The sequence below is a fragment of the Sturnus vulgaris genome, chromosome 29 (assembly GCF_052056855.1).
Source record: "Sturnus vulgaris isolate bStuVul1 chromosome 29, bStuVul1.hap1, whole genome shotgun sequence".
Classification (NCBI taxonomy): Eukaryota; Metazoa; Chordata; class Aves; order Passeriformes; family Sturnidae; genus Sturnus; species Sturnus vulgaris.
The window spans coordinates 4,018,445-4,076,316 of NC_142271.1; the positions used below are offsets into that span (position 1 = coordinate 4,018,445).

The window sequence follows — 57,872 nt, forward strand, 5'->3', positions numbered from 1 at the left end:
GCTCGGTTCGGGTCTGTTCGGCCTCACTCGGCGGCGCTCGGCCCGGCTCAGTTCGGCTCCTCGGCTCAGTTCACCTCAGTTCGGCCCCGCTCGGCTCGGTTCGGCTGCGCTCGGTTCCTCTCCTCGGCTCAGTTCGGCTCTACTCGGCTCTGCTCGCCCTGGCTCGGTTCGGTTGGTCTCCTCGGCTCGTCTGGGCGCAGTCTGGCCCGGTTGGGCTCGGCTCGGCCCGGCTCGGCCCCGTGCCGAGGGAGGGCAGCAGCAGCGCCCGCCCGGCCCGGCGCGGCCCGTTCCGCTGCCCTCGCTCCGCTCCGCCGGCCCCGGGCACGCCGGGAGCTGCAGTCCGCGCCTGCCGGGACTTGTAGTCCCCGCCCGGCCACGGCAGGAGTTGGGGCTTGGTGCTTTCCTTCCCTCAAATGGGGCGACTTCCTCCCCATTTTTATTTAAATTTTTTTTCCTTCGCTAAAGTGGGTGTTTTCAGCCCAAAAACGGCTCGGGAGAGGAGGGATGGGGTGGGAGGTGAAGGCAGCGCTGTGTTCGGGGTGTGCAGTGCTGTGAACCAGGATCGGGTTTCGTTTTTCACCGGGAATACAGGGGGATCATAGAGCTCGTTGCACCAGGATCCTGCATCCCCTTGGACCGGGATCACACGGGAATCCTGCATCCCTTTGGACCAGGATCCTGCATCCCTTTGGACTGGGATCACATGGGGGTCCTGCATCCCTTTGGACTGGGATCCTATAGGGATCCTGCATCCCTTTGGATTGGGATCACACGGGGATCCTGCAGCTCCTTGCACCAAGGTTTTAGCCCTCCTTGCACCAGGATCCTGGTTGTATCCATGGAGGGGGAGTAATGAACTTGAGGCATGGGGGGCTTTTTCCCCTTCCTACGGGACCCTTGGGGTCCAGGCTGTGCCAGGAGATTTGGGGTGAGATGAATTTGGCACAGGGGGCTGCAGCAGGAGGGGTCGGTGGGGACCCTTCCCAGCTGCAGCCAGGGCACCCCATGGCACCTCGAGTCCCCAGGTGACCCTGGCACCTCCCTGCCCGTGGCCACAGGATGGGGTTTCAGTGGCCACGAGCATCCTGCTGGCAGGTTTGGCTGGGAACAGCAGATTTTTGGGGTGGTCACGTGCCACAGGCAATGTCCTGCATCTCCCGAGCATCACCCACGCTGGACCTCAAGGACAGGCTCAGGTCATCCCTGGGCACCCTGCACCATCCCAATCCACCTGACCCTGCATCCAGCAGCTCCTCTTGGGGCCATCCACACATCCCAAACCTCAAACAACTCAAATCCCTCCTCCCTGCCCTCCTTGGAGGCTGCAGCCACCCCTGGAGAACAAACCCTGGGTGCTTTCCTCGGCCTGAGTATCTTTGCATGACGCTTCAATCCCTGATTTAATCCTTCATTTATTTGCAAATACACGTGGGCAAGTGGGGAAAAAAATCCCAAAAAAACCCCAAAAAAACCCCAGGGAACCTGGAGCTGTTCACACACAGCTCCTCCTGCTCCAAACTGGTTCCCAAAGCCTCCAGCCAGGGCTCAGCCTGAAATTCTCCCACTCATCCCAATCTCTCCAGCAGGGATTTGGATCCCATGAAAAAGAATTTTAAAAGACCACACAATTGGCATTGCTGCAATCCAAAAGCTCAGGAAGTGCCTGGAAACCTCGAGCTGGATCCACAGTCCTTCATTCACAGCTCATCACCACACCCGGATCCAAGGGAGGAGAAGGAAATTCCAGGGATGAAATCCCCCACGGATGGTGCTCAGCATCCCTAGGATGCCGTGGCAAAGCAGGTCAAAAATGGAATAACACTCCCGAGGATCCAGAGGGGCTGGCCACTGGCAGAGGACACGTCGGTGCTCTCCACCCCCACGGTGCAAATCCCATCAATCTGGGGGAAAAAAAACCCAATTCCAGCACAGTTCCCAAAGCAATTCCCTCCCCACGGCCACAGGCAGGCAGCAGAAGCTCTGGGAAAGGTTTGGAATTTGGGGCTTTGGAATATAGTAAATATTAGAATATAAATTTATATCATTTATAGAAGTAAATTTTGAATATAGTAAATAGAAGAGTGAAAAGGTTTGGAATTTGGGATTTTAGAATACAGTAAATATTAGAATAGAAATTTTTATCATTTATATAAGCGAATTTAGAATATAATAAATAGAAGAGTGCAAAGGTTTGAAATTTGGGGTTTTAGAATATAGTAAATATTAGAATATAAATTTCTATCATTTATATAAATAAATTTAGAACAGAGTAAATAGAAGAGTGCAAAGGTTTGGAATTTGGGGTTTTGGAATATAGTAAGTATGGGACAAAATGAAAGTTCTTAAATTGTCTCTTTTTTCCTTCTTGTTCCTTCTTCTTCGTTTTAAGTAGTAGTTTTTAGTTTGATAAAAGGCCACAGGTGTTTGGTTACTGGGTCAAAAGTATAAATAATATAAATGTTAGCTTTTAATTGGACTGTTTGCCTTTAAAAGACAAACAAGATCCAGCTCCGTTTTCTTGCTTTTAGCTTGTTGGCTAAAACTAAAAAGCACTAAAAGTGCTGTAAAACTCTCTGTACTATAAATAAGAATTAATAAACAACTGAGTCCGAACACAAAAATCCATCTCTTGTGCTTCTATCCTGATTCTGAGTGAAAACAGGAGAAAAAAGAAACCAGCCACTAATATGTGGTGCCACCAATACTCTTCCCCATCACTGATGGGTAAACTCATCGTTTTGTCCCCTCACCCTTTTAATTCCACAGAAATTTCCACAAACCCAGAAGTTTTGCCTCTTAAATCAGTTTAAAATCACGTTTTTGCTGCATGCAAATCTCACACAGAAAATTCCTGGAACGACAAAGCTCAGAGGGACGCAAAACAAATCCTTATGGCCAAAGATAAATTCCCTTATCCCAGAGGACTGGGAATGTTTGCAGATCCCAACCTGGGAGTGAATACACGCTGGCACACCTTAAATTAATCGGGAGCCAATCCCCAGAATCAAAAGATATTTTCAGTGGGGTTTTTAACCCAATTTGATTTGTTTTTCCCCGATGAGCCCACTGCCCAGCCCCTCCGGGGTCACTCAGTGTCACAGTGTCACATCCCAACACCACGGACACGTCCCCAGACCCGTAGCTCAGGGTGTAGGTGACATCAGTGCCCAGGAAGGTGGAGGACAGGCTGAGGTTGAACCTGGCGTGATCCCCTGCAGGGACAGGAGGTGACAGCCCCCAGGTCACGGCCCTGTCCCCACGGACACAGGAGTCACAGGGAATGGGGCACAAAATCAGTCCCACCGGTCTGGTGGCCCCAAACCGCCGTGGGTGGCACTGGTGTCCCTGTCACAGTGTCCCCCAGGGGTGCTCACTGCAGGCTGGGCTCTGGCAGGAGCTGGAGGGCACCCACAGGTTGGCAGAGCCGGTGCCAAAGATCACCCCAGACCCCTCATCCTCATCCTCATCCTCACCCCAAACTCCTCCCCTTCACCTCCACCTGCCCCTAGACCGCTCACCCCAGACCCCTCATCCTCAGCCTCATCCTCACCCCAGCCTGCCGAAAGACCCCTTACCCCCAGAATCCTCACCCTCATCCCCAGACCCCTCATCCTCATCCTCACCCCACACCCCTCATCCTCACCACCATCCTCAACAGACCCTTCATCCTCACCCCCACCTGCCCCCAAATCCCTCACCCTGCACCCCGACCCCTCATCTCACCCCCAGACCCTTCATCTCACCCCCATCCTCACCCCAAAACCACCTGAGCATCCCGTCCCCGAGCGGGACCAGCGCCACTCCCCACATGTCCCCGGCGGTGGCTCGGTGGCAGCTCCGGGGCCGGCACGGGCTGGCAATGCCCAGATCCGTGCCCAGATCCGTGCCCAGATCCGTGCCCAGCTCCTTCCTCCTGCCCCCAATCCCCTCGCCCACCCTCGGCTTTGTCACATCCTCCCCGATTTCCCTCCTCACCCCGCTCAGCGCCTGATACCGAGACCAAATATGGGACATCTGATAAAAAGCAAAATGCTGTCGCTATCACCGAGTTTTTTTTTTTTTTTTCCTCCCGCCTTCAGCCCCAGCTCCAACTTTCGGGAAAACAAAGGTAAAACCACACACACCCTTTCCAGCAAGGGGAAATTCCTGCTGCTGGGCTGCTGGGAATGGGCAGGAGCAGCCGCGTTTCAGGTGCTGCAGACCTGCTGGCTGCTGCCATCCCAATTTCTGGGCATGGAATGATGCTTGGAATGCTCAGAAGCTCGGGAAACCAAACCTCCCCCCGCTTCCCCCCAAATTTCCATCTCTTCTCCATCGCATCCTGATGGATCTGCCCTGGCCTGGGCAGGTCCTGCGGGGAGCAAAGGTGACAGCAAAGGCCAGCAGGGACCTGGTCAGCCTTTGATTGTCCCCTCCTGCCACCACCACTCTGTTTACAGCAGAAAATTCCCATTCCTGAAGAGAAGGAGGAGGAGGAGGAGGAATGCCCTTCCCCTCTTAATCTTCGGTTTTAGCACACTCAGCCTGTGTCAATATTTTGACACAAAGCTCGGGGCACTTTGTGTCCTTCCCCCAGGAAGTGACAGAGATGTGAACATCTGACAACAGCTCCGATGATAAAGAACTCCTAAAAAAAAACCACTCTGGATCCTGGCAAAGAGCGAAATCACCCAACCTCCCCCCGCCCGGGGTGTGCCCCATCCCCTTCGGCCACACCTCCCTCCAATTCCCGATATTCCCAGGGCGGCTTTCCCAGGCTGAACAGCCCCAGTTCAGGGCTCAGGGGTCATTTGGGTGTCGTGACTCAGCTCTGGTGACAAAGAACTTCTAAGAAACTCTGGGAAAGAGCGAGGTCACCCAACCTTCCCCACCTAGGGTGTCCCCAATTCCCGATATTCCCAGTGCAGTTTTCCCAGGTTGAACAGCCCCACTTCGGGGTTTGGGTGTCGTGACTCACCTCACAGCCTCAGATTCCCGCTTGGATTAACCACAGAGCTCTGGCAAACCTTTTCCAGCTGCAGGGAAGGTCAGGGGCTTCCCCCCTGAGGTTTCCCGAAGGTTGCAAGTGAGGCTTATGCATCCCTGGAGCTTTATCCCAGGGTCTGAAGTTTTATCCCAGGGTCTGAAGCTTTATCCCAGAGCCTGGAGCTTTATCCCAGGGTCTGGAGCTTTATCCCAGGGCCTGAAGCTTTATCCCAGGGCCTGGAGCTTTATCCCAGGGTCTGGAGCTTTATCCCAGGGTCTGGAGTTTATCCCAGGGTCTGGAGTTTATCCCAGGGTCTGGAGTTTATCCCAGGGTCTGGAGTTTATCCCAGCACTTACCTTGCTGGAGAAAGGGATTGTGAGGCACAGAACCGCTCAGGCTGCTCCTGACAAACCCAGGAGCTCAGAGACCGTTTGGGATGTGAGGTTTTATTTTTTACAGGACACAGCGACACAGAAATCCCGAGGGATGGGGACAGAAAGGAGCAGAGATGTCCCTGGGAATGCTGTGGCACTCCATGGGCAGGGAGAGGGGCTGGAATTTCCTTCCTCTAGGCTGACAGGGCGAAGCCCACACGGTTGTTGGCCATGTCGAAGATGGTGTAATATTCCTTCAGGAAAACATCCCCCAGGATCCAGAGGGGCTGCCCGTCCTGGGAGGGCAGGTAGGTGGCCTCGATGGCCAGGGTGCAGTAGCCATTGCTCTGCAGGAGGGGAGAGCTGGGCTCAGCACCTCCAACAGGCACAGGGCCAGCGTGGCTGCTGGACAGGCAGCCCCGGGCTCCTCCCCGGGAATTCATCCTGGAATCCCCACATGGAATCCCCACATGGATCACACATGGATTCCCTCATGGATCTCACACTGATCCCATATGGATCACACATGGAACTCCCAACATGAGTCCCACATTGATCCCTCATAGATCCCACATGGATCTCACATGGATCCTACATTAATCCCATATGAATCTCACATGAATCCCATATGGATCCCACTTGGATCCCACATTGATCCCGCATGGATCCCACATGAATTCCCCATAGATCCCATATGGGATCTCACATAGATCCCATATGGGATCTCACATGGATCCCACATGGATCCCACACTGGTCCCACATGGATCCCACATGAATCTCACATGGATCCCATAGGGATCCCACATGGATCCCCCATGAATTCCCCATGGATCCCACACTAATCCCACATGAATTCCCTATGAATCCCCCATGGATCTCACATGAATTCCCCACGGATCCCACATGTTTCCCACATGAATTCCCCATGGATCCCATACTGATCCCACATGAATTCCCTATGAATCCCCCATGGATCTCACATGAATTCCCCATGGATCTCACATGTTTCCCACGTGAATTCCCCATGGATCCCACACTGATCCCACATGAATTCCCTATGAATTCCCCATGGATCCCACACTGATCCCACATGAATTCCCCATGGATCCCACACTAATCCCACATGAATTCCCCATGGATCCCACACTGATCCCACATGAATTCCCCATGGATCCCACATGAATTCCCTATGAATCCCCCATGGATCCCCCATGAATTCCCCATGGATCTCACATGTTTCCCACATGAATTCCCCATGGATCCCCCATGAATTCCCCACGGATCCCCCATGGATCCCCCACGGACTCCCTCACGTACGTTGAGCACGTAGGCAGAGGGGGAGAGCAGGAGCCGAGCGCCGCCGATGCCGAAGGCGATGGGGGGCAGGCTCTGGGTGTCACTGCAGTCCACTGCATACTGGGGGGACACGGACACAGGGGGTGGTGGCACGTGTCACAGTACAGCTGGCTTGTCACCGGGCGATTGATTTGGCCCTGAATGGCAGAAGCAGCCTGCTCGGACAGACAGGCCTCTAGGGAATAACGGGACTCCAAACCAGACGGGGATTTTACCCAGTGAGTTCCAGCCTAAGATGCAGAAGGTGTTGGTGGGAGAGCTGAGCAGCCTAAACTTTCAGCCAATCATAAATCAATATTAAGATGGGTATTTAAGGTGAAGTTGGGAAAATAAAGTGCTTTTTGTCACATGAATCATCTCTGTCTCAGACTTGGCAGCAGTCGATGTTACAATAGGTGCTAAAACCTTGGAGGATCATTGTAAAATTAATAAAAGGTAAAATCCGTGTCTGGTTTTCAATCCTGTCATTGTTCCCTAGGTGCCTGCTGCCCTAGAGGCTGCTTCTCCCCCCTATGGCTGAATCAATTGCCCAGCAACAAGCCAGCTTGTACTGTGACAGGCAGGGAGGGGACAGAGGCCACGGCGTGCCAGGGTGACAAACACTCCATCCCCTGGCACTGCCACACCCTGGAATCATGGAATGGCTGAGGTGGGAAGATCACCCAGTGTCACTCCTGTCACCTTCCACCATCCCAGGCTGCTCCAAACTGGCTTTGGACCCAGCTGCTCTGGGAAATCCATTCCCCACCCTCACAGGGAGGAATTCCTTTCCTGTATCCAACCTAAATTTCCTCTCTTTCAAGCTGAACCCATCCTCCCTTGTCCTGTCACTCCAGGCCCTTGTCCCAAGTCCCCCTCTGGCCTCCCTGTAGATCCTGGAATGGGCTGTGAGGTTTCCACTCAATGTTCTCTTCTCCACGCTGATCATCCCCACTTTTCTCAGCCTGATGTCCCCTCATCCTCCTGTCACACCTGCAGTCCCTTGTCCTCAGTTTTGTGGATCTGGTCGAGCCCAGGGCTCTGACTGCCCTGCAGGCTCCCCGCTGCTCCAGACCCCCCAAAATCCCCACACTCACCCCATAGCTGGTCTCCTGGGCTCCCAGGGCCTCCAGGATGCTCTCTATGTACTCCTGGGGCACGGTGAGCAGGAATGTCCCCGTGTCCACGATGGCCTGGCAGCCCTGGCTGCACCAGCTGCTCACTGACTGCCCGACGGCAAAGCTGGGAGGAGAACGGGGACAAGGACGTGGCTTTGGGCACCTGCTGGCCCCAAAACCCAAAGCACTGAGCCCCGAGCCCTGCAAAGCAGCAGCTGAACCAGGGGGTGATGGCCAGAGGGACAAACACCACTCACTCCTCAAGTGCCACCTGCCAGTAAAGCTTCTGTGTCACCGGTGCCCAGGTGATGTCCCCCTGGAAGAGCTGAGGGTCGATGCCCCCGAGGATGAGCTCGCCCCCATACTCGTAGGTGGGCTGGCTGCAAAAAAAAAAAAAAACAAGTCACAGCAGCAGAGATCAGGAAATCTGTGTGGTAAACGTGGGCTAGAGAGGGATAATCCCCAAGGAACCCTGGTGGGGACAGGCAGGGCACACCAGGATGCACAGAGTGCCCTGAATGGTTTTTACCGTGAGAAGTAGAAGCTGAAGACGGGCTCAGAGAGCTGATCCTGGTCCAGCATCCCCTCCAGAGCTGTGGCCATCCCTCCCACTGCCAGAGAGGGATAGGCCATGCCCAGGATCCCATCAAAATCCGCAAAGTAGAAAGGCTGGGTGGGCTCCTCCTGGCTGAGCCCAAACTCCTGCTGTGTGACAGTGACGCTCTGGATCTGCAGGGGGAGGGAAAGCAGGCAAAGCTGAGGGGTGGCTGCTGCTCTGAAAGAGCTGCAGGGTCACAGCTGGTGCCAACAGCACCAGGCAGAGGGGAAAATTGGGGAAAAAACAGGAATTGGGTTAAAATCCCAAGAATTAGGTTAAAACGCACCCAAAGACCAGCTGAGGTGACTGAGGGTGGCAGTAAATGCTTTCTGTTTTATCAGTTTATATCAAATATATCAGTTTATATCAGCTCTGCCCAGGGTTTATCCAAGTCCAGCTCAGGACATGGGATTGGCCCTTAGGCTGGTCCTGGGCTCATTCCATGGGGACACAGCTCATTCCAGCCAGGACACAGCAGGGGGAGGGCAGGGGTGGCACAGGTAGCACTCACCTGAGTGCTTCACTCACCCTGAGTGTGTCACAGGGCAGGGGTGGCACAGACAGCACTCACCTGAGTGCCTCACTCACCCTGAGTGTGTCGTAGCCCATCATGATGGTGACAGAGCCGCTGCCATAGGACACGGTGTGGGACTGGCCACTGGGGGTGAAGGTGGCCGAGTCACTGGGCTGGAACTTGGCGTGGTTGACTGGGGGAGAGAGAAGAGGGAAAAGCTCTGGGCATGGGCTGCAGTGGGATTTCACTGCTGGATATTCCATTGGGATAATTCCCAAGGAGCAGGTCCTGTGCTGCAGTGGGGTTTCAGTGCTGGATATTCCATTGGGATAATTCCCAAGGAGCAGGTGCTGAGGATGGGCACAGGCTGCTCCTCTGCCCCGTGGTTCTCTCTCAGCTGGTGGGGTTTCCATCCCAACTTTGCCTGGATCCCTCTCCAGGTGATCCCTTAGGATTTTAGCTTTTCTGTTTTTCATATATTTGTAATCCTGCAATTCTCCCCATAAAGTGTCAGCTGCTCTTTATCCAAACCTGTCTTCCCCTTTTCTTCACAGGGGTCACAAGCACAGGGGAAAATCCCTCACAGCCAAATCCCCACCACTGTCCCACCATGCTGGGAGTGGGACATCACTTCCCCAATTCCCAGTTTTCCTCTTCCCTCTGCCCGGCTGCAGATGGCCAGGGAGCACCCCTGGGATTCCTGGCATGGCTCTGGGGATTTGGCCATCTCCCTTAGGCTCTGAGCTGGCCAGGGAAGGCAAAGCTCTCCCAGATCAGCATCAGGGATCATTTTTGGCATCCTGATGTCCCCAACATGACAGGGGAAGGACGGAACAGGGACAAGGACGTGGCTTTGGGCACCCACTGGCACCTAAACCCATCTTGGCTTGGTCAGTCTGGGTCGAGCCTCCAGCCCTGCAGTGCTGGGATAGTTGGTACTAATTAGGGAGCCCTAATTACTCCTAGGAGCAGTAATAGCTCTGCTCACAGCATCCCGGGGTACTCACAGCAAGCAGGACTCTTGCAGTTCATGGAGGGCACCCAGAGGTTGGAGGAGCCAGTGTCGAAGAGCACCAAAAACTTTTGGGGGGGTTCCCCAATGCTGATCTCCCCAAAATAGGAGGACTGGAAAAAACAGGGAATCTCCATTGGCCACGGGCTCAGGGACACACCAGGATTCCCCCTGGCAGCCTCCATCCAGGCAGGAGCAGACTGAGCTCTCATCCTGCTTTTACACCCCCAGAAAATGAAATATTAAATAATTATTATGGGTTTGTTCCATACAGAAAAGCCTCGCTCTTTGTGGCTGGGGGTAAACTTCCTTGAGGTTTACAACAGAAGCTTAAAAAAGTGGGGGGGGGGAAAGCAATTTGTCACTCCTGGAGGCTCAGGGGTGTCCTGTGGCAGCTGAGGATGAGGAGGGACAGGCAGGGAGGGGAGCTGGGCCACTCACATCCAGGTGGTTGGTTATGGGCTCCCTCACCACGGAGCTCTGGCTGGACTGGTATTTCTTCACTGGATCGTATTTAATGTGCTTCAGGAAATCATCCAGCACCCCAGCTGCCCTCATCTTGTCCCGGATGGACAGGCCTTTCTTCAGGCTGATCCTGCACAGAGAGGGGCAAAACACAACACAACACTGCAGGAAACTGTAGCCCTGGAAAGGGGTTTGAACCCAGAAATAAGATGCACAGCTCCATGGTCGTTTTTTATAATAGAAAAGAAAGAGCCAAGTTTATTCAGGAACATATTTGGTTTTATAGCAGGACTGCAACTCCCAGATTAGAGAAAAGGTGATTGGTTCAGAGAGAAGACACTCCATTGCCAGGGCCTGGGCACACACCACAACAGGGGTTCTGTTTGTTATTAATTCCTTTTTATTGTGACCAAATTATCACTCTGGGAGAAATTCTCCCTGGCCTTGAGCTGGACCAGCTCATGGGCTGGGAGCAGAGCTGAGAAGCTCCAGCCTGGAATATTTCTCAGGCTGTAATTTTCTTGCTTTTTCAATATATGTCCCTACAGGAAATAAGAAGATTTGGGCATTCTCAAAGGCTCCTTTGAGCCATGACAGCTGCTCTCCTTGCCCCAAGAGCCCTCCAGATCCCAAAAGCTGCTCTCCACATCCCAGGATTTACTCTCCTTGTCTGCAGGAGCTGCTCTGCACATCCCAGAAGCTTTCCATGCCCCAGGAGCTGCTCTCCAGATCCCAAGAGCTCTCCATGCCCCAGGAGCCCTCCAGGTCCCCAAAAGCTGTCCTCCATGGTCAGGAGCTCTCTTTGTCCCAGGAGATGCTCCCCAAGGCCCAGGATCTGCTCTCCACATCCCAGGATCTGCTCTCCTTGTCCCTGGAACTGCTCCCCATGTCCCAGGAGCTGCTCCCCATGTCCCAGGAGCTGCTCTCCATCCCCAGGAGCAGCTCTCCATGCCCCAGCAGCTCTCCAGGTCCCCGGAAGCTGTTCTCTTTGTCCCTGGACCTGTTCTCCATGCCCCAGGATCTCCCCAGGTGCCCCGGAGCTGCTCTGGGCTGTGACCACGCCGTGGTGGCCGCGGTCCCAGCCGGCGGCTCCGCATCCTCGCTCTCCATCCTCCGCCCTGTCCGCGCTCCTCCCGCACCTCACCGCCCCCTCCGCCAGCTGCAGGCACGCCAGGACCACCGGGAGCCACTTCATGGTGCCGAGAAATCCGCGCTGAGCCCTCGGGAGGCGGCAGCAGCCAGGCAGGGCTCCCGCTTTTATCCCGGCTCTTTCTTATCTGCCGACCTCCGCTTTCCATTAGCGCCTCTCGCAGCACCTCAAGGGCCGCTTTGTGCTTCGGGCCACGAGGATTCCGCGGAATCGGCGCCCTCGGGGGCGAGATCAAAGGGGAACGATGCGATAAAGGGGCAGCGCTTATCGGGGACGGGGCACCCGACGTCACCGCGCTGGTCCCGGCTGAGCTCGCCAAAACCTGCGCCAACCTTGCCCCAGGACAAAGGGACTCGCGGCTCTTGGCGAGGAAGGGAAAGGTTTTTGTCTGCGCTCCTTCCGCCGCTGGAGAGAGCGGAGAGGCTGTCCCGGGACACCGGGCGAGGACATGGACACCATCAGGTTCCTTCTCTCGGTTTTTCCAGGATGGTCCCAGGTTCCTTCTCTCTTTTCCTCCAAGGTGATTCTCAGGTTCCTTCTCTCTTATCCTCCAGGTTCCTTCTCTTGGCTTTTCCAGGATTGTCCCAGGTTCCTTCTTTCATTTCCTCCAAGTGATTCTCAGGTTCCTTCTCTCTTATCCTTCAGGTTCCTTCTCTTGGCTTTTCCAGGATGGTCCCCAGGTTCCTTTTCTCTTTTCCTCCAAGGTGATTCCCAGGTTCCTTCTCTCAGTTTTTCCAGGATTGTCCCCAGGTTCCTTCTCTTGTTTTTTCCAGGATGGTCCCCACATTCCTTCTTTCATTCCCTCCAAGATCGTCACCAGGTTCCTTCTCTCAGTTTTTCCAGGGTGGTCCCCAGGTTCCTCCTCTGGTTTTCTCTGAGGTGGTTCCCAGTGCTGTCTTTCCTTCTCCTCTCCATCAGCACCCAGACCTTCACTCCAGGGCGTGAGCTCCTTTCCATGTCCTACCTGCTGCTGCTTTCACTCTTTGGACAGAAATCACCCATTTTCCCATTCATTTGTTTATTTTGTGGTGCACACCATTCCCTCCCCATCCCATATCCAGAGGCAGGTGCTGTAACCCCCAGGGAGGTGCAGCCCACCCGAGGGGTTTAACCCACACTCCACATCCTCCCACCAGCCCAGAAAGCCAGAAAATCCCTTGTTTTCTTCTTTTTTTTCGGTGGAAACAAAAATACACACACACACGCTTCCCAAATCACCATCAAGCACCCAAATCAACCAAAATATTCTGGATTATAACCCAAATATCTCTAGAAAATGGACCAGAATGTGTTTGGTCACGATCTAAATATTTTCTAGCAAACAAACCAAAGATTTTTGGTCATAACCAAAATATTTTCTGGCAAAGGGGCTGTTACCCAGAGGCTTTCCAGAGCTCCTCCAGGCCTGCTTGCATCCCAAACCCTCTTGGAAAAACACCTTCTCCATCCCCTGGCACTGCTGTGCCAGCCTCCACACGGATTCCATTCCCTCAGCTCTGTGTCCTGCACTGGGCATCGAGGCTGGCACACAGCAGTTGTGGTGTTTGCCAGCAGCATTGATAGAAAGATCAATTCTTGATCTTCATGCAGCCCTGGAAAGGGGTTTTAACCCTTTAAAGGCTGCAGAAATAAGATGCACAGCTACGTGGTGGTCTTTTATAATAGAAAAGAAAGAGCCAAGTTTATTCAGAAACACACTTGGTTTTATAGCAGGACTGCAACTCCCAGAGCAGAGAAAAGGTGATTGGTTCAGAGAGAAGACACCCCATGGCCAGGGCCTGGGCACACACCACAACAGGGGTTCTATCTTGGTATTAATTCCTTTTTATTTTGACCAAATTATCACCCTGGGAGAAATTCTCCCTGGCCTTGAGCTGGCCCAGCTCATGGGCTGGGAACAGAGCTGAGAAGCTCCAGCCTGGAATATTTTTCAGGCTGTAATTTTCTTACTTTCTCAGTATGTGTCCCACATCTTGAGATTGGATAAAAGCTCGGATTCTGGCCCGGGGGAGAAGGTGCCCTCTGCAGCTCTCATTCCAATTTTTGGGCACTTCCTGAGCCAAAGTGGGGCAGCACCGAGGGAATTGCTCCAGCAGGAATTGTGGATTTAGAGTTTCCAAGAGCAGGGATGCTGTGATCCCGCACAGAGCAGGGATCACACAGCCAGGATTCCCCTGGGGACCCGGCTCTGGCCATTCCCTCTGCTCTGCTTTCAGTTTCTCTTCTGTGTTGGTTTGGTGGCCCAGCTCCAGCTCGGGCAATTCCATCTCTCCACTGCCTTTCCCGGGATTCTGCAGTGGGTGAGCCCAGCACTCAAGAGGAGCCAGGAGAACCTGGAGCAGGGGAGGATCTGTGGAGACCTCACAGCCCCTTCCAGCACCTGGAGGGGCTACCAGGAGCTGGAGAGGGGCTACCAGGAGCTGGAGAGGGGTGTGGGACACATCTTAAGAAAGTAAGAAAATTGCAGCCTGAAAAATATTTCAGGCTGGAGCTTCTCAGCTCTGTTCCCAGCCCATGAGCTGGTCCAGCTCAAGGCCAGGGAGAATTTCTCCCAGGATGATAATTTGGTCAAAATAAAAAGGAATTAATAACAAACAGAACCCCTGTTGTGGTGTGTGACCAGGCCCTGGCCATGGGGTGTCTTCTCTCTGAACCAATCACCTTTTCTCTGCTCTGGGAGTTGCAGTTCTGCTATAAAACCAAGTGTGTTTGTGAATAAACTTGGCTCTTTCTTTTCTATTATAAAAGACGACCATGTAGCTGTGCATCTTATTTCTGCTGCACTTAAAGGGTTAAAACCCCTTTCCAGGGCTACAGAGGGGCTACCAGGAGCTGGAGAGGGGCTACCAGGAGCTGGAGAGGGGCTACCAGGAGCTGGAGAGGGGCTGCTCATCAGGAACTGCAGTGAGGGACAAGGGGGGAAAGGGTTCAGGCTGAAAGTGAGGAAATTTAGGTTGGATATTGGGAAGGAATTCTCCTCTGGGAGGGTAGGGAGGGGATGGGATGGAATTCCCAGAGAAGCTGCCTCACCCCTGGAAGTGTCCCAGGCCAGGTTGGATGGGGCTGGGAGCAATCTGGGATACTGGGGAGGTGTCCCTGCCCATGGCAGGGGTGGAATGAGATTTTTAAATTCCTTCCACCCCAAACCAGTCTGGGATTCCACGGTTCTCTGCCCCCAGAGCAGCTGTGTTTATGAAGCCATGACCTGCTTTTGGTGTTTTATTTCCAAAACAGAGGTCACAGTACACAGGAACAGCTTCCATCCCATCAAAATAAAGATTTCCTCTTTTTCCTATGAGCAAAATAAACTGTAAATAAATGGTGGGGCTCCGGGTCAGGAATTTAAATTCCCAAACCAGGTGAGGATCAGCCACTTCTTGATGATCAAAACCTAAAAGGGCTCTAAGGGAGCTGGAGAGGGATTTTGGACAAGGGGATGGAGAGACAGGACGAAGGAAATGGCTTCAAACTGACCCAAAGAGGGAAAGCAGCACCAGGAATTGTCTTGTAAAGGTGTCCCCATGGGTCACCAGCCAGGACAAAAATCCCATTCCATTTATTCTGCTCAGTTCCACACTTCAAGGCAAACCAGGAGCCGTTCCCAGGTCACAGAGCTGCTCTTCAGAGAGGCCCTGCCTGCATTTCTGTGGGAATATCCCAAGGGAACAATTGCACAGCAACCTCTGCCTCACAGCAGTGAGTCCCCAGAGCATTTTTGCTTCTCTGCCACATCAGAAATGTTCAGTGTCCAAGGTGACAAGGACAGAGGAGTGGCACAGGAGGAGCTTGAGGTGACACTGAGGCATCTGGACCATTCAGCTGGAAAAATCCCACTCACTTCGGGAAGGAAAACAAGTCAGATCCCATCTTTACAATGAGCCTTTTCCATCCCCCGGCCTGTAATTGCCAACTTCAAAGCTGCCAGGGTTCTCACTAATGAATTTGCCTCCAACAGGAACCCAAACCCGTTCTGCTGCCTGGGAGCAGCATTTCCAGACCAGCCGAGTTTGGGGAAAAGACAAAATTCCCAGAAAGACTGAGGACAGCTCTCCCAGAGGCTGGAATTAGGAAACGGGTTAATTAACGATCATCTGTTAATGATCCTCCACCTGGGAGGGCCGAGCAGCATCACGCAGAGAGACAATGAGAAAACAGGGAGCTGGAAATGCCAGCCCTGGTTTGGTTTCTCTCCTCAGTAAACAGCACAGCTGAGGTAATAAAACCGAGAATTCCTCAGAAATAACAAACACATCGGAGCGTCTCTGCAGAAATACCGATCCTTTCACCTTCACCACCTCCCCTTTCCCCTCCCTGTAAGGCAGGCACAGCTCACAGGGATCCCTGAGGGAAAAGCAGGCACCTGAAATGGGTTAAAAGAGAAAAAAAACCCCTCCCACAAAAGACAACGGAGCAGTGGGAGAAGTTCTGCTCCTATCAGTGGGGTTTGGGGAAGGGGAAGATCCATCTGTGCATTCACCAGGGAGGAAGCACCAGGGGAAGAAATCTGATGGATGGACTCAGACTCCAACAAGAACCACTTAGAAAGGTCAAGGCAGTGATATTCCCCCTGCTCAGCCCCTGAGACATCCCAAAATTACAATTCCAAGTGGAGGAAGGAGCCCAGCGAGGACAGGTCAGTCCCCAGTGGGGCCACACAGACCCAGGAACCTCCAGCCCAGCTCCCACCCCCAGGGCTCAGCCACCACCCAAATTCCCCTCATTTTGCTGCCTGAGCCCTCTTCTGAGAGCCAAAAATCTCAGCAAATGTCACTGAAGCAGCTTCTTCCTGAATTTCCCAGTTCCCAAAACACCGAGCAGAACCATCTGAGCTTGGGACAGAGAGGAGGAGAGGACAGAGCATCCCCTCAGCTCCAGGACAAACTCCAGAGCAGGTTTGGGATGGTTTTACCTTCCCAGCTGCACCAGATGGATGCACAGAGCCTGGGATGGATCCCGAAAATCCAAAGGCAGATTTATGGATGTATCCACCAGAGGTGAGGTTATTCCATGGAAGGATCACTGGGGATCCCAATCCAGTTTCTCATCCAAGCCAGCAGCACCTGCAGCTGTGAATCCATGGGGAAAGCCCAGCAGAAAGTGTCAGACCCAAAGGAAAATTAAAAAAAAAAAAAATCCATAAAAATCCACCTTTACGAGGTTCCATAAAGGATACAGCAGATTGGGGAATCACTCCCAACCCAAACAAAACAGCCACAGCAAAAAAAAAAAACAAAAAGACCCCAAATCACAGAACCAAACACGGGCTCGAATTCTCTCAATTCCCAACCCAAACCTGGATCCTCCTCTGGAACCTTTTCCCCCACGGCCACTAGAGGAAGCTGCGACACTGAGCCAGGAGAATCCCAAAATTGTCACCTGAGCTCCGGGGACAGCGAGGTCACCCCACACCTGGCGGAACCCCGAGAGTTTTAAACTTCCTGTGCTTTCTGACACCGACCCTCAAAGGATCTCTGCTTTGGGCAGATTTTTTTTTTTTAAGGAGTTCCAGAGGGAATTCTCTGATCCCAGGAGCTCTTCCAGACCCTTCCACCCCACCCTCAGGGACACGTGGTGGCCCAAGGACAGCCCCAGCCCTGAGCTGCTGCCACCCGAGGCACAAAGATCCCACCCCAGCACCTTCCCTGGAATTTCACCCACCTGGAAAGGGCCCTCACCTCCTCCTGCACGGAAAGGGAAAAACATTTCATCCTCTTTTTCCTTTCTGGGGAAAAAGGGAAAAGGGATTTTGCATTTCTCAGCTCCAGCAGGTTCCTGCAGAGGCTCCCGAGGGAGTTGTGTTGTCCCAAAGGGTGACACTGACAGCTTAGAAACTCTTTATTTAAATACTTTATTTAAAGCTTAACGCAGTTAACTTTTATATATATATATAGATAGATAGATATAAACAATTTCTTCTCTCACTTCCCTAAATGAAAGCTGGATTTAGGGGGATACATTACTTGGGGTGGGGGTTGTTGTTGTGGTTTTTTTTCCCCTTCAAATAAAGTCATTTGTTATACATATAAAAATATATTACTTGGGTTTCCTTTCAGTTACAGGTGACACAAGGGACAGGGCGGACAAAAAAAAAACAAAAACGGAAGACGAGCACAAGGACTTCCAAAATGAAAAGAAAAACCAGGGGATTGAAGCATGTGGCACACTTGGAATTTGTAGTGCAACAGCAAGCCAAGAACTCCACGTTCTGCGACACAAACATGGCACCACTCAGACTTGGGACACGTGGCCTTGCTCCCAACAGGCTCAACAGGACACGACAGCACCAAAAACCAAAAAAAAAAAAAAAAAAAGGAACTTCCAAAATCTGGAAGTCGAGCTCCTGGCCCTCAGAAGGAGCTGGAGATGGGGGATTGGGGATGGGGGATTGGGGATGGGGGATTGGGGATGGGGGATTGGGGCTCTTCCCTCTCCCAGGGACGTCAACAGCGAGAAACACCAAAGGACAAAGGGGGGGGACACGAGGATTGGCACTGGATCCAGCTCCTGTCCCGGGAGGAACAGGGACACAGCCGGCAGGGAGGTGGGGCTCCAGAGCACCCCAGGGCATGCCAGGGCATCCCAGAGCACTCCAGAGCATCCCAGAGCATCCCAGAGCACTCCAGAGCATCCCAGAGTTCCCCAGAACATCCCAGGGCACCCCAGAGAATCCAAGGACATCCCACAGCTGCCCAGAACATCCCGGGGCACTCCAGGCCATCCTAGGGCATCCTAAGGCATCCCAGAACATCCCAGGGCATCCCAGAGCACTCCAGAACATCCCAGAGCATCCCAGGGCACTCCAGGCCATCCCAGAGCACTCCAGAACATCCCAGAGCATCCCAGAGCACCCCATGGCATCCAAGAGCATCCAGGGGCACCCCACAGCAGCCCAGAGCATCCCAGAACACCCCAGGGCACGGCTCTCCATCGGAACAGGCACAGAGAAATCCAGGGAAAGGCCACGGGGAGGGGCGAGGGGACATCCCGGAGCAGCTCAGCGCAACCCCGGCACGGAGACAAAAAATCCACAGCAAAAGGCCACAAATTTACCCGGAATTTCAGCCCTTCCAGGTCTGCAGTTGAGGGAACAAACTGCACATTCACTCCTGACACGGAGCAGAGGCTGCTCCCAGCCCCAGCCAGGCACGTGGGTGTTGGCAGCGACTTTGATGCCACTCCAAGCCCGGCTGCCCGGCGGCTCCGCTCCCACTCCCACGTCTCCCATTCCATTTCCCACCCACCCCGTGTTCCACCAGCCCCAAGTGCACAAATTCTCATTCCCAGCTGCTCCTCTCCACAGTGTTTTCCCCCTCGGTTGGTGGCTCAGCAAAGCCACCAAGCTCTTTTGGGACCCCCCCCCCCCCCCCAAGGCAGGAGCGAGCCCCAGTTTGGCAACGAACTGGGATGCAAAGGAGCAGCTCATAAATAAATAAGTAAACAAATAAATAAACCCACGGCACTTCTCAGCAGCTGCCAGAAAGAACCCTCATTAAAAATAAAAAGTAAAAATAAAAAAAGCAGGGTATGGCACAAGTGAAGTTCTCTAGACCAAACTTCCAATCTCCCTCATGGTTGTGGCCTTTCCCTCCTCTTCTAAAGCAGGGAAGGGAATTTAAGGATTTAGGCAATCAGGTTTCTGTAATCACAGTGTGTGCCCATGGCTCTGTGTCCTCCTCGTTGAATTGCAGCTGCCCAATTGAAATTGAATCTGAGACAGGGACAGAAGGAGAAAAAGCTTCAGGAACAAACAGTGAGCTGAGGGGGGAAAGGCCACGGCGTGAGCTCCCTCGTGTCCAGGCACATCTGGAACCACAAGGAAAACCCCAGCTCTGGAGTGGCCTCACTGCAGAGCCCTCCTGGAGGTGTCAAATCCACGGGGAAGGGGCTGGATCTGCTCAGAGCTCCCGAAGCAGCAACTTTTGGGAGCACTCCCCCATGGCACTGCCCAGCTCTGGCTCTGCCCACGCCACTGCTCCCGGAATTCAACCCTCAGAGTCACCAAACATCCCACAAGGCTTTAAAAAACGAGCGACACAGAGAGGAAGAGGACGGACAGACAGACAAGACAGACGAGCCTCAACAGCAGGAGCTGCAGGAGCCACGCCGGGCCCCCAAGGAATGGGCGAGCAGGGAAGGCAACGGCGAGTGGGAGCCACACGGGGCAGGACACAGCACAGGGAAGGGCAGGGACAAAGCCACGACACGGGGCTGGCACTTGGGGCCCTCACAGGGGCAGGTCAGTGCTGTTGTGCCGCGTTTTCCTCGAGGTGCCATCGTCCCTGGGCAGGGCCCGCTGCAGGCTGGACATGGCCGCCGTCTTCTTGAGGTCGATCACGGCGTACGAGTCGGTGCGGCGGGCACCGGGGCTGGCAGGAGGTGCCACCACCCGCGGGTCCTGGTGGCCCTTGCAGGGCTCAGGCTCCAGCTCCACCTGGATGTAGTTGAGCTGCCGTGGAGGCTCCGGGCAGGGCCGGGGGAAGTCGAAGCTGAAGACGTTGGGCAGGCGGCTGCGCCGGGCTCGGGGCAGGAACGGCCGGCGAGGCTGCAGGGCCGAGCTCTCCGAGCCCATGGAATTCTGCAGGGGCTCCTCCTCTCCGGCTTCAGAGAAACCATTGGGGGATGGCGTGGGGGCCGTGGCAGCATCCTCATCCCTGTGCCGGGCCGGCTGCAGCTCCCACACCGGCGGCAGCGCCGGCAGGTTCTCGTAGTGCAGCAGCGCCGAGCGCCGATGCGAGCAGCTCCCGTCCTCCTGGCACACCTTGGAGCGGCCAGCCCGGCACAGGGACGAGCCGCTGGGGGCCACCAGCCCGTTGAGGTTCTCATAGACACACTGTGGGGACGGACACCCCTCCCGACACTCGTTGTTGTTGTTGTTGGGGGGACAGAGGTGAGGCCGGCATTCCCGCGGGTGCCGGCACAGCCGGCGGTAGCCGGAGCTGGGAGCCAGCACGAATTTCACCTCCCCTGGCTGCAGGAAGACCTGGGGGTTTCGGTCTTCCAGGGAGCAGCTGTGGTTCCTAGGGGGGAAAGGAGGGTGGGCTTCAGGCAAGGAGTGCATACAGTGCCGGCCCCTCGGCTCCGGCTCGCCGGTGTTCACGTAGGTGTGGGACTGCAAGGAGAGAAGCAGAGGGACAGTGAAAGGAGGAGACAGCACAGAACCAGAGCAAAGCAGCTGAGAAACCAGCAGGAGAGAGGAATTTGTCAGTGGCTGATGAGGAAAAACAAAAAATATTTTGGAAGTTGGGAAGGTTTTGGGAGGGAAAATGTAAAAGTTTGGTTTTGTGGGCTGGGAGAGACAAAAAGACTTCAACTGCAGATACACGCTGCGTGTCCACATGGATGGAGATCTGCAGGAATTTCCTCGTGGAAAGGGTGCTCAGGCTCTGGAAGGGGCTGCCCAGGGAGGTTTGGAGTCCCCAGCCCTGGAGGTGTCACCTGGACGTGGCACTGAGTGCTCTGGGATCGGGCACAGGTTGGATGGAATCTTTTCCAACCTCAGTGATTCTGGGGTTCTGTGTCATGCTCCATGCACATCTGTCTCCTCGAGTGGCTCACAGGTGAGCCCACAACCCTCACACCTGCCCAGGCCTCCCAGGGAGTGGCTCAGACCAGCTGGGTTTTGTAGGAAAAGAATCTTAAAATTCTACAACTGCGAGCAAAGAGCTGAACCTCAAAAACAAAAATAAAAAGGGTCAGAATTTAGGGGTTGTGTGGCAGCTGGCAGGCAACTGCCACCCAAATACCAGTGGGGTGAGGACACAACTCAGATTTTTGTGACAGAGCATCAGTTCTAGTGAAGTATCAAAGAGCAGGAGCCTCCAGGAGCAAAATGAAAGAGAATAGAAAGAGTGACAGGGTGTGAGCATCCCCTGAGCTTTGAGTGAGGGAAACCCAGAACTGCACCCAGCAGAGTTTAGGGTGGCTTTACCTGCTCCTCAGGCCCCAGGAGGGGGTGGGTGGAATCTTCCCCCACAGAGGAATGTCTCAGGCTGCTCACTGAGGGGTGCCGGGCTGCAGGGTAGGACAGGGATTCTCCAGGGAAGCTGTGAAATCCATTGGGAAGTCCAGTGTAGCCCAGACCTGTGAGGGAATCAAGGCAGAGAAGCATTAAATTGGTACAGAATAGAATTATTACACTTTTAGAGTGAGCTGGGCTCTTCTGGACACCCTGGAAGGTAAAACCAGCCTGTCCAGGGGCTGGAGCACACACACAAGGGCCAGGCCCTCCTTTAAATCTAAGGATCTAAAGGATTTAAATCTAAGGAATTTAAACCTAAGGAGCCATTCCAGATGTGGCTTCCTGCAGAAACCACCTGACCCTCACAAGTGCTGCTCAGGAGAGGCCGCTTGGCAGTGGTGGGGTGTCACCCAGCCGAGGAGTGACAGCTCCGACTGCCTGCAAGGGCTTTGTGTGTCCCTGTCTCACACAGGGACCTTGAAACAGGAGCACACAGGGCAGGGAGCCAGGGGCAGTTTGGTGGGGGCACTGCAGATGTGGTCACTGCACTGAAAAGAGAGAGAAAGGACAGCAGCACACACGGACTTTTTCGGGGAAAAAAGGCCAATTTATTGTACAGCCAGCCCGGATTTAAAGTGTGTCAGTGCAGCCAGGACAGGACAGGAGCTCATTGGACAATTGGGAAAAACATCCTCGGGACAGCACCTCAGGATGTGTCCCACGGGAAAGACACCAGGGGTTAATGTTGGTGATGAATTCCACTCTGTTTGTCACCGTGTTCTCACCCTGGGAGACTCCTCCCTAACTGAAGCTGCAGTCAGCTTGTCAGCCTGGGAATGGAGCTGAGAGTCAGGAGAAATCCAGGCCTGGGAAGAATTTCCAAGCTGGAATTCCCCAGCTCTGTGAATGTGCGTGTCCACATGCAGATGTCACCCCCAGCCCTGTGTCCCCTGTCCTGTCCCCAAATCCAGGCTCTTACTGCTGGGGCCCTGGGGGCTCCTGGCCAGCTCCCTGTCCGAGGGGTGGCTGTTCCTGGTGATCACCACGGGCTCCTCCACCACGTTGATGCTGTTGCACTGCATCAGGTCCTGCAGCAGGTTGAAGATTTCCTCTGCTCGGGAGCACTTGAAGGCAAAAATCCCTGCCAGGGGTAGAGAGGAGGGTTAGAACAGCGAGGAAGTGATCCTGCTTTAAAAATATGTGTTATTGCCACTTCTAAATGAATTCTGATTTCTTCTGCTGTTGTATTAACACTGACAGGAAAGCAACCAACAGCCCTGTGGATTATTCAGGAAGTAACACCAGAAATCACGGAATACAGAATCACAGAATAACCAGGTTGGAAAACATCTCCAAAATCATCCAAAAGTCCAATCCATGCCCTAACACCTCAACTAGACCATGGCACCAAGTGCCACAATACAGAATGGTTTGGAAGAGAGCTGAAAGATCACCCAGCTCCACTCCCAAGCTGCCACAAGCTCCATCCAGGCTGGCTTTGTGGAATGTCACAGCACACAGGTGTGGAGGGCCAGGTGAGCTGCTCACCTCTCCTGTATGACCTCCCCTGGCACCCAGCCCGTCCTTTCCCAGGGGAAAATCCAGAGGAAAATCCAGGCAGTGACTCCTCAAAGCTGGACTGGGCCCTGTGCATGGGAAGGTCACGTTTTTTAAAATCTCTGGGATTGAAGAATCTCTCCCCAAAGGAGCCAATCCCAGGCTGGCACACGCACACACCAAAGCCATGGCAACAGGAACACCCTGGCAACAAGGGCTGCTCCCAAAGATCCACGTTTTCCACGTTCTGCCCCCAAAAAACCTGCTGGATGTGCCTGGCATCAGGTGGGGAGCAGCATCAGCAAGGAGGGCTCCAGGTGAAATGAATAAACAGGATAAAATGCTACAAGGAAGGGAGAAAAATCAACCAAACACATCATCCCTCTCATTTCTGATGAAAGACAAAAATTCTGCAGGATGTGAGAGCTCTGCTTCACCCCCTCTGCCTGGACCTGAACAGAACCAAACCACACAGAGGGCAGAATTTTCATCCCTGGATTAACTTTTCACCCTGCAAAAGGCAAAACAGAAACCAAAGGACAAAGTCCCTGATAGGAGAGGAAAACCCCACTGCAATGAATATTAAAGAGCAGCAGATGCCACTGTGGATTCACAGACCCTGAGCACTCACGGGAATCCTTCTGGAGTTTACAAACACATTAACAGAATGAGAAAACAACTTTTTTTTTTTTTTTTTTTCTGTCTCAGGGGATGCAGATTCCAAGGAAATGTTCAGCTCTTTTTAAAAGCAGCAGAGACAGGCTGGTGAAGGAAGCAAGAGGCACCACAGTAAAACTGTAATTCCTCTATTCCCAGACTATTCCCAGTGCTGCTGGTGACTTGGCATCAGCTCCTGGGTGAGTCACTTCCCTGTCCATGCTCACAACATCAGGGAAACGTGGAATTCCTTTTTCTCTGTCACAAAGTGCTGCCAGACCCAAAATCAGAGCTCTGAGTAGAACCAGCACTGACCAATGCACTGAGGAAAACAAAACTCAAAACAAAACTCCAACAAAAACTGCTCTATGGAATAAATAATCCTAAGGGGGACCTGGGAAAAGTCCAGATGTTGCTGCCCCCGAGGCACTGCCCCTGCCCCCAGGAGTCCCCAAGACACCTCCAGGTATTGTCCCTGTCCCCAAGGAGTCCCCAGGCATTGTCCCTGTCCCAGCCCTGTCCCCAGCACTGTCCCTGTCCCAACTCTGACCCTGTCCCCAAGGAGTCCCCAGGCACTGTCCCTGTCCCCAGCACTGTCCTTGTCCCAGCACTGTCCCTGTCCCCAGCACTGTCCCAGAACTGTCCTTATCCCTGTCCCCAGCACTGTCCCCGTCCCCAGGATCCCCCAGCACTGTCCCAGTCCCAGCACTGTCCCTGTCCCAGCCCTGTCCCTGTCCCTCTCCCAGCCCTGTCCCAGTCCCTGTCCCTGTCCCAGCCTTGTCCCTGTCCCTGTCCCAGCCCTGTCCCTGTCCCAGCCCTGTCCCTGTCCCTGTCGCAGCACTGACCCTGTCCCATCCCTGTCCCAGCCCTGTCCCTGTCGCAGCACTGACCCTGTCCCATCGCTGTCCCAGCCCTGTCCCAGCCCTGTCCCTGTCGCAGCCCTGTCCCTGTCCCTGTCCCTGTCGCAGCACTGACCCTGGCCGGTGTGGCAGCGCCGGCCGCTCTCGAAGGAGAACAGGTTGGAGTCGAAGCCGTAGCGCCTCAGGCTCAGGTAGGGCCACCTGACGGCGTCGCGCTTGTGCGTGTGCAGGATGAGCTCCCTCTGCGTCAGCTCCATCACCCCCGAGCCCAGCTCGTGCCCCTCATCGTCCACGTTCGTCACCTGCAGGGGACACAGCGGGAAGGGCAGAGCTGAGGGTGGAAAAGAGCTCCGGGATCAGCGACTTCGAAATTTCTGCTTCCATGGCCGGGGTGGGAACTCCCCGCCCTGACCATGAGGAAATTCCTGCTGATTTCCAGCCTAAACCTCCCCCGGTGCAGCTTGAGGCTGATTCCTCATCTTGTCCCTTAAGGCTGATTCCTCAAAGGACTCGTCCTGGCTGTCCCCTCCTGTCAGGCACAGCCACAAGGTCCCCCCTGAGCCTCCTTTTCTCCAGGCTGAGCCCCTTCCCCTTAGGATTCTCCAAACCCTTCCCCTTCCCCTCAGGACTCTCCAGACCCTTCCCCATCTCCCTCAGGACTTTCCAGATCCTTCTCCAGGTGCTCCAGCTCCATTCCCCTCCCTGGACATGCTCCAGTCCCTCAGTGTCTCCCTTGCTTGGACCCTTCAGGTGTCCCTGAGCAGCTCCCCAGCCCACCCAGCACTGCAATTCCATGGATTCCCCTCCATTTCCTGCTGCTTTTTCCCAGCTGAGAGCAGGGATCCATGGCTGGCAGGAGCTTGGCAGCTCAGCTGCTGTGGCTGAGCCCAGGCTCTGGAACACAGCCCTGAGCAATAAAAGGTTTTTCTCTCCAGTCCCCCATTTCCTTGAATTTCCCAAGCAGAGGCAATTTAGCAGCAAATACAAACACATTTGCAGCAGGAGTTTCTTAAGGAAAGAAGGAAAAAAAAAAACAAAACAAAACCAGAAGTGATGAATTTGCAAATCCTCTGGAGGGATATTTGTGTTCAGGAGCAGAAATTTGTTCTCCCTCATGCAGTCAGAGCTGTCCCAGAGCCTCTGGTGGGGTTGGAAGGGCAACAATTTACCTTGAATTTGGTGGGATGGTTGTCTGGGATGCTGTCTGTGCACAGACAGCTGCAGCAGCTCCCCATGACGCCAGGCAGAGAGGCAATCCCTGGGGACAGGACACAAACTGTGGCACAATCACATTCCCAGTCCAGCTCTCCCAGCATCTCCAGCCGTGCCCTCCCCCATCCCAGTGGATCTGCAGCTCCAACTCTTTGCTCTGCTCCTCAATTAACGAGCCCTGTAAGTCTAACATTAATTAAACCAAACAGGTTTCTTACCATTAGGCAGTTGTTGGATTTGTTGTGGAGGAGTGAGAAGGAATTCCCACTGCAGTCCCTCTATCTCCCTCGGGACTTCATGGCAAGCAGGTTTCACCTAAAACATGAGGGGAACACTCCCATCTTCCACCTGGCAAGGAGAACACAATTAAACAATGATAAAAGCAGAGAAAATTAAAAAGCAAGGGGTGGGAGAGTGATTGAACTTCCCTTCAGACATCCCAAGGAAAGCGTGTGCATTTTGTGTTTAATTCATTCCATTTATATCAATACAGAAAACTCTGCACAACAATGAAAAACACACAGCTAAAAATAATTTTTAAAAACGAACCAAGAGATATTTTATTTCCTGGCTTTGGGATCCTACAGGGGAGTGGGGTTTACCAGGGTGGAGAAAATAAAACTGAGCAGCCAGGGGTGGTGAGGCAGCTGCTGCTGAGGAATGTGAAGGTGCCTTCACTGCAGGGAAGGTCCTTCAGGGTCAGAGAACCAGCAGCTGCTCTGCTCTGGAGCAGGAGAAGCAAAAAAAAAGGCCAGAAAACACAAAAACTCTGATATCTGACCCAGAAAACACAAAAATTCTGCTTTCTGACCCAGTCAATGCCAGGATCTGACCCAGGAGCAGGCAGGCAGGAGTTGCACACAGTAGGAGTGAGAAACACTCCTGGGTACACCAGAAACACTCCTGTTTTTTTTAACTGTAGTGAGAAATGTGGAATTCTGCTATCCCTGATGGAAACTCGGGCAGGTGACAGGGGAGGATGCCAGGAGTGCCCTGAGAGCAGCTCAGTGCCTCCACCTGATCCACCAGGACCCCCAGCCCAACACCAGGGCAGCAAATGGCAATTTGGGAGCCTCTTCCCATTGGGAATTATTTATTTTAGGAATCTCTTTCCTTCGAGAATTCTTTCCTTTGGGACTCACTTTCCACTGGGAATTCTTTCTTTTAGGAGCCTCTTTCCTTTGGGAGCCTCTTCCCATTAGGACCCTTTTTCCATTGGGAATTCTTTCCTTTGGGACCCTCCTTCCTTCGGGAACCTCTTTCCATTGAAACCCTTTTTCCACTGGAAACCTCTTTCCTTTGGGAATTCTTTCCTTTGGGACCCTCCTTCCTTTGGGAATTCTTTCCTTTGGGACCCTCCTTCCATTGAAAGCCTTTTTCCACTGGAACCCCCTTTCCATTTGGAGCCTCTCCCTCTGCCATGCCAGAATCTGCCTCCCCCCTCCTCCAAAGCAGCCCCAGGGATCGTGGAGTGGCAGAGCTGCCCTGGGCCCCTTTCCAGCGTGGAGGGAGGGGGAAGAGCCACACTTGAGCTGCCCGAGGGTCCCATTCCATTTTTACATCAAAAATCCCCTCCCACTGCTCCTCTGTGCCTCCACTTTGGCCCTTGGAGAATTCCCCAGCCCTGCCAAGTGCCCAGAAGAGGAAAGTTCCCTTCTGTGCAAGCTGAGAACAAACAGAGCCGGTGCCAGCTGCCCTCCTGCACACACCTGCCAGCCCTGCAGCACCACCACACCTTCCTGTGCCACCCCACGCCCTGCCCCTGCCCCTGCCAGCCTCTTTGTTTTCCTAGGCTCCCCATGGATTTATTCCTCTCATTACTGGTCAGTGATTTAGCACAGATCCTGCTCCATCTGATCTGGGCATTGGGGGCTGTGTCCCCTCTGGCTGTGCTCTCCCACTCCCACCTCAGGAAATCCCTCAGGAATAACAGCTGGGAGGAAACATTCTGCCTCTGCCTCCTCTTTCTTTTCTCCTCTTCCTCCAGCCCCATCTTCGGGGGTCAGCCCGAAGTGCTGTGGTTTATCAGGGACAGCTTTTACAGTGAGAACTGAATAAAAAACTTAAAAAACCACCACGAGCTCCCTGAACCCTCCCTCGCTGCTTCCCACTGCTCCTCGCTGGTGAATTTTTCAGCAGCATCCCCTTTTCACACAGAGATTCCCGGGTGTCCAAGCTCCTGCTCTGCACTCCCAGCTCACCTTCCCACACCTGAGTGCCAGTTCAGAGCCCAGCCAGTCACTAAAAACACCCCGAGAGCCCAGCACGGCTCCCCACAGCAGGACTGGGTCCCTCCTGAGGCCACCAGCCCCATCCAGGCTCCCAGAATCCCAACCTAAATCCTGCCTGGACCAGGCTCTCCCGAATTCCCATCCTCCCAAACCCCCAGCCTGCAGAAGCCCCCGGTGCCTTCACCCTCCTGCCAGCTCTTCTCTTAACCCCAGAGCTGGAGAAGCAGATCCCCCTCATCCCAAAGGATTGGGGCAGCCCCAGCCCTGCCTCGTGTGGAAAAGCACCAGGTCCCACATCAAGCCCTCCAGGACACGCAGGGACAGACCCAGGAATTCCTCCCAGGAAAAGGAGGGAGCAGCTCTGGGGGCAGGAAGGGCAAGGAGAAGGGGCTGGAGGAAAGAGGAAAGGGATGGGGGGGTTGAGGAGGGGGATGCAGGGAGGAAAAAGGGAATGGAGAGAGGAGGAAAGGGATGGAGGGATGGGGAAGGGGATGCAGGGATGGGGAAGGGAAGAGGATGGAGGAAGGCAGCAGGGGCTGCAGGGACATGGAAGAGGATGGGGGGATGAGGAAGAGGATGGGGGGATGAGGAAGGGGATGGAGGGAGGAGGACAGGGATGCAGGGACATGGAAGGGGATGAAGGGATGAGGAAGGCGATGGAGGGAGAAGGAAGGAGATGGCAAGAGGAGGACGGGCCCGCAGAGCCCGTGAGAACGAGGGGCCTGAGGAAGGGGCGAGTCCCGGGGGTACCGAGGGGCGGCCGGGGGAGCCCGGGGAGGCCCGAGGGGACGGGGACGGGGGCGATGCCGCGGCCCCGCTCCAGGTACCTGAGGCGCTCCCGGCTCCGCCGTCCGGGAGCTGCGGCCCAGGGCCCCCCGGCCCGGCCCTTCCCGGGGCCCGGAGCGTGTCGGGGCCCCCGGCCCGGCCCTGGCCCTGCCCGGCCCGGCGGGTCCGGGGGTCCCCGGTGGGGCCCGGAGCGATCGGGGCCGGGCCGGGCCCGCCGGAGCAGCCGCACCGCCAGCAACGCGCGGCCGCCAGGGGGCGCCAGGGGGGGGCGCGGCGGAGCACGGGGGCGGGGCTTGGGGGCGGGGCTTGGGTGGGCGGGGCTGGGTGGGCGTGGTCTGGGGTAAGAGGGGAACGGGAGGGTTTGGGAGGGGGGTCAGTGAGGGGATTTTGGGGGTTTGAGGGAGGAGAGGATGCTGGGGGGGTCAGCGCAGGGGGATTTGGGGTTGGGGGATGCCCGAGGGGGATCAGTAGAGGGGTTTTGGGGGGGGTCAGTGAGGGGATTTTGGGGGTTTGAGGGAGGAGAGGATGCTGGGGGGGTCAGCGCAGGGGGATTTGAGGGTCTGGGTTCGGGGGATGCTCGAGAGGGATCAGTGGAGGGGATTTGGGGAGGGATCTGGGGAAAGAGAGGGCTTGGGGGTCAGTGGAGGGGATTTGGGGAGGAGTTTGGGGAAGGAGAGGGGCTGGCGGATCAGCAAAGGGGAATCTGGGGTTGGGGGATGCTCGGGGGGATGACTGGAGAGGATTTGGGTCTGGGGAAGGAGAGGGGCTGGGGGTCAGTGAAAAGGGATATGGGGTTGGGGGATGCTCGAGGGGGATCCGTGGAGGGGACTTGGGGAGGGGTCTGGGGAAGGAGAGGGGCTGGGGTTCGGTGCAGGGGGATTTGGGGGTCTGGGCTGGAGGGTTGCTCGAGGAAGAGTCAGTGGAGGGGGATTTTTGGGGGGTCTGGGATTGAAGGATGCCCTCGGGGGTCAGTGGAGGGAGATTTTTGGGGGGTCTGGAGTAGAGGGAGACTCGAGAGGCCCTGGGGAAGGAGAGCACAGCTCCCCGTGCACAGCCCAGAGCACGAAACCAGTGCAGGCAATGCTGGGGTGGCCCGGGGGTCCCCCCGCACCCCCAGACCAGCTTGGGGGGCTCCTGCAGGATCCTGAGCGAGCCCAGCACGCCCCGTTTCAGCTCCAGGACACACCCGGGACACACCGAGCCCACGAGGGGAGTTTATCCCTTTTACAATTCACAATTCACAATTCCATAATTGCGGGTTTTACAATTCCAACCCCACCCGCGGCTCCGTGCCGGACATCAGCCCCGGGTTTGGAGTGACTGGAGCCACCGAGCTGTGTCCTGCCCTCCATGGGGACACCGTGGCCACACGGGCTGATGCCACCTCGGGAAAGCCCCGAGTGACCCCTCTGTCCCCAGGGAGGACTTTGCCCATGGATCCTTCCGCTCTGGGGAGGGATGGAGGAGCGCGGGGGGAGCAGGGGACGGGGCGGGGGGGCTCTGTCACCACCCGAGGGGACAAAGTCCAAAGCAGCAACAGGGGCAAGATAAAGCTGCAGAGACCGAGCTCCCAGCGACACAACAGCGTGGGGACATTGAGCACCTCAAAGGGACAGTGACAGCCCCGGCGGGACCCCTGGAGGTGCTCACCCCTCCTCCTCTTCCTCCTGCTTCTCCCCCTGCTCAGGGGATTTTGCAGAGGGTCCTCAAGTGGTTTGAGTGGAAAGAGACTTTAAAAATCCCATTCCTGCCATGGACAGGGACAGTTTCACCCATCCCAGCTTGTTTTAACTGATGCATTTTGGGGCTACCTAAAAACGGAGGGCAGACAAAATTAAGGGAATAAAAAGCATATTTATATTTATTGAAGGGCCTCCAGGTTTCAGGCAGACAAACCCCCCAGGGCTACACCGAAAACGGACCACGGGTCAGGGATTTACACACTTTGATAAGTTTGGTCCATTTGTATATTGGGGGTTAATCTTCCAATTACAGCTTCAGGTAATGAAGTCATTTACCCCAAGTTTGCTGCCCCCAATTCACTTTTGTTTACATTTCTCAGGGCCTGAGGCAGTGAGGTGTCCTTGGTTCCCAGGCCTGGAGAGGAATTGTTGTGTCTGACCAAAATGGGAAAGCAGCAGCCAGCACTGAATATGGAGATTAGAGTTGTAATTAAAAGTAAATATAGTATTTTATATCTATATATACAAAATAATATATATATATATATCAAAAAAGTAAATACACACTAAAGAATTGCAGGATTACAAACATGAAAAATATAAAAGCCAAAATCCTAAGGCATCACAGCCCTGTCCAACCTGGCTTTGGACACTTCCAGGGATGGGGCAACCACATCCATAAAGCAGCACCATAACCTGTGCCCCAGCACCGCCCTGCACCTCGCCCAGCGGTGCCAGGGGCTTGTCACGGAGCCTGGCACCTCCTCTGCCAAATCACCACCCCTGTGCATTTTGGCTGCAGTCCCGACCCTGATCCCAGAACCTACACGAGCCATCTGCACCCCTCGGGGCTCCCAAAACGAGCCACAACTCCTGGGACCACGCAGGTGGCAGAGATCCAGCCTGGTCCCCGCAGATTTGGGGTTTTTTTGGGGGGGGATGCTGTGTCCCTTCTCATCCCCAAAGTCACATCAGCGTGCAGGAAAATCTTACAGCGGGGTGAGAAATCCACAGAAACACAAACCAGGACGCTGTGCCTCGCGTCAGGCTCTGATAAATTTTCCCCTGACTCCTGCCCGGGTGGAATTGCTGCAGCCGGAGCCGGTCTGGAATGGCTTGGAGGAGCCTCGTCAGGTGTTCAGGGCTTGTGGAAACTAGGACATCCTGACTTGCCGCTGGCTAACTCCTTTGTGAGAGCCCAGCCAAAGTTTCTCCACCTCTAAATTGGGGTGTAATGACACTTCCCCCTCTTTCATGAAGCTTCAACTCTTTCTGATCTCGGCAGGGAAATAAATCACCGCGCGGGATCATAAAAGTCATCAAACGGCAACCTGGGGTGAACCGAGCCGCAGATGGAGGGAAGGGCGCGGGCGCTCGGAAAATGAGAGGTAGGAGCGAGCCAGATGTCATCGGCAGCTCCTTCCCCTGTAGGGTTAATGTCCCCCCCCCTTCCCCTCCCTGCCTGCCCTGGAATTCCAGCCATTGGCTGGCTCCCGAGGTTTAGGCTAAAAAGCCTCTAATTAGGACCCCGGCTGCCGCGGAGCCAGTGCCTGGGCAGGCAGAGGGAAAAAAAAAAAAAAAAAAAAAGAAAAAAAGAAAAAAAAAAAAAGAGAGAGGAAAGCAAAAAGAAAAAAAAAAAAAAAAAAAGCGTTTCCCTGACTGAGCTTGGATGTTTTCCTTTCGCTTTGCAAAGTTTTCCCAGCCCAGGCTCCTCCATTCCCTCGCGTTCTCCGGAGCAGGGCGGGACGGCGGCCAAGCCCGGAGCGGCGGAACCCGGGGCCCGGAGCGCCGGGAAAGGACAGGTACGTGCGGCTGGAAGGGACACCCGGGCTCGGCTCTGCCGGCTCCGTGTGGAGACGGACGTGGGGGAGACGGAGATGGCTCCAGGAGCGAGGGGAATGAGGCAGAGCAGGGGGGATTTTGGCTGTTTGGAGATTTTTTTTTTTTTTTGGAGGGGAGGGAGATAATATCGCTGTCCCCGCGGTCTTTGTTTTGGGAAATGTCCCCTGGGAGCAGGAGGTGACGCCCGCTCCATCGTGCCAGGCTCTGCCAGCCCGGAGCGGGCAGGTGCGCGGGCAGCGGGGTCCGGGAAGGAAGGGGGGACAGCTCCCACCATCCCTGCTCCACCTGGGATTGGCCGGGAATGGGATGTTTCGGGATCGGGGATGGAGCTGGGCCCCTTCAGAAGTGCCGGGCTGGAATCTGGTGGCCACGGGGAAGGGTGGGGGGCTTCATTTCGGTGGTCGCGGGGAGAGGAGGGGTCGCGAATCTTCATCCCGGGGGTCACGGGGAGAGGAGGGGTCGTGAATCTTCATCCTGGGGGTCGCGAATCTTCATCCCGGGGGTCGCGGGGAGAGGAGGGGCGGGAGTCTGGGTCTGTACCTGCGGATGTACGAATGGGTGAGCCAGGGTGGGTTAATGGGTTACTGCTCCCTGCCGTGCCTGCGGGATTGAGGGAAAACACAGCAGGGAAAGCTTTTTGCAGCACTGGCACATCCCCTGGTGAGCCGACAGGCTGCGGTCCCCTCTGGTGTCACGGTGCTGTGTGGCACAGCAGGATGCTGAGACCCTCCCCCGTCATTTTGGGGGCTGCAAATGCCTTTTTTAAAGCGAGGGCCACGACCCTGCTGCGCCCAGCGGTGGCACCGAGGGCTGCCCCACCTGGTGCCACCCCAGGTCCAAAAGGAACCGTGGGCTCCTCGCTGAGACCGGCTCCAGGTCGGGCAGGACTCGCTGCTCCGGCTCTCCTTGCCAGACCTCCGCTTATCTCGCCCCAAAAGATGAATCTTTATTGCTCTGCATCTTTATTGCTCCGCATCTTTATTCCACGCTCCTCCAGCGCAGCTGTGTTGATGGGAGCTCAAACAAAAACAGGTTATGCCGTGGGTGAGGCCAGCGCGGAGCTGCCAGTGCTGCTGGGTGCTTTGAGGGGCTTTTTGGAGATGTTGTGTTTCCTGGCGACTCTGCAAAAGCCGAGTTGAGGCAGGGATGCAGCGCCCTGGCCGTGCTGGGAGCAGGGAGGCTGTGCTGAATTCCGAGCGGGCTGGGGTGGCTGCGCTCCAAGTTAATGTGTGACCTTGGCAGCAGAGGGCTGGGAGCCCACACAGGCTCCCACAGCCAGCTGGAGACGGGGGCTGCTCTCGGGGAGCCAAATCAGATTAGTACAGCCAGGAATTTCAGCCTCTTGTACCCAGGGAGCCGCGACGGCTTCCGATCCTTTGGAGGAGAGCAAGAGGAGCTTGGGCAAACGCATCCGGAGGAGCTGCCACAGGCAGGACAGGAGGATTTAGGGCCAAGGCAAATGACACCAGTGCCACCCAGCCTGCCCGACTGGTCTGTCACACGTCCCTGCTGGCAGGGAGAAGCAGCTCCCCCAAAGTGCCACCATGGTGCCACCTCCCCCCGGCGCCTGATCCCCAGGTTTGAGGCAGGCTGGGAGCATCCCTGCATCCCTTGGCAGGCCAGCAGGGAGGGGCAGCAGCGGCAGTGCCCGGAGGCAGCGAGGGAGGGCAGGAAGGAAGAGGGGACAGAGCAGAGGAGCCAGACCTGTTGGGGCTGCCTGGCTCTTTAGCATGGGAGGCGCGTACCTCTGTCACCGTCTGGGGCTAATTACAGGGACTTGTTTACAGCCCAGACGGCCGCCAGCCAGCGTAATCACATCAAACTGGGCTGGGCTGGGCTCTCCGGCACATCCCCGCGCCTTCACAGCAGGCACAGGGAGCCCTGCCCAAGCCACTCTCCCCCAGTGTCACCCCCACCGCGCTGGTGGCCCTTGGATGGGGTCCCTGTGCCCCGCGGGGCTGGGGCCAGGCCGGCACCGCTGAGTCCCCGGAGCATCGGAGGGGTCTAATTAACAGCAGAGTTCCAGGAGATTACACAAATGCAGCTTGGAGGATTAATGAACAAGCACAGCCTGGGAATGCCCCCCACCTCCCACGGGGAGGGAGAATTGGGGACACCTTCCCCAGACCAGGCAGGAGCAGAGCTGGGCTGGGCACGAGGGTCCCCACTCAGCATCCCCAGGGTCTCACACCACTCTGCTCCTCCTGCAGAGCCAGGGCTGTTTCCTGGCCCACCAAAACAGCAAGGCCAGGGCTCTTTTTGGGCAGCAAATACGCAGCCAAGCCAGATTATTTCATCTCTGTCCCAAAGCACAGCTTTGAACAACACCCTACAACCAGCCCTGCATCCCCCCGGGTTGCCCCAGGGTTCCAGACCCCAAAATGGCAGGAAAAAGCCGGCAGCCCTTTTGTTTTATCTCTGATTAGCCGATCTGCAGCGTTAATCATTGACCCGGCAGCAGGGCAGGGAAACCTGAGCTGCCCCGGCTGATCCCTCCTGCTCCCGGCTCCGGAGCTGCCCCCTTTGGGTGCCACATCCCAGCACCCCGAAGGGAGCAGGGGCTGAGCTGGGGGTGTTGGGTGGGAGCAGTGGGGACACTGGGATGTCCCTGACAGGGGAGACACACCAGCACCATCCCAGTGTGGAGCAGGGAATGGATCCTGGTGGTGGCACAGGTGTAGGAGGGAGAAAATTTTGTGGTCTGGGCGTTCTCACCCCTCATCCCTGAGACTGTTCTAGGCGTGGAACATTTTCATTTTCCAGAGGGGTTGATCCCCTCGTTGCAGGAGTGAATCCCTGCGGGTGTTTGGTCACAGCCCCGTGATTTCCCCTCCCTGGGGAGCAGCATTTCAGCCCCATCCCACCCTGGCTCCCAATGCCAGGGCAGGAAGCGTGGGCTGAGGGCGTCAGGCTCTGGGCTGGCATCCAGGGAACCCCAGGAGCCACCACATCAGCATGTCGCCTTTGTTTTGGGAAGCCAGGGCAGGAAGGAAGTGCGGTGGAGAGGAGGAGGGGACGGCACCGGATGGGTTTCCACTGCCTAACCCGAGCCAGGCGTGCGGTGTGGGCTGGGCAGGAACAGCCCTGGGCACAACAATGGCAGCCCGAGGGGAAGGAATTATTTTCCACTGAATTGGCCTCAACCTCTCGGTCTGTTCCCACTCAGGGATGGGCCACTAGACCTGGGATTAGCCATGCCAGGGATGGGCCCTAAACCTGGGATTAGCAAAGGGCTGGTGGCAGCTGGGGGAAAGCTCCTGCTGTGGGTGTTGGTGTTTTCCAAAACGTGTTCCAGCTTGAGCTTGGGCATTTGGGGTCTTCCCTGCCTGGCTTCATCCCATGGATCCCATCCCATAAATCCTATCCCATCCAATCCCGTCGCATGGATCCCATCACATGGATCTCATCCCACAAATCCTATCCCATCCTCATCCCATAAATCCCATCCCAGTCCCATTCCAATCCCATAAATCCTATCCCATAAATCCCATCCCATAAATCCAGTCCCATCCCATCCCATAAATCCCATCCCAGTCCCATTCCAATCCCATAAATCCTATCCCATAAATCCCATCCCATAAATCCAGTCCCATCCCATCCCATAAATCCCACTCCCCCAGCCCTGCCGAGTGCCCGTATCCTTGGTATGGGTTTGCTGTAACCCCCAAAGAACCCCCCCAAAAAAATCCCCTGGACTCCTGCACTGGTTCAGCTGAAGGTCTCGAGGTCCTGGTGGTTTGGAGCATCTCCCCTGTCTGTCCTGTCCTGTCCTGCTGCCACGTGGGCACAGGATCCGTGTGCCAGGGATGGCTCCCGCTCCCTGCCTCGTGTCTGAGCACCTCTGGCTCTCTGTCCCCAGCTCATGTCCCTGCCGAGCCCTGCATGGCCCCAGCGGGACCAGCCCTCCCCGTGCAGCGCCAGCACCGCTCTGCCCCCGGCCTCGTCCGACAGCGACTCCGGCTGTGCCCTGGAAGAGTACCTGGAACCTTCCGTGGACCCCGCGCCCCCCGAGGTGGGCAGCACCCGCCTCTCCCCCAGCCCTGGCTGGTTCTCACACCCCATTTCCTGCTGTTAAACACACGTTTTAGCAGCTTTGAGCTTAATCCTCCTAAATTCCCACCTGTTTGTCCCAAGGTCCTGCCGTGCTTCGGGCCCCGCTCGCCGCAGCCTGGCTCTGCCCCTGACAGGACCCGGCTCCGTGCCAGAGCCCTCCTGCAGCAGCTGCCTCCTCAGGACTGCGATGTAAGACTCCTCTTTTTTGGGTGCTGCTCCCCTCCCCGATGCATTTCGGGGCTACCTAAAAACGGAGGGCAGACCAAATTAAGGGAATAAAAAGCAGTTCTATTTGTTGAAGGGCCTCCAGGTGCATTTAGGGCAGATAAAGCTCCCCAGGGCTACACCCAAAATGGACCACGGGTCATGGTTTTTCACACTTTTATAAATTTGGTCCATTTGCATATTGGGGGTTAATTTTTCAATTACATCTTCAGGCAATGAAGTCATTTACACCAAGTTTACTCCCCCAACTCACTTTTGTTTACATTTCTCGAGGCCTGAGGCAGTGAGGTGTCCTTGATTCCCAGGCCCGGAGAGGAATTGTTTTGTCAAAACGGGAAAGCAGCAGCCAACACTGTATATACAGTTACACCCTAAAGGATTGCAGGATTATAAATGTGTGATAAATATAAAAAGCCGAAATCCTAAGGGATCACAGCCCCATTTCCCTGTCCCCTGTGCCCCACAGGAGCGGTACTGCCCCGACCTGGCCGAGGAGGAGCGGAGGCAGCTCCGAGCCTTCAGCGCCCGCCGCAGGCAGGAGGCTCTGGGACAGGGCCTGGCGTGTCCCGTGCCAGGTCCCTGCCACGGCTGTCCCTGCAGGAAGGTGAGGTGTCCCCTCCAGCACCCATTCCCCTCCAGGGACCCATCCCCAAAAACCAGCCTGGCCCCAAACCCTGTGTCCCTCTGCCTCGCAGTGCGGCCGGAGGCTGAACAAAGGGGACCCGGGGATTTCGGCGTCTCGCCTGGGGGACCAGTTCTGGCACCCGTCCTGCTTCTCCTGCCACTTCTGCCACCAGCAGCTGGTGGATCTCATCTACTTCCAGCAGGATGGGAGGATCTACTGCGGCCGGCACCACGCCGAGCTCTTCCGACCCCGCTGTGCCTCCTGCGACCAGGTGGGCACCGGGCAGGGGGAGGCTCTGACCTCCCTTTGGCCCTAAATACCCCCGAGATCGGCTGGGGGCTCCAAATCCATCCAAACCATCTATGGGCTGGAGGAATATTCCTTCCTGAGCCTTGCAGAGAACTCCACGAGCTGGGGACTCCTCCTCACTCCCCAGCACAGCAAAGCACCGTGGGTTTTCCAGCAGGGTGCTGAGAGGATGGGGGTGGTTTTCCCACTCCAATGGGGTGCTGAGAGGATGGAAGCTGTTTTCCCATTCCAGAGGGGTGCTGAGAGGATGGGGGGCTGTTTTCCCACTCCAGCTCATCTTCATGGAGGAGTGCATCGAGGCCGAGGGCCGGCGCTGGCACCTGGAGCACTTCTGCTGCCTGGAGTGTGACGAGCCCCTGCGCGGGCAGCGCTACGTGATGAGGAGCGGGCGGCCGTGCTGCCGGGGCTGCTTCGAGAGCCTCTTTGCCGAGCCGTGCCAGGCGTGCGGGGACCCCATCGGTACGGCCGTGACCCCCTTACCTTCCCCCCGGGCTGGGAAGGCTGCGGAGCCTTGGGAGGATGGGTTTAAAGGGAAGAAGAATCTTTCCCTGAGCTGTGGCTGCCCCCGCAGGTGCTGACAGCGAGGAGGTCACACACCAGGGGCTGCACTGGCACGCCCGAGCCTCCTGCTTCTGCTGCAGCCTGTGCCGAAAGGCGCTGCGGGGACAGCCCCTCACCTGCCGCCGCGGCCGCCTCTTCTGCTCCGACACCTGCAGCCGAGGCCAGGACGCCTCTTCCACCGCCTCCGACTCCTCCGACTCGGCTTTCGCCTCCGCTCCATCCCCCGACTCCACGCCGCTGTCCCGAGCCGGCAGGAGCCCGGCGGCGGGGGGCTGCAGGCAGCGCGGGGAAGGGGCCGGTAGGATCCTGCTGCTATGGGCTGGGAGGGGAGTGGGAGCAAATCCAGCTCTGCCCAGCCCCTGGGGACGCTTTATTGGGGATGTCACACCGTGGGAAATGGTGATAAACCTCCAGCTCACCTCCCCCCGTCGGTGTCACCCCATGTGTCCCAAGACAACCCTCGCAGTGGGAGGAGGGTTGGGGGAGGGCAGGCTCAGCTTCTCTTTCCTCCCTTACACCCACTTCCCTCTTGCAGAGGAGTTTTTGGACCAGCCCCAAGTGCACCCCGCGTTCAGGAGCCCCGAGGATCTCGGAGCAGCCGCACGGGAGAGGAGCAGTGATGCTGCCAAGGAGCACTCGGGGGTGCTGGGACCCCCAGCCGGCCACCCCTCAGCCCCCCAGCCCAGCCCAGAGCGCCCCAACGAGCCTGGAGCCTTGGGCCACCCGCTTTTGGGGGGCCCTGACCCCCGAACGGCCGCAGGCAATGGAAACCCACAGTTCCAATTGGGCGCGTCCCCTCCCCGACACGGCCCCCGGGCAGAGGATGGCACGGAGGAGGATGACTCCTGGTGTCCCACCTGCTCCTCATCTTCGGACTCAGACTCGGAGGAGGAAGGTTTCTTTTTTGGGAAGCCCATCCCCAAACCCGGGATGAATTCCCTGGGCAGAGAGCCCCAAGGAAGGGGCAGGGGCAGGACGGCCAAGCACTGCAGTGTGTCCTAACAGCGGCGCCGGGGGTCCCCGAGTGGCACTGCCAGGTCCTGCCACGTCCTGCCAGGTCCTGCCACGGCCTCAACGCGTTCCAAGAGCGTCCTGGACACGGCCCAAGGCGGGTGGGAGAAGCTGCTGGGATCCTTCCCCCCCGGCAGCTGCTGGCAGAGCAGAGCCTGCAATTCCTGCCAGCCTCTCCCACAATTAGGAACAGGTAAAGCAGGAAGGGAGCGGGGCCGGCAGCCCGGGCTGGGCCTCCAGCACCTCCAACGAGGCAGGGAGAGCGGCCAGAGCTCCAGACAAGGGCAGCTGCCTGCTTCACCCCACTGGGATCCTCCCCTGGACTCCTCTGTGCCCCACTGGCACCTGCTCTCCATCCCTGGTGGCACCGTGTCCTGCTGTCACCACGGGGAGGGGACAGGGGCGCGGCTCTGCTGCTGCTGATGACGAAGCTCCAATAAAGTTTGGCTGAAATCTGAACGCAGGGTCTGCCCCGTTCCTTCCCAGCCCATTGTGACACTGACAGTGTCACCGGGGCAGGGAGACACCCGGGGTGACCTCTGCCCTCTGTCACAGCCGGGGTTCACTGTGGGACCCCTCTCTGTCAGCGCCAGGAGAGCAGGAACAGAAAAATGGCAGAGCAAGGGCTGCAAACTGAACACGGTTTATTTGTAGATTCAAACTCAAATTCTCTCACTGGGTTTGGAGACACATCCCTGTCAATCAGGAATGGAGGAGAGAGACTGCTGCCCCCCCTCCCATCACCCTCCAGCAGAACCAGTAAAACCATCGCTGCCCTCAGGGGTTTGGGCAGGGCTAAAACCAAACCGACCCTGCTCACCGTCCTCCTCCAAGACACAGAGTGGGACTGCCAACATCTCCCACCTTGTCCCGCAGGCTCAGCACCCTCCTGAGCACCCCAGAGCGCTGTCACAGCCCTGTCACAGCCCCCAGCCAGCTGGCAGGAGGGGGTGGCTGCCATCAGAGGCTGTCGATGGTGTCGATGAAATCCTCCAGCTGCTGCAGGTGGTGGATGCGGCACTGGCGGAGGTTGGCCCTGAGCGCCACCCCCAGCGCCGCCTCCATCGAGGGCTCCTTCTGCAGCAGCATCGTGGCCACCACGGCTATGGTCAGGCTGAACTGCTGGTACGACTGCAGGGGAGGGCCACGGGGTCAGCACCCCAAAACCAGCACCAGACGACCCCAATTTTTAGTGCACAAACCCCCAAACGTCATCCTATAAACCCGTTATTGCCCACAGCGCCTCCCCTGCAAAATGCCCCCTAAAATGCCAAATTCACACCCCCCCACCACCCAGCATTGCTCCCAAAGCTCCTCAGGTGAGATCCCCCCCATCCTGCAGCCATCCAGGGGCTGCCAGGACTCACCAGCTCGATCTCTGCCTTCTTGGCCAGGACAGCAGCAGAACGGAAATCGATGCCGGCCGGGAATGGTGATGGGAGCACGGAGCAGAGCTGGTGCTGGCCAGACACAGCCTGGGAGGTACAAAAGGCAAGGAAGGGTCAGAGGGGAAAAGGACTGAGCCAAACTGGAGCTGCCAGTGCTGGTCATTAGCCCAGGACTGGTCACCCTGTGGAAGGAGCCATTGGTTTGTCACCCTTCCCTCGGGTGCCAGAGCTGCCCCCGCTCCCCCTCTGCCCCAATTTCTCTCCCTCGTTAGGCAGTAATTAAACTGCTCTGGAGGGCTCTCCTCGGCTTGCTCAGAGCTCCAGTCCCAGGGCTGGTCACGCTCCAGCACTCCCGAGCCTCCGGTTACTTCCCTGGCTTTTGTCCCAGCCGAGTCCCGTTTATCAGCGCCTCCCTCCAGCAGCGGGGCCGACACGGGCTCTGCCTCCAGACAAAGCTGCCCTTTAACCCCAGCCCGGCATCCTGCAGCCACAGGGATCCCCCTTTGGGCATGGCAGTGTCCCCAAGGCCAGGACATGGCCCCGTGTGGGGACCTGGGGGTGCCCGGACCCCGTACCGGGTTTGTCTCACCGGAGCCAGGCGGGTGCTGGGAGGTCTCTGGGTCTCTGCAGGCACCAGGAGAAGCCTGGCTGGGCTGGGCTTTGGGTTCTGCTGCACATCCTGGAGGGACCTGAGGGTTTTCAGGCTGCTGAAGGCTCTGCAGAGGGCGAGAGAGTGGCTGGGAGAGGAGGGGGTGGCTGTGCTGGGACAGCGCTGCCAGCACGGCCCCGTGGGGTGGGGACACGGCGTGGGGACACAGAGCTGCCCCACATCCCAAACTCACCCCATCCTGGGCAGCCTCTGCCTCGGCTTCTCCAGCTCCACGAGGTGGCTGCTCCCAGGAATGTGGGCTGAGCTCAGCCCCTGCCTCTCCAGAGGAGCTGGATTCCAGGAGCTCCCTCTTGGCAGGGTCTGGAGGGGCTGCTGGGCTCTGGGGATGTGACCCATGACCGCTGCCAGCCTTGGGGACAGCTGGACTGCACGGCTCTGCCTGTGCAAACATCACAGGGGCGCTGCAGAGCCCACAGTGAGGGGACAAAGGGTTTGGGAAGGGGGCTGTGCCTCCCTCCAGGCTCTGCTTTGGGGTGGGAATGTAAAACACCCCTGGGGGAAGCTGTGTGCTGCTGGTGGGGAGGGTTTGGGGTGCCTGGAGCTCACCCCGTGCCGCTTCCCAGCACTCCCATACCTCAGGGTGCTCCTGGATCTCAGGACACCTGGAGGTCTCCTCCAGAGGGGCCGGATCTGTTCCCAAAGCACAGGGATCCTGCTCCTGGCTGCCCACAGGGGTCTGCCCGGCTCCCAGCTCAACCTGGGGACAGGCAATGGCGTGAGGACACGTGTCCATCCCGGGATGGGACAGGCAGGGCACCACAACCCAAAGGAAAGCACGGAGAAGAGCCTGGAAAAATTCCAGTGAGGCAGAGAGGGGAAGGGCTGGGTGGGTGAGAGAGGAGAGAGATGCTGAGACCCCCGAGCCAGGCAGCTCCAGAGGTGGGAGCACCCCTGGAATCTCCTACCAGCGGCTCCACAGCACCAGGATGGGCAGCTGGGCTCTCCAGAGGGCTCCCAGCCGGACTGGGGGGCTCCAGGACATCCCCACTCCCCTCTGGCACATCCTGGAGGGAACCAGCACACCGTGCAGGGCTCAGGGTGAGCACGCTCCTGGTGTGGGATTTTGGGGGGGGACGGGACAGGTAAAACCCCACAACCTGCGGCTGGGCCGGGCTCTCTGCAGCACCTGGGAGGGCAGCAGGGGGCTGGGGGGGCTCCGGGGGCTGCAGCTCCTTCCTGGCCACGGGCTGGCTCCTACTGGAGGGGGCGGGAGAGGGTCTGGAGTGCGGCTTGTGCCCTGCAGGGTGGGAAACAGCGGGAGAAACTCATCACCCTGCCCTGGGAGAGGCTGCAGAGCACCGAGGAGGCAGCACGGGGACAGGACACACCTCGGGGGGGTCGGGGACACCACTCCAGGGGGACCAGGGTGAGCTGCCGGAGGTGGCTCCGGCGGAGGATGCGTCTCCCAGCCGGGCGGTGGCTCCAGGGCGGGCAGTGGCCACGGAAAGCTCGGGGATTCCTGCAGGAGCACAGCCCCGGCGAGGGGGGTTAGGTTGGGTTGTGCAATCCCAACCTGGGCAGCGACAGCTTCCAGCGGTGCTGGTGTCCCCCCATTGTCACCCCACAGCCCCCCGAGCCCCCCGCACCCACCGCGGAGGGCCGGAGGGGGGCCAGGGTGGGGGCTGCTCCTCCTCGGGGAATTCAGACCAGGGATCAGGCATCAGATCCTGCAGGGAATGAACGGGCTGGGTTTAGGTGGGACGGGACAGGGGATGCTGTGACTGCACTGTCCTTGTCACCAGGGCAGTGAGTGACCCCTGCCCCATTTTAGCCACTCGGTCCTGTGGCTGCTACCCCCTCACCGAGTGCCAGCCATCTCCAAAGCCGTCCTCAGCTCCTTGGAATTCTTCTCTGTCATCCCAGGGGGGCTGTGGGGGACAGTCGTGGGGTGCCCAATTCCCCTCCTCCTCCTCCTCCTTCCATGGGATGTCACCAGGGCCAGGGAAGGGTCTGGGCTGCAATGGCAACAGCCACAGGTGAGGACACAGCCACAGGTGAGGACACAGCCACAGGTGAGGACAAAGCTACAGGTGAGGACACAGCCACAGGTGAGGACACAGCCCACCGGGATTTTTTGGTCCCCGCTGTGGCCCTCAGCTCTTTCCCCTGCTTTGGGCTGCCCTGGGTTTGTCAGTGAATCCCTCCCTGCACCAGGGGTGCAATTAGGGTGAACCAGCTCGGATTTCACCTCACTGTGAAAATCAGCAGCAGTGGAGGGGGGGATCAGGCTGCCAGTGGTGCTGGAGAACACTGATTGCAGCCTGACCCCAATATCCCAAAACGAAACCCCCACAAGGATGTGAAACCCCAAATGAAACCCCACGAGGATATGAAACCTCGAGAGCAACAGGCAGTGGCAGGAAACAGGGGCAGATGTTTCCTGGGAGGAACCAGAGGGCAGCAATCGCTTTTTTAAGGACAAAAAAACCCCCCGATATTCCTCACTCCGTGCTGTAAAAGCTCATCTCCACTTTTGAACAGCAGAAGTTCCAGCACAGCCCTCCCAGGAGTGAGTGTGGATTCCTTTCTGGAGCCCTTCAAGGTCACTCCTGGAGGCTGAGCCAAAGGGAATTGTGTGGGTCTGGGTGAGCAACACCAATCTAAACTTCATAATTGCTAATTAGCTTTAAAACTATCGATTTAATAAGCAGTGCCCTGGTTATAACCACCCACTCTGCACTGGAGATACCTGGTTGAGATCCTCCAGCCCAATCACCACCCTCCATCAAAATAAATCATTTATTTCAGCTATGTAAATATATTTGTTTTGCCATTCTTAATCCTGGGGAGGAGAAGCTGTGGAATCCTTTAGACACAAACCGCTGGCCAGCTAAACAGCTGGATCCAGATGTTTCCAGACTCCTTTTGGGAATTTAGAAAGCCAGAGGCTCCTTTTTGTGCCTGGGGGTCCATGACTGGATCCAGACACGTCCAGATTAATTTTGGGGAAGGAGTTTAGAGAGCCAGGGGCTCCTTTCTGTGCCTGGGGGCTCCCTGGGAGGGTGTCCCTGATAAATTCCAACGCTGCCACCGTGCCTGTGGCACATCCTGGGACATTCCCCCAGCCCTGTCCCTTACCTGGGGCCGCCTGCGCCGGCGTCTCCTGCTCTGGTGCGGCGGGGGTGGCTCCTGCCAGGTCTGCTCATCCCAGTTCTGCTCATCCCAGTTCTGCTCATCCCAGGGCTGCTCACCCCAGGGTGGCTCACCCCAGGGTGGCTCACCCCAAGGTGGCTCACCCCAGGGTGGCTCACCCCAAAGTGGCTCAGCCCAGGGTGGCTCAGCCCAGGGTGGCTCAGCCCAGGTGTCCTCGGGGCCAGCAGGGGGACAGGGCCCATCCCACCACGGGCCAGGCTGGGGGGAGATCAGAGCCGTGAGACCCCCGGTGCAGCGGGGATGGGGAGGCAGGAACCCCACACCCAACTGCCCAGATCGCCCCAAATTCCTCCCCAAACTGCAGCAATGTCCTCAGCATGCCCAGGGATGGAGCAGCAGGCACCCATGGCAGCCCCGGGGGAGTTCTGCTCTCCCACCCCCCTGTGGCAGCCCCAGGTGAGCCCCAGCCCCACGTACCTGCCTGGGATGGCCCCTCCTGGGGCCCCGAGGGGGGAACATCCTGCCCTGGGGCCGCCCGGGCCCCCGGGGCTGCGGGATCTGCTGGAAGGGAGAGGCTGGGTCAGCACATCCCACAGGATGTCACTGCTGGCTTGGGGACACTGCCAGCCAGGTGCCACCAGTGGGGCTGCCAGCCCCGTGCCCAGAGAGACGGGACACCCCCAGAGCCACCAGGACATCCCCAGGGCCACCAAGACACCCCCAGAGCCACCGGGACACCCCCAGAGCCACCGGGACACCTCCAGGGTCACCGGGACACCTCCAGAGCCACTGACATGGCCACCAGAGAGCACACGGCGGGGCTGGGGACACCAAGACCCGCTCGCTGTCCCCTGGGGGTGACACAGGACCGGCAATGCCCCGGCACCCCCTGTCCGTGCCACGTGTCATGGCCAACCCCACGGGTCACCCCGTGATGTCCCCAGGGGATCCCAAGGGGGCTTGGACGAGTCCCCCCCCCTGCCAGCCTGAAACCCCACTTGTCCCTAAACTGCGGGGTGTCAGCCTGAGGAGCTGCAAAGCAGCACTGGAGGGGGGGATGGAGAGTCCTGAACCCCTTCACCCCCATCCTGAATCCCAGTCCTGAATCCCAGTCATTCCCTGCACCCCAAACCCATAACTTCGCAACTGCACCCCAATCCTGTACCTCTGCACCCCAGTCCTGCCTCCCTGCACCCCAATCCTGCCTCCCTGCACCCCGATCCTGCCTCCCTGTACCCCAATCCTGCATTCCTGGATCCCAATCCTGCCTCCCTGCACCCCAATCCTATATCCCTGCACCCCAGTCCTGCCTCCCTGCACCCCGATCCTGCCTCCCTGCACCCCAATCCTGCATTCCTGCACCCCAATCCTGCCTCCCTGCACCCCAATCCTGCCTCCCTGCACCCCAATCCTGCATTCCTGAATCCCAGTCCTGCATTCCTGAATCCCAGTCCTGTATTCCTGAATCCCAGTCCTGTATTCCTGGATCCCAATCCTGCCTCCCTGCACCCCAACCCTGCATTCCTGAATCCCAATCCTGCACCTCTCTACCTGGGTCCGGCACCCCAAACCTGTAACTTTGCAACCACACCCCAATCCTGCGCCCCAATCCCACCAACTCCCGGCGGGAGCGGATCCCTCCCGAGCAGCTCACCCGGAGCTCACCCGGAGCTCTCCTGTCCCTCCCCTCGGGAGTTTCCCTTCCTCTTCCCTTCCCTTCCCTCTCCCGGCCCCGATTCCGCCCCCGAGAGCAGCGGGAGCGCGCACAGCCCGGGCAGCGCCGCTTCCCTGATCCCCTGGGAGCAGCCGAATTCCTGCGGGAATCCGGGATCCACCAGCGGGCTGCGACCAAAGACCCGCACACTGCACCCCGGAGCCCCTGAAAAGGGGAGCCCTGCACCCCCAGAGCATGGAATATCCATGGGAGAGAAAATCCTGCATCCCCAGGACATGGAATATCCATGGGAGAGGGAATCCTGCACCCCCAGGATTTGGAATATCCATGGAAGAGGAGATCCTGGGAATCCTGCACCCCTAGGGTATGGAATATCCATGGAAAAGGGGATCCCCGGGATCCTGAACCCCCAGAGCATGGAATATCCATGGGAGAGGGGATCCTGCACCCCAGGATTTGGAATATCCATGGAAAAGGAGATCCTGGTGTTATAAGTACATGACGTGTTGTTGGCTTTTTGCAAATATTGGGATAAATGCTGTATGCATAATGTTAAAATAGCTTTTCTGTACGAATATTTTTTTTTTCTTTTCTTCTTTCTCTTCTAATAGCAAAAGTTAGACACAAGGTTTTTTTTGATGTAGTATGCTTAAACCACCCGCTTAGTTGAGATAAGAGCCCGTGACCGTGTGATGGGAACCCTGCAGCTGACACCACAATTATCAACACCCCGACAATTATCAACACCCCCACAATTAATTATCAACACCCACCGGCTGCAAAAGGCCGGGACCACCACCCCAAATTAAAAGGTGATAAGAAGAGGATTAAAACCACAAGCCAAGAAACACGCATGCTCTAAAAAGGCGGACCCGAGGAGTGGCCGTGCTAAAAAAGTTCCCAGAAAAAGTTTGATTATGCATGAAGGATTATGAATATGCAACAGGTTGATGTGTTGGAAAACGGATTTAAAGGGGCGGTTCCGAAGCAGCCGCGTTTTCACCCGGCCCTTTTAACCCTTTGTTTTATGTTTGTTTCCTATTGTCTTTTAATAAATCTTTTAAGGTTTATCAGGACAGTGAAACGTGTTTTTCACACGGGGGATCCTGGGGATCCTGTACCACCAGGGCAGGGAATATCCATGGAAAAGGGGATCCCCAGGATCCTGCACTCCCAGGGTGTGAAATATTAATGGAAGAGGGGATCCTGCAACCCCAGGATTTGGAATATCCATGGGAGAGGGGATCCTGCACCCCCAGGGTATAAAATATCCATGTGTGATAAATGGGATTTATGCTAACGAAATTGCAACCATACTAGCGAAATTTTACTCATATCAATAGAAAATAATTGTTACAAAGTAAAAAAAGGAAATGAGTGAGACAAAGCAGGATGGAATCCTCCAGATGTTAGGTGGGAGTAGTAGAAGGATGTGGGTTTGATAAGGAGCTTCTAGAAATAGAAAGTTTCGACGTTGGAATGGGCCAAATTGGGATGATTCCAAGCCCCGGCATGGAACTGGAATAAGATTTTATTGTGGGAACATCTGCTTAGCTACTTAACCTCGATGAAGACAAAGAGTCTTCATCAGAAATAAGACCCTCAAAAAGGATGAGACGCCCCCAACCATCAGCAGAGCATGCACAACACAACATAGTGCCACAGATTTCAGGGAGAGAAACTAGGAGGAGCTTTCCAGAAAATTCTGTGTTAATATGTATTAACATATAGTAAATAATTGGGATTTTTGGCTTGATTGTTTGTTATGTGAGGAAGGGCGAGCTTTTAAAGTTTTGCTTTATATGAACCTTAATTATATTAAATTACTCACTGCCAAATTTTGTATATACTCAAAAGTGTGTATCTAATATACTTCGGTTGTATTCATTTATATACAATCGTTGCTATTAAAAAAAAAAATAAAAATTGCTGCTAAACTTAATCTTGTTGTCTGATAAATTGGACAAATAGAAAGACATTCATAACACATGGGAGAGGGGATCCTGGGGATCCTGCACCCCCAGGGTATAAAATATCCATGGAAGAAGGGATCCTGCACCCCCAGGATTTGAAATATCCGTGGAACAGGGGATCCCCAGGATCCTGCACCCCCCAGGGTGTGAAATATCAATGGAAGAGGGGACCCTGCACCCCTAGGATATGGAATATCTGTGGAAGAAGGGATTCTGCACCCCCAGGATTTGGAATATCCATGGAAGAGAGGATCCTGGGGTCCCTGCACCCCCAGGATGTGAATTATCCATGGAAAAGGGGATCCCCAGGATCCTGCACCCCCCAGGGTATAAAATATCCATGGAAGAGGGGACCCTGCACCCCAGGGTTTGGAATATCCATGGAAAAGGGGATCCCCAGGATCCTGCACTCCCAGGGTGTGAAATATCCATGGAAGAGGGGATCCTGCACCCCCAGGGTTTGGAATATCCATGGAAGAGGAGATCCTGGGGATCCTGCACCCCCAGCCCCTGCCACCCTCCAGCTCCAGCATCAACCCCTCGGTCCCCGGGCTGCTCCCAGACTTGTGCCGGGACATTTCGGGGAGCGGGACCCCCATTCCCGGGGCTGGAGCAGAAGCGAGGAGGGGCCAGGGGAGGGTGGGAGGTTTTGGGGAGCCCGGGCAGGGCAGGGCTCCGCCGCACGCACCTTTTCTGCCATGGGGGAGCAGCGGGGCCGGGCGGGATCTGCCGCTGGCTGTCACCTCCCAGCGTGGCCGTTTGTCCGTCTGTCACTTCCTGGCACTGCGGAGCGTGTCCCAAACCCTCAGCCCACCCAATTCATCCCCTCCCGAGCCAGCCCGGAGCCTCCAGCCTCTCCTCCCCCATATCCCCGGGTATTCCCGCCGGGAATGGCGCTGCCGGTGTCGCCACCCGGCCCTGCCCCCTGTGCTTTTATTTATCACCTTCCCTGCCCCGGGAACATCCCCGGCTGCAGTTGGGGGTTTGTCTGGCACTCTCTGATAACAAACTGGTCTGAACTGGCCGGCCCGAATGCGAATTGCTGCGCGCAGCGAAGGTGGGGACAGTGCGTGACCTTCCAGGAACGTGGCAGGAAAGGGAGGCTCCGGCTCCGCTCGCTGATCCCAAAGGTTAATAAAGGAACGGGGAGAAAAAGGAACCTCGGGGTGAACTCGCCGACCCCAAATGTCAACAAAGAAAGGGGGCGAACGGGAAAACCCAAAGCCAAGTGGAGTAAAACACTTCCAAAAATCCACACAGGGATCTGTGGGATCTGGCTGCTCCCCCCAGGGCTCTCCAGCTGGTCCCTTAATGAGAGTCCCTAATTGGCATAAATCAATTAGCTGGCTGGGACTTGGGGACAGAATTTAGCAGCAGGGACGGAGGAGGCTGCAGCCTGGATGGATGGATGGATGGATGGATGGATGGATGGATGGATGGATGGATGGATGGATGGATGTCGCTGCAAATCCAAGTTTTACCCAAGCCTGGCTTGGTGACCTGGGTGTCCCCAGAGAGGAGGAGGGAAATGAGAATAACAGAAAACCACTGCTAATTCCAGGAGCTCTGTGTAAGAATAAGTTACTTTTACAGCTTTATATAATAACAAACGTATTTGTGATGTTTATAATAAATAAATAAATAAAGTGAGGTTTTATCATATAATAATAAACTCCCCATCCCAACAAAGGATCCATAAAGACCCTCATTCCCATGGACTCCTGACACACCGAGAACCCCAAAAATGTGCAGCTCTTGGGTTTGGGGGGCTCCACCTCTTCCCTCTGCAGGTCTGTCCCACGAGCTGCTTTTCCCAGGCAGCTGGAAAAGCTCCTGCTTTTTCCAGGAGCTCGGGAAAATAACAAAGGTGCAGGACGAGGACTGATCTGCTCCCAGTGTTATAAATATTCTGATAATCAATTTAATCATATAAAAAAATTATAGAGAGAAAATTGTGGAGTATAAAGTATAGGAATGTGAGGAGCGCTTGTTTAAAACACGTAACCAAAGAAGTGTCAGGAGAATTAACCCACAAACACCAAAAAGGAGACAGAGGAGTTCTGGAACTTCACTGGAATAAAGGGAGAGGCTGCGGGCACAACCTGGCTCGGGGCCCGGGGAGCCCCGATCCCCATCCAGATCCCGCTCCTAGTCCCGGTCCCGATACCAATCCCAATCCCGATCCTGATCCTGATTCCGATCTCAATCCTGCTCCTGGTCCCGATCCCGTTCCCTTTCCCGTTCCCAATGTGATAAATGTGATTCGTGCTAATTAAATTGTAACTATATTAGCAAAATTGTATTTATATCAATAGAAGACTATTGTTACCGAGTGAAAGGGGGGGAGATGGGTGAGACAGGATAAAAGACATTTTCCAGATGTTGGGAGTCGAAGAAGAAGGTTGGAAGAAAGTCAGATAAGAATAGTAGAAAGACGGAGCTCTGATAAGCAGCATCTAGAAATAGAGCTTCAACCTTGAAGCTGTCAAAAATGGGATGATTCCAAGCATGGGACTTAATTAAAGTCATGTTATGGAAAACATCTGCTCAGTCACACAGGGCGCCTGCGCTACCTGCAGGTCACACCTCGGTCACTGATGATGATGATGGGCCTTCATCGGAAATAAGACCCTCAAAAGGATGAGAGACCCCCAACCCATTAGTAGAGCATGTGCCGTGCAGTATAGTTACGTAGATTTTAGGAATAGAAACTAGGAGGAGCTTTCTAGAAACTTCTGTAGCCTACAGTATATAAGTGGGATTGTCAGCCCGGATGCTTTGATACGTGAGGAATGGGAGCCACTCCCCGTATCCCCGGTCGGAGGGGGGCCCCTCCCCGGTCGGTTTTGCTTATGCTTTATACGAACCTCAATTATACTAAATTACTTACTGCCAAATTTTGTATATTCTTAAATATATGCACTTTGATTGTTTCATCTCCAATACTTTAATTGTCATCTCCAATACTTTGATTGTATTCATTTTGTTACTATTAAAAACTTACTATTAAATTTAATCTTGTTGCTTGATAAATTGAAAAAAATAGAACATCATTCACAACACCAATCTCGTTCTCGTTCCCGATCCCAATCCCGTTCCCTTTCCCGATCCCATTCCCTTTCCCGATCCCTTTCACGATCCCGTTCCCTTTCCCAATCCCGATCCCATTCCCATTCCCATTCCCTTTCCCTTTCCCATTCCCTTTCCCGATCCCATTCCCATTCCCATTCCCGTTCCCTTTCCCAATCCCGATCCCATTCCCAATCCCGATCCCATTCCCATTCCCTTTCCCATTCCCATTCCCAATCCCGATCCCATTCCCAATCCCGATCCCATTCCCATTCCCTTTCCCATTCCCTTTCCCAATCCCGATCCCATTCCCAATCCCGATCCCATTCCCATTCCCTTTCCCTTTCCCATTCCCATTCCCTTTCCCGTTCCCATTCCCATTCCCTTTCCCTTTCCCATTCCCGTTCCCGTTCCCGTTCCCGTTCCCGATCCCATTCCCATTCCCATTCCCATTCCCATTCCCATTCCCATTCCCATTCCCATTCCCATTCCCTTTCCCATTCCCTTTCCCGTTCCCGTTCCCCTCCTGCTCGCGCCGCTCCGCGCGCCGCTGGCGAAGGCACGCTGCGCCAGTGACGTCAGGCGGCGGGTGACGTCATCGCGCGGCGCGGGCAGGCGGCAGCAATGGCGGCGGTAGGAGGAGGAGGAGGAGGAGGAGCGGGAGCTGTGGCGGCCCCGCCGCGGGGCATCCGCGCCTGGCTGCGGAGCGCGTTCCGCTTCGCCACCGACCGCAACGACTTCCGCAGGTCGGGACCGGTAACGAGGTCGAGATGAGGGTGGGGATCGAGGCCGGGGCCCGGAGCCCGGTGTCTGTCCCGGCCCGTATCAGGGGCAGCGTGCCCGGCAGGAGGCGGCAGGGATTGTCCCTCAGTGCTGGGTCCCTGTGTCCAGTTCCGGCCCCTCAGCTCAGGGAGGACATTTTGGGGCTGGAGCGAGTCCAGGGAAGGGAGCGGAGCTGGGGAAGGGCCTGGAGAGTCCTGAGGGATTTGGGGAAGGGTTGGAGAATCCTGAGGGAGATGGGGAAGGGTTGGAGAATTCTGAGGGATTTGGGGAAGGGTTTGGAGAATCCTGAGGGAGATGGGGAAGGGTTGGAGAATTCTGAGGGATTTGGGGAAGGGTTGGAGAATTCTGAGGGATTTGGGGAAGGGTTTGGAGAATCCTGAGGGGAAGGGGCTCAGCCTGGAGAAAAGGAGGCTCAGGGGGAATTTGTGGCTCTGCACAATTCCCTGACAGGAGGGGCCAGCCGGGGGGGATTTGGGATCTCATCCCAGGGAACAGGGACAGGAGGAGAGGGAACGGCCTCAGGCTGGGCCAGGGGAGGCTCAGGCTGGAATTTCCTCATGGAAAGGGTTGGCAGGGGCTGCCCAGGGAGGTTTGGAGTGCCCGTCCCTGGAGGTGGCACTGAGCGCTCAGGGTGGGGACAAGGTGGGTGTCGGGCAGAGCTGGGATTCAGATGAACTTTCCCAAAGTCTTTTCCAGCCTCAATAATTGTGGGATTTTGTGCTTGCAGGAACCTGCTGGTGAACCTGGGGCTGTTTGCTGCCGGGGTCTGGGTCGCCCGGAACTTGACGGACATCGACCTGATGGCCCCACAGCCCGTCCCATAGCCCGGTCAGTCCCGGGGAGGCTCCGTGGGCTGGGATCAGGGAATATCCTGAGCTGGAGGCATCCACAGGATCAAATCCAAGCTCTGACCCTGCGCAGACACCCCAAAATCCCACTGTGAGCATCCCTGGAGTGGTGTCCAAACTCTCCTGGAGCTCTGGCAGCTCTCCTCCCTGGGGAGCCTGGGCAGTGCCCCAAACCCTGTGGGGGAAGAACCTTTCCCAATATCCATCCTAAATCTCCCAAATCCAGCCCTTCCTTGGGTGCTCACCAGAGTTTGGAGCTGCAGCCCCTCGAGGCTGAACAAATCCCCCAAGCCCCACAGAACCCCCTCTCTAGCCAGCTTTAAAGCAGAACCAGCTCCCCTGACAGTTCTGAATTCCCTGTTCCAGGAAGAAGCCAGAGCTGCTGGGAGCAGAGCTCACCCTCCCACCAGGGCTGGAGCTGTGGGGCTGCTCTGATCCCCCTGGAGCTTCTCTGATCCCTCTGGAGCTGCTCTGACCCCCCCTGGAGCTGCTCTGATCCCTCTGGAGCTGCTCTGATCCCCCTGGAGCTTCTCTGATCCCTCTGGAGCTGCTCTGACCCCACCTGGAGCTGCTCTGATCCCCCCTGGAGCTGCTCTGATCCCTCTGGAGCTGCTCTGATCCCCCCTGGAGCTGCTCTGATCCCCCCTGGAGCTGCTCTGATCCCTCTGGAGCTGCTCTGATCCCCCCTGGAGCTGCTCTGATCCCCCCTGGAGCTGCTCTGATCCCTCTGGAGCTGCTCTGATCCCACCTGGAGCTGCTCTGATCCCACCTGGAGCTGCTCTGATCCCACCTGGGGCTGCTCTGATTCCCCCAGAGCTGCTCTAATCCCACCTGGAGCTGCTCTGACCCCACCTGGAGCTGCTCTGATCCCACCTGGAGCTGCTCTGACCCCCTGGAGCTGCTCTGACCCCCCTGGAGCTGCTCTGACCCCACCTGGAGCTGCTCTGATCCCACCTGGAGCTGCTCTGACCCCCTGGAGCTGCTCTGACCCCCCTGGAGCTGCTCTGATCCCACCTGGAGCTGCTCTGATCCCACCTGGAGCTGCTCTGACCCCCCTGGAGCTGCTCTGATCCCACCTGGAGCTGCTCTGATCCCTCCTGTCCTGCCTGGAGCAGTGACAAGGACAAAAGATTTCATGCTGAGAGGGAGAATTTGTTTCCCATTGATTCGTTCCTTCAGGAATTGCTTCCTCAAGGATGTGCATGGAATTTCCTCCTGTACCTCCCACCCCTAGATGTTTATTAAAGTTTATGGAATAACAACACAACCCACTGGAATTTCTTCTTTTTTTCCTCTTTGTTTTTTTTTTGTTTTTTTTTAATAAGAAACTTCAGCTTACAAAAAAAAAAACAACAACAAAACAACAAGGTGTAAAAAGAGTAAAGATTTACCAAAAAAAAAAAATCATAAAAAACATGATTTCCATTTCACACCCGAGAGACAGAGGGGACCCATCAGCTGCTTCTGATCCCACACTGGGATGGAGCTCCAGGCACGGAGTTTCCCGGGAAAAGTCACTGGGAGGCTGCGACAGGAGACGGAATGCTGGGGGGAGGGGGAGGAGGAGGAGGAGGAGGAGGAGGAGGAGGAGGAGGAGGAGGAGGAGGAGGAGGAGGAGGAGGAGGAGGAGGAGGAGGAGGAGGAGGAGGAGGAGGAGGAGGAGGAGGAGGAGGAGCCTTTGGGTGTTGCATAGCATGGAGTGCCCTGGGCTGGGCACAGCTGGGAGTTACTCACAGGTGGGGAGTTACAGCCTGGGAGTTACAGGTTGTGAGTTACAGGTTGAGTTACAGGCTATGAGTTACTCACAGGTTGTGTTACAGGTTATGAATTACTCACAGGTCATGAGTTACTCACAGGTGGGGAGTTACAGGTTATGAGTTACTCACAGCTTGGGAGTTACAGCTTGTGTTACAGGCTATGAGTTACAAGTTGTGTTACAGGTTATGAGTTACTCACAGGTTGTATTACAGGCTATGAGTTACAGCTTGTGAGTTACAGGCTATGAGTTACAGGTTATGAGTTACTCACAGATTATGTTACAGGCTATGAGTTACTCACAGCTTGGGAGTTACAGGTTGGTTTTTTTTTATGAATTACTGACAGGTTCCACAGTGGCTGCTGTGATTTTAGATTCACTCACAGTTTGCACAGTGGCTGTTGTGAGTTTGTATTTGCTCACAATTTGCACAGTGATTCACTCCCAGGTTGTGATTTACTCACAATTTAAACAGTGGCTGCTGTGGTTTTAGATTTACTCACAGGTTGTGAGTTACTCCCAGGTTACACAGTGGCTCTGTGAGTTACTCCCAGCTTACACAGCTGTGCCAGGGGCTCTCAGTGGATTCTCGTTCTTTGGAGTTTTCCCAGGGTTGATTTTGGGACATTCTGGAGCTCTGGGGACAGGAGTGTCCCTATAAAACCCCCCCCAAAATTCTCCTTTCAGAGCTGAACATCTGTGAAAATCCTGCAGGTCTGCCTGGAGTGGGACAATCCTGGAAAAGGGGAATAATTGGAATAATTGGAATAATTGGAATAATTGCAGCCCCTCTGGAGCTGAGCCCAGCTTTGATTTGCCCCCACTAATCCTGAGTTCACCCAGGGCTCAGCCTGGAACAAACCTGGCTGGGGAGCCAGGAATAATCTGGAATTGTGGGAGAGTCAGGAATGATGGAATAATCAGGAATTAATAGAACACTCAGGAATTGAATAATCAGGAATTAATTGAATAGTCAGTCAGGAATTAATGGAATAATCAGGAATTAATGGAACAGTCAGGAATTCTGGAATAGTCAAGACTTAATTGAATAGTCAGGAATTAATGGAATAATCAGGAATTGTGGAATAGTCAGGAATTAAGTGAATAATCAGGAATTAATGGAATAGTCAGTCAGGAATTAATGGAATAATCAGGAATTCTGGAATAGTCAAGAATTAATTGAATAGTCAGGAATTATGGAATAATCAGGAATTAATTGAATAGTCAGGAATTAACTGAATAATCAGGAATTCTGGAATAGTCAGGAATTAATGGAATAGTCAGGAATTAACTGAATAATCAGGAATTATGGAATAATGAGGAATTCTGGAATATCCTGAGCTGGAAGGGCCCCACAGGGATCACCCAGTGAATCCCCCCCCATCTCCTCCTCAAGGCCCTTCATTTGTAGCCCTTCATTAATTAATTAATTAATTAATTGGATTCTCTTGTCACTTGCTGCTGTCCTTGAGGACACTCCAGGCCTGGCACTGGCAGTGACACCAGGAATGAGCTTGGAGCAGAAACTCGAGGCTGTTCTGACTGAAAATGGCTGGAAAATCCAGAAAAATCTGATTTAGAACTGCTGAAAAAAAAAACGTAGAAAAATCTGATTTAAAACCACTGAACACTCAGACAAATCTGATTTTAAAACACTGAAAAAATCCAGACAATCTGATTTAAAACCACTGAAAAATCGGATTTAAAACTGCTGGAAAATCCAGACAAATCTGATTTAGAACCATGGGGAAAATCTGATTTAAAACTGCTGGAAAATCCAGAAAAATCTCTTTTAGAACTGCTAGGGGAAAAAAAAATCTAGAAAAATCTGATTTTAAAACATTGAAAAATCCAGGCAAATCTGATTTAAATACATTGGAAAAAAGATCCAGAAAAACCTGATTTAGAACCACGGGAAAAATCTAATTTAAAACCTCTGAAAAATCCAGACAATCTGATTTAAAGTCACTGAAAAATCTGATTTAAAACTACTGAAAAAACTCCAGAATAATGGAGTTTGTGGAATCCCATCCCTCCTGTTTGCCAGGGGATTCCACCATGAGGAAAAAACTCCTTCCCTGCCAGGAACCTGGAATTTAGGCTGGGATTAAATTTTTTTTTTGGTTTTTTTTTTGTTTTTGTTTTTTAAACGCTGGAGATCAGTTTTAACTCTGCACATAAAAGATAAAACCCAGAGGGAAGCCTGCAGCAGCCAAATTTCAACCAAACAGCACCAAAAAAATGCCAAATTCTGTCACATCCAAGGAAAAATTGAATATCCCAGGAACCTCACAGTGCTGGGAAAAACAAATTCCATCAATTCCTTCCCTCTCAGGGGAAATCTGAGCTCAATTCTGACTCCTTTAATTTTTAAATTTTTCATTTTCTCTCTTTCCCAGGAGCTGTTTTGCTCCAGAATTAATCCATGAAGTTTTTATCAGCTTTTCCCTGGCTGAGCTCATTTTCCTATCCCTGCCATCTCAATTTATCCTGTTGTATTGTGATTAATTTGATTTATTGGCAGCCCCAAAAATTCCCTCCCCAAGCCATTCCTAAGAAATCCTTCCAGATCCTGCTACATTTAGGGAAGCAAAACCAAAGTTTTTTTTTTTTAATCAGCACTGCTGCAAACTGCCTGATCTCCAAAAAAAAAAAAATAAAAATCAAAGAATATGACCCCAAAATGATATTTAATGGTTAAAAATGACATTTCTTTTAGGCTCAGAAAGCAGCATCGTGGGCAGAATGTGGGAAATGGGAATTTTTCTTTGATACAATCCAAGTTTTTTTTTTTTTTTTTTTTTTTGCTTGCTGTGCTCAATTTGCCCAAGGACAGGAGGTTCAAATTCCCAGGAAAAAGTGGGATTTGGGAGCTTTTCCCCCACAACAACCAAGGTTTGGAGCTTGTTTTTATCTGATGAGACAAAAGGAGCAAAAAGGGAGGAGGAGGAAGAGGAGAAACACTTTGAGAACTTCTCTGCTTGAAAACGGATTTTTTTTTTTAAAACCTCATATTTCCAATTATTAAAAAAAAAAACAAAGCCAGATTAACAGACATCAGGTCTAATATTCAGATTAAAAGGTGAAATGTGAACAGCCAAGCCCCCAAATGACAAAACCCACACCTGAGGAGCAGCTGGAGAAGTGACTGTGGACAGTCCCACTAAGGCTCTGGATTCCCCACAATTCCCAAACCAGGCTCATTTCACACACACACACTTTGTGGTTGGTGCAGCTTTTCCAACTCCACGTGGAATTTGGGATTTCACATTCCTGCCCTGATCCCATTCCTGCCCTGATCCCATTCCTGCCCTGATCCCATCCCTGTCCTGATCCCATCCCTGCCCTGATCCCATTCCTGGTGTGATCCCATTCCTGGTGTGATCCCATTCCTGCCCTGATCCCATTCCTGCCCTGATCCCATCCCTGTCCTGATCCCATCCCTGCCCTGATCCCATCCCTGTCCTGATCCCATCCCTGCCCTGATCCCATTCCTGTTGTGATCCCATTCCTG

The 57,872-nt window shown here is 55.2% G+C and overlaps 6 protein-coding genes across 15 annotated transcripts in view; 2 read left to right on the forward strand and 4 right to left on the reverse strand.

The window, feature by feature from the left end:
* TFEB (transcription factor EB) overlaps positions 1 to 300 on the reverse strand; it is a 17,136-nt gene extending 16,836 nt beyond the window's left edge. For both annotated transcript variants that reach the window (XR_015808730.1, XM_088180258.1), the window contains exon 1: positions 1 to 300. This exon is cut by the window's left edge and continues 179 nt beyond it. The gene's annotated coding sequence lies outside the window, so the exon portion shown is untranslated.
* A 5,234-nt stretch (positions 301 to 5,534) lies between these two features.
* On the reverse strand, positions 5,535 to 11,579 carry PGC (progastricsin). Of its 2 annotated transcripts, none has more exons than XM_088180307.1 (9): positions 11,524 to 11,579; positions 10,361 to 10,514; positions 9,915 to 10,032; positions 8,982 to 9,100; positions 8,325 to 8,524; positions 8,053 to 8,175; positions 7,775 to 7,919; positions 6,660 to 6,758; positions 5,535 to 5,687 (listed from the first exon to the last, which is right to left on the reverse strand). In XM_088180307.1, the coding sequence occupies exons 1-9, from the start codon at positions 11,577 to 11,579 to the stop codon at positions 5,535 to 5,537; spliced, it is 1,167 nt and encodes a 388-aa protein (XP_088036433.1). The 2 variants fall into 2 exon arrangements, with proteins under 2 accessions (XP_088036433.1, XP_088036432.1); XM_088180306.1 differs by having other exon boundaries at positions 7,769 to 7,919.
* A 5,784-nt stretch (positions 11,580 to 17,363) lies between these two features.
* Positions 17,364 to 28,902, reverse strand: FRS3 (fibroblast growth factor receptor substrate 3). 2 transcript variants are annotated; one of them, XM_014872823.2, is made up of 7 exons: positions 28,837 to 28,902; positions 25,997 to 26,126; positions 25,736 to 25,824; positions 24,682 to 24,868; positions 22,472 to 22,633; positions 21,463 to 21,614; positions 17,364 to 20,643 (listed from the first exon to the last, which is right to left on the reverse strand). In XM_014872823.2, the coding sequence occupies exons 3-7, from the start codon at positions 25,799 to 25,801 to the stop codon at positions 19,759 to 19,761; spliced, it is 1,452 nt and encodes a 483-aa protein (XP_014728309.1). In that variant the 5' UTR covers positions 25,802 to 25,824; positions 25,997 to 26,126; positions 28,837 to 28,902; the 3' UTR covers positions 17,364 to 19,758. The 2 variants fall into 2 exon arrangements, with proteins under 2 accessions (XP_014728309.1, XP_088036428.1); XM_088180302.1 differs by lacking the exons at positions 24,682 to 24,868; positions 25,736 to 25,824; positions 25,997 to 26,126; positions 28,837 to 28,902 and adding an exon at positions 23,041 to 24,210.
* Positions 28,903 to 32,181: 3,279 nt separating this feature from the next.
* PRICKLE4 (prickle planar cell polarity protein 4) lies at positions 32,182 to 39,562 on the forward strand. The gene is made up of 8 exons (XM_088180304.1): positions 32,182 to 32,279; positions 36,179 to 36,331; positions 36,454 to 36,561; positions 37,064 to 37,201; positions 37,293 to 37,493; positions 37,804 to 37,990; positions 38,103 to 38,390; positions 38,628 to 39,562. Exons 2-8 carry the CDS (start codon positions 36,182 to 36,184, stop codon positions 39,092 to 39,094), a joined length of 1,539 nt encoding a protein of 512 aa, XP_088036430.1. The 5' UTR covers positions 32,182 to 32,279; positions 36,179 to 36,181; the 3' UTR covers positions 39,095 to 39,562.
* A 168-nt stretch (positions 39,563 to 39,730) lies between these two features.
* LOC148220936 (uncharacterized) lies at positions 39,731 to 48,846 on the reverse strand. 4 transcript variants are annotated; one of them, XM_088180263.1, is made up of 13 exons: positions 48,591 to 48,846; positions 44,732 to 44,812; positions 44,240 to 44,512; positions 42,964 to 43,116; positions 42,752 to 42,828; positions 42,490 to 42,620; positions 42,259 to 42,398; positions 42,067 to 42,165; positions 41,736 to 41,858; positions 41,334 to 41,540; positions 41,067 to 41,207; positions 40,471 to 40,578; positions 39,731 to 40,234 (listed from the first exon to the last, which is right to left on the reverse strand). In XM_088180263.1, exons 1-13 carry the CDS (start codon positions 48,600 to 48,602, stop codon positions 40,064 to 40,066), a joined length of 1,716 nt encoding a protein of 571 aa, XP_088036389.1. In that variant the 5' UTR covers positions 48,603 to 48,846; the 3' UTR covers positions 39,731 to 40,063. The 4 variants fall into 4 exon arrangements, with proteins under 4 accessions (XP_088036389.1, XP_088036390.1, XP_088036388.1 ...); XM_088180264.1 differs by having other exon boundaries at positions 41,067 to 41,180; positions 44,732 to 44,815; XM_088180262.1 differs by having other exon boundaries at positions 44,732 to 44,815.
* Positions 48,847 to 51,547: 2,701 nt separating this feature from the next.
* Positions 51,548 to 53,329, forward strand: TOMM6 (translocase of outer mitochondrial membrane 6). 4 transcript variants are annotated; one of them, XR_015808739.1, is made up of 4 exons: positions 51,557 to 51,717; positions 52,482 to 52,582; positions 52,969 to 53,027; positions 53,170 to 53,329. XR_015808739.1 is itself a non-coding variant. In XM_014872581.2 (3 exons), the coding sequence occupies exons 1-2, from the start codon at positions 51,596 to 51,598 to the stop codon at positions 52,576 to 52,578; spliced, it is 219 nt and encodes a 72-aa protein (XP_014728067.1). In that variant the 5' UTR covers positions 51,557 to 51,595; the 3' UTR covers positions 52,579 to 52,582; positions 52,969 to 53,123. The 4 variants fall into 4 exon arrangements, 2 of the variants coding, with proteins under 2 accessions (XP_088036416.1, XP_014728067.1); XR_015808740.1 differs by having other exon boundaries at positions 53,211 to 53,329; XM_014872581.2 differs by lacking the exon at positions 53,170 to 53,329 and having other exon boundaries at positions 52,969 to 53,123.
* The last annotated feature ends 4,543 nt before the right edge of the window (positions 53,330 to 57,872 follow it).

Excerpts from the sequence above, each read along its gene's own strand:
- PGC (XM_088180306.1), bottom strand. The coding sequence starts at position 11,579 with ATGAAGTGGCTCCCGGTGGTCCTGGCGTGCCTGCAGCTGGCGGAGGGG. Across the intron at positions 10,033-10,360 it reads CCATAACCAACCACCTGGAT|TCCTCCTATTTTGGGGAGAT; the intron begins GTGAGTGGCCCA and ends TGTTTTTTCCAG. Across the intron at positions 8,176-8,324 it reads TTCAGCTTCTACTTCTCACG|CCAGCCCACCTACGAGTATG; the intron begins GTAAAAACCATT and ends TTTTTTTTGCAG.
- LOC148220936 (XM_088180262.1), bottom strand. Across the intron at positions 42,621-42,751 it reads CCCCCCTCCGGCCCTCCGCG|GAATCCCCGAGCTTTCCGTG; the intron begins GTGGGTGCGGGG and ends GTGCTCCTGCAG. Across the intron at positions 42,399-42,489 it reads GTGTCCCCGACCCCCCCGAG|GGCACAAGCCGCACTCCAGA; the intron begins GTGTGTCCTGTC and ends CCCACCCTGCAG.
- PRICKLE4 (XM_088180304.1), top strand. The coding sequence starts at position 36,182 with ATGTCCCTGCCGAGCCCTGCATGGCCCCAGCGGGACCAGCCCTCCCCG. Across the intron at positions 37,494-37,803 it reads GCTGTGCCTCCTGCGACCAG|CTCATCTTCATGGAGGAGTG; the intron begins GTGGGCACCGGG and ends TTCCCACTCCAG. Across the intron at positions 38,391-38,627 it reads GCAGCGCGGGGAAGGGGCCG|AGGAGTTTTTGGACCAGCCC; the intron begins GTAGGATCCTGC and ends TCCCTCTTGCAG.
- FRS3 (XM_014872823.2), bottom strand. The coding sequence starts at position 25,801 with ATGGGGAGCTGCTGCAGCTGTCTGTGCACAGACAGCATCCCAGACAAC. Across the intron at positions 24,869-25,735 it reads ACCATCCCACCAAATTCAAG|GTGACGAACGTGGACGATGA; the intron begins GTAAATTGTTGC and ends TGTCCCCTGCAG. Across the intron at positions 22,634-24,681 it reads GCGCTGCCACACCGGCCAGG|GGATTTTTGCCTTCAAGTGC; the intron begins GTCAGTGCTGCG and ends TACCCCTGGCAG.
- TOMM6 (XM_088180290.1), top strand. The coding sequence starts at position 51,596 with ATGGCGGCGGTAGGAGGAGGAGGAGGAGGAGGAGCGGGAGCTGTGGCG. Across the intron at positions 51,718-52,481 it reads GACCGCAACGACTTCCGCAG|GAACCTGCTGGTGAACCTGG; the intron begins GTCGGGACCGGT and ends TTGTGCTTGCAG.